Source organism: Acomys russatus, chromosome 21 (assembly GCF_903995435.1).
Source record: "Acomys russatus chromosome 21, mAcoRus1.1, whole genome shotgun sequence".
Lineage (NCBI taxonomy): Eukaryota > Metazoa > Chordata > Mammalia > Rodentia > Muridae > Acomys > Acomys russatus.
The window spans coordinates 33,784,003-33,856,091 of NC_067157.1; the positions used below are offsets into that span (position 1 = coordinate 33,784,003).

At 43.0% G+C, this 72,089-nt stretch overlaps 2 protein-coding genes across 2 annotated transcripts; both read right to left on the reverse strand.

Moving 5' to 3' along the window:
- Window positions 1–18,522: 18,522 nt before the first annotated feature.
- Window positions 18,523–30,576, reverse strand: Il22ra2 (interleukin 22 receptor subunit alpha 2). The gene is made up of 5 exons (XM_051164583.1): window positions 30,516–30,576; window positions 28,156–28,291; window positions 25,391–25,569; window positions 19,841–20,010; window positions 18,523–18,838 (listed from the first exon to the last, which is right to left on the reverse strand). The coding sequence occupies exons 1-5, from the start codon at window positions 30,574–30,576 to the stop codon at window positions 18,689–18,691; spliced, it is 696 nt and encodes a 231-aa protein (XP_051020540.1). The 3' UTR covers window positions 18,523–18,688.
- An 8,198-nt stretch (window positions 30,577–38,774) lies between these two features.
- Window positions 38,775–58,867, reverse strand: Ifngr1 (interferon gamma receptor 1). Its single transcript, XM_051164132.1, has 7 exons — window positions 58,783–58,867; window positions 52,567–52,681; window positions 48,007–48,170; window positions 45,979–46,148; window positions 43,376–43,562; window positions 41,259–41,383; window positions 38,775–39,641 (listed from the first exon to the last, which is right to left on the reverse strand). The coding sequence occupies exons 1-7, from the start codon at window positions 58,865–58,867 to the stop codon at window positions 39,081–39,083; spliced, it is 1,407 nt and encodes a 468-aa protein (XP_051020089.1). The 3' UTR covers window positions 38,775–39,080.
- Window positions 58,868–72,089: the final 13,222 nt, after the last annotated feature.

Here is a 72,089-nt window from a genome sequence, read left to right on the forward strand (position 1 = left end):
CCCTGGTACTGCAAAACTCAGGGCTTGGTGGTGTCTACCTATAATCCCAGCATTCAGGAGGTAGACGTAGGAGAATCAAAAGGTCAGGCTCATTCTAGGTTACATAGTGAGTTGAAGGTGATCAATCCTGTCTCAAAAAAACAAAAAAAGAAATATGATAGACGATAGATTGACAGATAGTTAGATGATAGATAGATGGATGATAGATTGATAGACTGATGGATAGTTAGATGATAGATAGATAAATAGTTGATAGATAGATAGATAGAAAAAAATGCCACAGTATTTTCTTTTCATTTTCCTTTCCTCCTACTTCCTAGATTTTCTTATGCCCTTCTGGGCCTCTCCAGGCCAGGTCTTGGACCAGGTATACTGAAAACAAAAGCTTATTTTAGCTGAGTTGGTTCTGTCTGTCCTCTTGTTTACTGTCATGTGTGGGTTTCTGGCAGGCCTCTGAAACCCTTTAACAGGCACAGTTGGGGATTTCTTTTTGATCTTCAAGGGTGATCCACACACACACAATTCTTTGAGGCAAAGGATGCAACCACTACACAGCAAATGATCTCGACTTCAGCCACTTTAGTCTGCAAGCATGTATTTCCTCGTGTTGCTGAGAAAGAAGAGTTTGGAATGAAGCAGCCAGGGGCTTTAGGTCCACAATCTCGCTTGATGTTGAAGTCCAGCAGCAAGATTAAACCACAGTTAGTGCTAGAGGGTTTATTATTATGCATAACAAAAATGCACGTTTTATTAGCACATGGCTTTCTTTATACCTTTGTTCATGGTGTGGCATGTCTATAGCACGTTCAGCACGTGTGAAGGAGTAAAGGCTAGTGTGAGCATCTCCTGACATTTTAGATTCATCCTCTTCCAGTTCCCTCAGATAAGTTGGTGGAAGAACCATGGTCCCCATGAATTCTTCTTGTAAGGAAAAGTGCTGACCTCATAGGACAGATCTGAGAGGCTGATACAAGAGCTGTAAATATACACGCTAACCCTTTACAACTCAGTCTCTATTGGCATACCCTCTCTTCTGCTAAATGAGTAGATTTTTGTATTATATGGGAGGAGACCATGGGCGTGTGGCTACTGAGAAGCAGGGAAATGGAGAGGAGACCATCTTGGAATCTGGGTAACACACCCCAAGTGCCAGTCCTTAGGCTTTGTCTGGAATCCTCGAGTTCCATCAGCCCCAGTGCTGGCCTCCTTGAAGACAGTTGGACCCCAACTGCCCCACTGGTCTCATGAGGACACTATTAGCCGTGCCATGCTGAATGTTAGAGATGTGGAGTTTTCTAGTTCTTTCCACTCCCTTCTTGTTTCTGCCCTGGGCCATTTGGGCTGGTTTCTGCTTTAAGAATTTTTCATGAGGAGCTAGTCATCCACATGTGTGAGTACACATGTTCGTAAGTTCAAGGACAGCACCAATCTCTCCCGTGGATCCAGAATTCTAGACTCTCTCAAAAGCTCTCACCAGCTGCTTCTCTGTAGTTTGGTGATAATCTGACTTGCAGCAGCTGGGCCTACCCGAGTAGGAAGTGGGACACCTGTGTCCTGCTATTATGCCACATGCGTTCTCTTGGAATTCCCCTCAGATAGCTTGGTGGAAGGAGAACCATAGCACCTGTGAATTCTTTCAGATTTCTTCTCTTCATAGAAACTGGCAGAGTAGGTGTTAGGGACAAAGGCTTTGCTGGGTTTAGAGAGAGGCGTCTCACAGAACGTGACTTCATTTTTTATACTCTAACTTCCTGTTAGACATATGTTGGGGTGGGGGGGAGTGAGCATTGACAGGGACCTTTGTTTGAAGAGCCAGATTTTCAACATTTGTAAGGAGTGATGCAAAGGAGCAAACTAATGAGGCAGGTTTCATATACACGAATGCTAAAAGAACAGGCAAGTTATTAAACAAAATGTCTTAAACTCTGTAACCTTGATAAGTGCGCTCTCATAACCAAATTCTAAAGCAATATAAACCATTCTTTTTTATGTGACTTGAAAGTTGGCAGAATATCATTGCCAGGGAGACAGGGAGGCAGGGAGGTCGCTATAGGTCTTTACCTATCCCTCTTTTCCTCTGAGTCCAATCCCCCAGCAGACCACCTGCTGCAGTCTCTCTTCTCCTCCTGTCCTCATCTCCAGTGCATCACATAGATCTTCCCTTCCTAACTTCCCTCTTCCTACTCATTGCTTTACTCCAGCCCCCAACTCCACCAGGCACTTCCTGAGAACCTAAGGCACTCCAGCCAGGGAAACAGGTAGGCCAAGTGTAGATCTTCACTTCTCTTTCCATTTCTCTAAATCCGATCATTCAGTCTCATCTCCATCTCTGTAATAGACTACCTACTAAGGCCGCTTCTTACTGCCCCCAATACCCAGGAGACCAAGCAGAGCCTGGAGAAACAGCCTGCTCTCCTCCCTCCTGTGGACCTCTTCACCATTCCTCCCATCACATCCCTATTCCTAAGTGTCAGCTCCCAATACTTAGAAACACATTTCACTTGGCCACACCTATCAGAATCCAAGAAGAATATCCTATCAGGCAACACACAGAAACCATGCTCTCCTAAGAACAAGAGAGGGCAACAAAAACCAAGGAACAAAGTAGCCACCTAAAAACACACCAAAACCACAGCGTGCACACACACACGCACGCGCGCGCACGCGCGCGCACACACACACACACACGCACCTAGAATTACAAATTTCCAAAACCCAGATGCCTAGAAGCCAGCATAAAAACATAGCCAATAACAGTCAGTACAATATGTCTCCTCTACAGCCCAGCAACCCTACCACAGTAGGTCCTGAGCATTGCAAAATAGCTGATACACAAGAAAAAGACCTTAAAATACCAGTTATGGACATGTAGAGGTCCTCAAAGAGGAAATTAATAAGTCCCTTAAAGAAATTTATAAAATTCAAATAAAACCTGGAATGAAATAAGTAAAACAATTCAAGACCTGAAAAAAAAAAAAAAAGAATCAATCAATGAGGGAAATTTGGAAATGAAAAATTTAGGATCTCAAGAAGAAATCTCAGAGGCAAGCCTCACCAACAGAATATAAGAGATGGGAAAGAGATTAGAAATTGAAGACACAATAGAAAGAAATGGATACCTCAGTCAAAGAAAATGTTAAATCTAAAACATCCTGGCATAAACATACAAGAAATCTAAAAATAACAGGAATAGGGGAAGGAGAAGAAGTCCAGGTCAAAGATACAGAAAATATTTGCAACAAAATCATAGAAGAAAATTCCCCTAGTCTAATGAAGGAGATGCCTATCAAGATAAAAGAAGCATACAAAACAATAGACTGAGCCAGAAAAGAAAATCCCCTTGGCACATAGTAACTAAAACAGTAAGTGTATAGAACAGAGAAAGAATAGTAAAACCCAAGCAACATAAAGGCCTACCTATTAAAAGAATACCAGATCTCTCATGGAAACTCCAAAAGCCAGAAGGGTCTGGACAGATGTCCTATAAACTCTAAGAGACCACAGATGCTACTCCAGACTACTATGCCTGGCAAAACCTTCTATCACAATAGATGGAGAAAATAAGACATTCTATGATAAAACCAAGGTTAAGCAATATATCTACAAATATAGCCCTACAGAAGGAAAACTTCAATCTAAAGAGATTAATCACATATACCCTATGCCCTCCAAAAGCCCACAAGAAATGAATAATCCTAGACCTGGAGTGGTCTCAGTTCCCCAATAAAAAGACACCTAATAACAGTATGGATGTGAAAACAGGATCCATCTTTCTGCTATATCCACGAAACACACCTTAATATCCAGGGTAAAAGGATGGAAAAATATTCCAAGCAAGTGGACCCAAGAAGCAAGCCAGAGTAGCCATTTTAATATCTGACAAGACAAACTTCAAACTTGAACTAAAAGGAGGAGACAGGGAAGGACACTACAGGTTCACCAAAGGAAAAACCCACCAGGAAGACATTAAATCTATTAATACATATATGCACCAAACAAATTTACCCAAGTTCATAAAAGAAACACTACCATAGCTTAAATCACATATTTAATCTTACACACTGATAGTAGGAGACCCTCAGTACCCCACTCTTGCCAATAGACAAGTCATTCAAACAAAACTAAACAGAGATATTCTGGAGCTAACTGACACCATAACCCTAACAAATATTCATGGAAAATTTCACCCAAGCACAAAGAAATATACTATCTTCTCTTCACCTCATTGAACTTTTCCCCAAATTAATCACATACTCAGACACAGAGCAAGTCTCAACAGATTTTTAAAAAATGAAATAACATCCAAATCCTATCTGACTGCCACAGATTAAAGCCGGAAAGCAACATGAACAGAAACAACAGAAATCTTACAAATTTGTGGAACCTGGACAACTCTCTACTGAATGAAAAATGGGTGAGGACAGAAATTTAGAAAGAATTTAAAGGCAGAGGCAGGCGGGTCACTGTGCGTTTGAGGCCAGCCTGGACTACAAAGTGAGTCCAGGACAGCCAAGGATACACAGAGAAACCTTGTCTCAGGGAAAAAGAAAGAAAAAAAGAAAAAAAGAAAAGGAAAGAAAGAATTTAAAGACTTTCCAGAACTGAATGAAAATGAATACACAAACTTATGGGGCATATTGAAGGCTGTTCTAAGGCCCAAGTCTGTAGCATTAAATACATACATTTAAAAAAAATTGGAGAACTCTCAAATGAGTAAATACCTGAAAGCTCTAGAACAAAAAGAAGAAATTACACTCAAAAGGAGAAGGCAAGAAATCATCAAACCTAGGGCTGAAATCAACAAAATATAGACAGACAAAAAAGCAAAACAACATAGAGTCAATAAAACAAAGAACTGGTTCCTTGAGAAAAACAGTAAGACTAACAAACCTATATAAAATTAACTAAAAGGCAGAAGAGAAGATCCAAATTAACAAAATTAGAAATAAAAATGGGGACATTACAACAGACACCAGGGAAATCCAGAGAATCACAAGGACATACTTTAAAAACCTGTACTACACCAAATAGGAAAACTTAAAAGAAATGGATAATTTAATTGATAGGCATGACTTACCAAAGTTATATAAAGATCATAAGCAATTTAAGCAGACCTATAACCCCTGTGAAATGGAAGTAGTCATTAAAAGTCCCCCAAACCATCCCCCACACAAAGGCCCAGGGCCAGATGGTTTTAGTGCACAATTCTACCAGACTTTCAAAGAAGAGTTAATGGTAATACCCCTCCAATTATTCCACAAAATAGAAATAAGTGAAACATTGCCCAATTCATTTTATGAGGTCACAGTTACTCTGATACCCAAACACAAAAGACCCAACAAGGAAAGATAATTACGTACTCCTTTCCCTTATGAACACAGATGCAAAAGTCTTCAATAAAATTCCAGCAAACCAAACCCAATCCAAGAACATATCAAAAAGATCATCCACCATGATCAAGTAGACTTCATCCTAGAGATTCAGGAGTAGTTCAACAAAAGCAAATTAATAAATGTAACCCACTGTACAATCAAGCTGAAAGAGAAAAACCACAGGATCGTCTCCTTAGATACAGAAAAGGCCAGTTGGTGGACATGATTAGAAAGGATGAGGAGGGGTGGCCTTTTGGAGGAAGGGTGTTGTTTGGAGGAAGTGTGGGCTTTGAAGTTTCAAAAGCTCAAGGTATTCTCAGTTGGATCTCCTTCTGCTTCCAACTTGCATATAAGATGTACGCTCTCAGCTACTTCTCCATTGCCATGCCTGCCTTCCTGCCTTCCTTCCTGCCTTCCTGCCTGTCTGCCTGCTTTCCTGCCTTCCTGCCTGCTTGCCTGCCTTCCTGCCTGTCTGCCTACTTGCTTTCCTGCCTGCCTTCCTGCCTGCCTGCCTTCCTGCCTGCCTGCCTGCCTGCCTACCCTCCATGGTCCCCACCATGATTGTCATAGACTCACCCTATGAGAGTGAGCCTCCAATTAAATGCTTTCCTTTACAAGTTGCCTTAGTCATGGTGTCTCTTTCCGACAATAGAAAAGTAACTAAGATGCTTTTCTGTTCATCTCTCAGGTTCTGCTGGAAGCATGATGCTACTAGGTCTGACATTCTCAGAACCTGTAGTTCTATACCTCTATACCGGTGTGTGAGTGTTCTCTCTCTCTCTCTCTCTCTCTCTCTCTCTCTCTCTCTCTCTCTCTCTCTCTCTCTCTCTGTCTCTCTGACCTCTCTCTGTGTGTATGTGTGTGTGTGCATGTGTGTACATATTTGCACACATGTGTGGAGGCCAACACTTGTTGTTAGGTGCCTTTCTCACGCTTCTTAGTTTTTGAAACAGGGTCTCCCCATGAACCTTGAACTTGTCAGTTTGACCAGGCTGGATGTCCCTGCTTCCCCAGCAGGTGATAGATGCTTACTGCTGTGCCTGGCCTTTCTGTGGGTGCTGGGGATGGGAACTGAGGTCCCTGTGCTGTGTGGCACACCCACCCCCATCTATACTCTATTTCACTTCGAGACATAGGACAGTGCATGAGAGAAATGTTTTTCTGGGAGCTGAATGATATTGGGCAAGAGAACAGATGTTCCAGATATTTCGTGTGTGGTTTATATGTGTCAACATCTGGAAGTACTTACTGCACAAGATATGTTCTACATGCTTTCAACGATTCATAGTTAGGTCACCAGAATTGCAAGTGAGGCTAGTGTAGCTGAGGCCATGAAGCTCAGAGCAGGAAGCTCCTAGTTAAAAAAAAAAAAAAAAAAGTTCAAAGAGACTTTAGTGTATAAAGAAAATATGCGCCTTGGGGGTGGTGATGTTCTTGTATCAGTCAGGGGTGGAGCAGATGACAGTCCTTTGTTTGTCCTAGCCTGATGCCTGGTTTGGTGGCCAAAGTCCTCATGCGGAGGACTCATTAAAAAAATCAAGAAAACTGTAGCAGTTTGAGCATTACGAAAATAAATGGAACTGGAGACCCCAGGGTAGAGAAAAGTAGCCTGCTATGAGTGGTCAGTCCCGCCTCTTGGGGCCATGGTGAGGTCCCAACCGGAGTTGGCCCTGAGAGCCCCATCTGAGTCCGTGGCTACTCAATGGCAGAGGTTGGCATCAATGTCCGTAGCTCATAATACCACTAGAGAACAAGAGGACGTCTCTGGTTGGAGCAGCTGCTGGGGACCATGCGCCAGGGGCTGTGTATAATAGGTCCCGTCCATAGCGGCATGCACTTGCTCTGGAGAGCAGACCTCATCTCTCACCAGTGGCAGCACTCAGGAGAGCAGGCCCTGTACCTCACCCAGGCGGCACAAAGGAGCTGGTCCTGGCGACAGGGGTGCAGATGAGACAACCACAAGGACGTGAGTGTGGGAGAGTTGACCCTGCCACTCATCTGCCATGGGGTGGCACTGGCAAAGAGGTGATGCTCCCCCCGTCCCTGCCCCCACCATGCCCCTCGACACCTCTGACAGTTGGGAAAGCTTCCCATAGGATCATGTGCTTCGGAGAGCTAGCTCTGTCTCTCACCAGCTGCAGCACTTGGGAGAGAAGGCCTTAAGCCTCTCCTGGATAGCGCAGCAGGCTACACCTGGCCCTGGTGGTGGTGACGAGCTGGGTGGGGGCAGGTGAGCAGGCCCCTAGGGCCAAAGCGCTAGTCTGCCCAGAGGGTGGGAGAGTAGGCGAGCTGACTCAGACCCTCCCAGGCTGCCGCACTTGGGAGAGCCAGTCCTGAATCTTGGCTGGGCAGCACAGTGGAGCTGGCTCCCGAGATGTGGGTGCAGGTGAGCTGGCCCTGAGGACATGAGAGCAGGAGAGCTGACCCTGCCCCCTGTTGATGGCGACACTGTGTGGCCTAGCTGGAGCAGTGCTGGAGAGCTTGCCTGGATGGTGCAGACAAGGAAGAACTGATGGCCTGATTGGCTCAGCTACCACCCAGGACCAGATCCAGGGCTCTGAGCAAGCCCACCCCCAAAATCTCTATCATCTGTGCACAGTCGGGATGCGTGAAAGGGCCAGTCCTGCTGTTCCAAAGCTGCAGGATCTCCATGACACAGGGCAACAACAGGGTAACTGGGAGAAGTCCCCGATGAGGACCCAATATTGATGGAGTCACAGAAGCCAGAGACCTTGACAACTCATTGCAATGAACATTTGCAAGTGAAGAGGTGTGGACAGAGGGATTTGCTGTGGGACACACTGTGGGACACTCTGTGGGACACAGAGTCCACAATAAAATGTTTTCTATGCTTTTTTTTTTTGCCTGTTTTTTGTGTGTTTTATTTTTGGGGGGAGGTTACAAGGGTGAAGGGCTGATATGAGGGGAAGGAGATATGAGGAGGACTGGGGTGCATGATAAAACTCACTAAGAATGAATAAAAAGTTAAAAAATATGTTTTTTAGTGGTTACTATTGTTTTAATGTTCAATTAATAACCATTTTTAATTTGGTGATCAAATGGCATTTTAAAAATGGCAACATGTCTCTAAATAATTACATATTGACACAGGTAATGAAAATCTTATGAATTTAATCCACTATATGTCCTCAAACATTTAACATTTATTAAAATCTAGTAAAAAGCCTTTCAAATGTAATTAATATAAGATCACAACTCATGAATGCTATAAACCTAAAACAAACATGCAATAGAAGATATTTTAAAGTTCACAAAACTAATTAAAGCTGTTAGACCAAAGGATTACAGTAAAGATTAAACATTTATCTTCATTCTTAGTCTGCACATTGCCAGTGTTTCATTGTTTTATGTCTCCTGGGGGTTTTGATAATCATTAGTTAATACTTGCTTAGGTTTTAGCAACATGACTAAACTTAAGGAAATGAAGCTCGCCTTGGGCCAACTGACTTTCCTGGTTCCTGGTTGAAATCAACAATGTTCATACTGCACCAACTAATGCACTTAAAATGCACACTGTTGGCTGCAGATTTAGTCTGTTGCACAAAGCCATTTTCACTTTCTTCATCACAGCACTCTAGGGCTGCTTGTTTGATGAAGAATCTTAGTGTTTGTAATATGTCTGTCTGAGTTAGTGGAACTTGACCGTTCCTGTTCTAAGTCATAACCGCTGTCATCACCTCTGGGAACTCCTGGTATGCTCTCCTCACAGAATTTGCCAATATAGTATTAAGAAATAAGGGCTGCAGAGATGGCTTAGCGGTTAAGAGCACTGATGGCCCTTCCAGAGGTCCTGAGTTCAATTCCCAGCAACCACATGGTGGCTCACACCTATCTATAATGAGATCTGATGCCCTTTTCTGGCCTGCAGGGGTACAAGCAGGAAGAGCACTGTATACATAATAAACAAATAAATCTTAATAATAAAAAAAAAGAAATAAAAGCAGTGGAGTCACATGTAGAGCTTTAAGAATGAAGCCTTGTGCCATCAGATCCAGGGAGGAAGCTAAGATCTTTGATATTAGCACGAAGCAAGTATGCTCTAAGTTGGATTAAGCCACTTTTCCTTCAACCATTATACATGCACCTGCTGGGGGCCAGCCCTCAGAGAAGACAAGGAGATGGAAAGGGAGGAAGGAGACAGGCATGAGGGCCAGGGGAAACCTTGCAGCCTGACCATCTGGCAGTCAGAGTGCTTCTTTATTTACTCAGAAGTCAGCAGGCAGATTGATGCATGGTGTTCCAGCACATAGAACATATCATTTTTACCCCAGACACTTGATTTAACTTCTGCTCGGTCATAAGTTTAGTCATCATTGATAAACGGTGACAGAACAGAGTTACCTTTTACAATCATTTCCCCCCACAATCCAACTTTGAAGAATCCAGAGGCATATTTACAAAAGCATGGCAGCCTACTCTCGGGCTGGTAGCTCCTGTGGTTCCGAGGGCACTAGGCTGTAAGAAAATGTCCAAGCCAGCCTGCCTGCCTGGGCAGATTGCCATGTCCCCAGCTGTGTATTATCAACTTTTAGTGGTCAGATTGTTAATTGTCATTAGGCCCAAGGAAAATCTTCAGGCTAAAGGTGCTGCAGTTATCATTCAAAATTTTGGGGGATAATACAATGTTTATAGTTTATATACTTGCCTGATCTTGGTATTCTTTTGTTCCTTGGTCACACAACACCACAATGGCTCTGCATGAGCTAACTTTTCTAGGAAAGAGGGGTCTTAATACTTTATTCTTTTATCATTTATCTGTACCATTCTTAGTCCATCAGTACAGGTCCCTGTGTAAGGCAGAGATAACTCCAGCCAATCTAACTTTGCTGACGTATCTTTTCCTTGAGGGGCATGACATACGCAGCCCCCAATCTTATATACCATGTAATCGCCTGAGCGTGTAGTAGAAAAAGGCTTTTTAATTTGATCTGCTGCCAACTCCTCTAGCCCACCGAACCTTGTTTACATTTTTAAGTTGACTTTGCTCTGATTATCTCGTTCCTGCATAAGTCCAGGAGCAGATGTTCCAAGAGTATCTTGGAGTCAGAGTCACATAAGGAAGTCCCTGGTATCTTTATTTGAGTCACAACCTCCAGGACATAAGGAAGATCTTTCAAGTAGGAGCAGGAGGGTTAGTATGCTCAGGACTTTCCTGGGGAAGCTCAGAAGCAGCACTCCTGGGAGAAGGCATGAATGATTCATAAGACATTTCCCATAAATCCAATATCCCCAAGACACACAAATATTAAAAGTCTCCACCCCAAGCACGCAACATGTGGAGATCAAGACCAAAAAGTGAAGGATGGCACAACAGTGGTTGCATCATACTGGTCAGCTTTGATGTATCTTTGTCAGGATCCAGCTGGCTTTATGACTTTTTGATGTTCCCATTAGATATGGCTGTGCCGTGCACCCTTTTTCTGACACCAGTTGCAGGACTGCATATGATCTTGCACTTGGCAAGGACCATGTCTGTCCTAAACATCCTGTCAACAATACCTAGGTAGGTGTCAAATCAGAGAAAACTAAATGACATCCAAAATTTTCTCCTAGAGAAAACAAGGATAATGAAATTTTTCTGTGGCTCTAAGAAGTGTTTCCTTCAGAAAATATAGGTTGCGGTTACATTGGGGAGATGACTTTAAACAAGTTTGAACCTTAATCAATGTTCTTTCTCTCAATGGTTATAATTATTACCACCTTTTTTATAGCCCTTTGAACAAATCCCATTTCTTCTGATTGTCTCGTCAATATATACATGTGCTTAAATATACTTAAATAGACTCGCTTAAATATACATGTGCACATGAAAGAACATGGAACTCTTGCCAGGAATATCAAAATAAAAAATGGTGTCTGTGCTAAATACCTACAAAGATTAAGAATAATTCAAATTCCCATACTGCTGTCGTATTGCTGGTGCAGACAGAAGTTAAAACAATCATTTCAGAAGACTACTTGCTGGCATTCACTTAAACTAACCACGCTCAAGCCCTGTGAACTGTCCCCTGCTGTGTACCATGGGAATCTGTAGTAGACTTCCTGAAAAGCAAGTCTACTTGTAACAGCTTTCAAATGGGAGAGAAGTAAGCTCCCATTTGTGCACTGTATGGTGAATTCTGTTATAAGTAGACAAAGGGAACCTATCCATTAACATGAAGTAAACTATTAATATATAACAAAATGTCAATGGGGTTTCTAGGCATGACACTGGGTGTGAGCAGTCAAACGCTAGAGACCGCACACGGCAGCAATAGTGACTGTGGCAGCTTTAGAAGGAAGCAGTTTTTTATATTGGAAATATCCTATATAGCAATCTTGCCTCACCTGCAATTCCACTTTCCCAGCTTTCAACTACATAAGTCACCACACTTTGAAAATATTAAATGGAAGTCGTCAAGGAAAAGTTCTTAACTTTTAAATTATAGTGTGGATCCTAGTATGAAATTTTGTATTGTCCCACTATATCCCATGTGGGACATGAATTATATATTTGTCTAACCTCTGCTTGTTATTTGTCATGAGGGAGATTTACATACTTTTAATTAGTGTGTTATCATGTTACTATATGTATGTGCTATGGGTATTACTACTTACACTCTGAGTGAGGTTTTATTGCTATTATCTCTCACTGTGTTTAATTTATGAATTAATTTTTATTATAGATACATGCAAGAAAACGCAGAGGAGTATAACTGCTTGTGTTTTCAAGTATCAGCTGATTCTATATAGAGAGGGTGGCTAGTGTGTCCTCATGTGAGCAGTGATCACACATGTATGTACTTGCACATGTATAAGTTAGTGACTTACATTCTTTATACATACAGTTTTTGACATATGAGTTACAAGAGATGTTGGGGAAGATGACATCAGAAACCTGTTCTGATGTGAAACTTCCTGCAAAAATAATGATGTCTGTAAACAGTGGTAACTCAACAGGTGAAGCCTATGCTTGCAGCCTGCTCGTGCTAGACCAGCAGCTGTGCTGGCAAGGGCAGTCCTTGGGGATGGTTTCATGCTAGGTGTGTGTGTGTGTGTGTGTGTGTGTGTGTGTATGTGTGTGTATTTGTGTGTATGTGTATATGTGTGTATGTGTGTGTATATGTGTGTATGTGTATATGTGTGTTGTGTGTGTGTATGTGTGTATGCATGTATGTGTGTATGTGAATATGTGTGTGTATATGTGTGTGTATGTGTATATGTGTGTATGTGTGTGTATGTTTGTATGTGTGTGTATGTGTGTGTATATGTGTGTATGTATATATGTGTGTTGTGTGTGTGTGTGTTTCCTCATTCCCTTTGAGAAGAGAACATGAATCTGTGAATTTTGAGAGTGCAGTTGTGGCAAGATTAGGTTCATATCTAGTGTTTTGTGAATTATTTTCCATCAGGACCTGTGAAGTTTATTTCTCAGAATGCTTTCAGCTACCATTGCCTTAAAACATAGGTATTGGTAACACATGCCTGAGATCCCAGTTGTTCATAGCCAACACAGGATAAAGAGTAAATTAAAGGCTAGGCATTTTCATGGCACGTGCCGTCAATCCCAGCACTTGGGAGGCAAAGGCTGCAGATCCCTGTGATTTTAGAAGCCAGCCAGCCAGCCAGCCTGGCCTCCATAGTGAGTTCTACAACAGCCAGAGCTCCATACTGAGGCTATTAAAAAAAAAATTAAACAAAACAACAACAACAACAAAAAAAAAAAGAAAGAAAGAAAGAAAGAAAAGAGAAAGAAGAAAAGTGTAATTAAAAAAACCAAAAAGAGTGAGTGAGAGAGAGAGAGAGAGAGAGAGAGAGAGAGAGAGAGAGAGAGAGAGAAATGGAAAAGGAGGAGAAGGCGCAAGAGGCAAAATACTACTGATGGAGTCGGTGCCAGCTTCTGGAGACCTTGCTGCTGGTCAAGATCTTGCCTCCTTAATTCCCTTCTTATCACTGTTGCTAAACATTGATGACCTCCATTTGTGCCTTAATTTGTTTGGGTAAGAGAGGAAAATAATAGATTAATTTAATGTAAAACGTTGTTGTCTATATTGGCTGGACTTCACACAGGAAAGAAAGCCTTTTCTCTTTTAAAAAAAAAAAATGAGATTAGTCCTCGGAGAATTTTAAACATTGTATTTGATCATATTCGTACCCTTCCCCAACTCTTCCCAGACTCACATTTACATATTCACTCCCAACTCTTCACAGATCCACCCCCTCTACTTTGGGTCCGATAATTAAGAAAAAACAATAACTCATTATTTCCAGTTTATGCTATCCATATGCTTCTAAGTGTGGGGCCATCCAATGAAGCATGTTCAACGTACCAAGAATCAAACCTTTAAAGAAAACAGACTCCTTCTACCCCGGAAGCCATCACCTCTATGTATCTCCTCAGTTAGGTGTTAGGGCTCATGAACTGTTTTGTGCTCCAGGCCAGACTGTTGGCTGGCTTAATTGTGTACACATCTTGTACAGGTAAACACAGCTGCTATAAACTCATGAATGCAGTGGTCCTGCCATGTCCAGAAGACACTGTTTTTCTCTGGTCCTCCCTGACCTCCAACTTACAAATTTTCCACCCCCTTTTCCTAAATGGTCCCTGAGCCTTGGGGAGAAGGTGCGATATAGTTGCCTTACTTGTGGCTGCGCACTGCTCAATCGCTTGTTCTATACTCTCTGATGAGGTAGGAGTGTCTGCAGTAGCTACCAATCCACCAATTGCACAAAGAAATGTCACTGGTGAGGTCTGGGAGTGATTTCTTTACAAAGCTTTATTTGTAAGAAGAGATGACAGCATGACAGAAGATAGTTGGGAGAGAGAAAGACACACACACACACACACACACACACACACACACACACACACACACATGAAAGAGAGAGAGAAAGAGAGAGAGAGAGAATCAAAAACATTTTATAAGCCCTGAGGATATTATAGAAGTGATTCATAAAAGTTTGTTTGCTAATACTTTCCTGGCCATATATTAGGATGTCAAAAACCATTGCTGGTCTAAATTTGGAATATTGAGGGAAAAAAACACATTGAGCCAGGCTTGTTTGCTTGTGTCTGCAATATCAGTCCTTGGGAGGCTGAGGAAAGAGGATCATACATTTGAGTATAGCCCTAGGCTACATAGCAAGACCCTCTCTCAATTTAAAAGACACTCTGCTCTTGAAGATTATTTTCTCAGAGAAAAAGAAAGCTGTTGATCTTTGGTATAGCATTTATGTAGCCTTATTGTCTCTAAAGAGTATCACATGAGCCTTGACTGTTCTAATAAGTAGAAATAAAATCTCACTTGTATTTAGAGCCAAGAAAACTGAAAATTGGTCCAACTGGTATAGCCAAAATGATAATTTGCTTAAAACACAAGTACTTGATTGGAACCATCTCTGCAGAGCCCTGATTGGCATAAATACACACACACACACACACACACTTCTGTGGGGCTTTCCACTGTGTCAGCTATATGAAGAAAAAAAAAAAACACCTTTCCAGTATGTTCTTCTGAAACTGTAAAGTTAAAAGAACAATGGACAAAAGTTACTTAGGTTAATTTAGTACATAAATCTGCACCACACACATCTGTGTTGTCTCATTCGAAGACCTCCTGATTGAAAGTGACATAAATTCAAGTCCAACTAAAGTAATTTATTTATTCATCCACTTAGAACCCAAAGTTCTGGAACTGGGCTGGTTCTCAGCCCAGCTGGATTATGTCATCAAAGATTCTCTCTCCCAAGTCTTCTCTGTTGTCCTTCTGGCCTTTCTTCTCTTCCAGGCTTTCTTTGTCTGCTGAGATCACTGCCCTTGGCAGTCACAGGCTCATCTGATTCTCACAGAGCACAATTCCAGCAGTGACAGCAGACTCTGTCCTCCATTCCCAATAGCACTGGTTTAAAAGAAGCCTGATTGTCCCATCTTACAAAAGTCCCACCAGGTGATTACCCTGCATGTATGGCAGGAGTTGGGGAGGGACGATCCCTCTGGCAAAATGACAAAACCATGGACAGGGAGAAAGCGTGTGAGCTGGACTCAGAATGTCATCCAGGAGTCCTGGGCTTTGTGCTAAGATGGGAGATAGAGATGAAAAGGAGACAAATATCTAAAGCAATTAAGTAGAGTCAATTACAGGATTATCAGCCTTGCATATGCTATGATTTCAATGAAGGACAGAAGGCATGTCGGCTTCAGGTACTATTCTTTGGTTGCACAATAGAACGCTGGCAGGATATGCTCAATGAGTGCTGGGCGCTTGCTCACAGGGCCCTTTCCTAGCTGTAACCCCTGTGAGCCCAAGATGACTAAGCATGATTTCATCAGAAAGACTCACACCAAATAACAACGACTTCAACATGTAAAGTACGAAGTAAGATTTATTGAAGTAAATGACAATATGTTCTCACCATGATCAAGAATGCAAAAATTGTAATGTTTTCTCAAGCAAGGCATTTTATACTTGTGCAATCGTGGCTGTGCTCATGCATGAAGGCAAACTCCAAGCAAACAAAATAGAAGCAAAACTCTGTGTTATCTGATGACATCCATAGGCCAGCTATTGCTTTTTGTATTTTGAGGCTTTAGACTACTGACTTCTACAACCTAAATGCTGCCACCATACATACTCCTGATTCTCGATGATGGGGTCATCTTTCTCAAGTCATCACCCTTCTCAAAGTACAAAAAAAGGCACCAAGCCACAAAAAGAAATAAAATTTCAACAATTCAAAAATAGGAGAAGTCAGTGTTTAAAAAAAAAAAAAAAAAAAACTCAGTAAAAGTCAGAGCAAGGACAATTCTCTAGCTCTTGCTTTTCACCTTTCTCTCATGTTTTTTTTCATGATCTGTAACCATTTATCATTGTAAACATAAGTGTCCCACATGCTAGCTCTGGGTACAGTGAAAAAGAGAGAAGAGAAAGTCTTGGTGGATCCATGGTAGGGAGCACTGAGCAGCTGGTTAAGAAAACCAGCCATTGGAGAACATCTAGCTATAGGAACCAGCTATTGAAGAGCAGTTGAGGAATGGAGGAAAAAAAAAAATACTAGACCTAGGGATATGTGGTACAAACTGAAAGGTCTTAAAGCCCAGGAGAACTTTACTTTTCTATCTCTCAGTCTCTGTTACTCCTTGGGCCAACCCCAGTACTTTGCTTAAAGTGAAGTTCAATTTTACTCATTACAGATTACATTATGATTTATCTCATCTTTTAGAATCAATAGGGCATTCAAAAATCAACAAAGCAAGACAACAGTCTAACAAGGAAATACAAAAAATACAATAAAGCATACAGCAAAAGTCAATCAATATCCAAGCAATGGTCAGCATGACCTGATTATTATTTCAGGAAAGTTTAATCGTAAATTTCCCTGGGCTAAAGTCATTGTGTTTACATGACTGTCATAGCAACATAACTTCAGCTAAATGTTCTCTAATAAAGAAAAAACTTAACCTACTTCTCATCTCAAACCAACAGGTATACTATCCAAGCCTAGGCTAACTGCCAAGGGGTCCTCTCTTGTAAAATATCTGTAAAGCATGAACTTCCAAGCCCACCTTCTATTGTTCTCAAAGCAGATTTTAAAGAAGCTTTTCTACAGGTAACAGTATCTAGGCAGGTACTGTTATATCAAGGTCCTAACTTTGTTTCAAGCAGTTTTTGCTTGGGTGCTGACAGTCAGAGCCAAAAAGTCTCTTATTGTCCCAAGCCTTTGGCCAGGTGCCTTCTTTCAATATTCTCTGTGGGGAAAAGTTTTCTCAGTGTAAATTTCCATTAAAGCTCATAGTCAAAGTGAGTGAGAGAGAGAGAGAGAGAGAGAGAGAGAGAGAGAGAGAGAGAGAGAGAGAGAGAGAGAGTTGTAGGAGAAAAGGTAGTTTAAAGAAAAATTACACCTGGACATATGTAATATTTAAGGGCAATAGTGATCAACCAGAGGTCTTTAGAACTTTGTCAAGCAAAGCCTCAACAGTTGTCCTGGATGTCTAAAGACCATGCTGGACAGTTGGAAGTCTCTGGAACTTTGTCAAGCAAAGCCTCTATGACTTGTACTCATGTTTGTGACATATAAGAAGCCAGAAGCACTGATTGTATTTTTTGAAGCATCTTTTGTGAAATGTTCTCTCATACAGTAGCAGACAATCTAAGCTCAATGCGCTACCAAAAGACTTAGCCCAGGCAAAGCTGGAAACTTTTGGAGCCTTAGGGTACCTGATCTTTGCTCTGGAGAGACAGTGGGGTTCATATTTTCCTTACAGTTTCAAAAAAATTAGGTATCCACTGTGTGTCTTTAGCTCTGAGCTAATGTTTCTATATGGGCTCCAACTGTCCCCAACCAAACTGTTATTCTGCTAACAGAGAGAGACCCCTGTGCCTGAAGGAATGAGTTATCAGTGTGGCTTATATGTTTCTTCTGTCTTTGATACTGAAAAACATATACTTCACTTTGACAATACAGGTAAATTCTAAGGCAATAGTGAAAACAAACCCAGGAAAGGTAATCTTGCTATCTTACATTAACACACACTTATTTATGTATTAAGTGAGGGGAAATTGTATTAGGGAGACTTCCTTTAATATTTTACATGCTATTGTTGAAAATATTATTCTAGAGATTAATTTAGAACCACAAGAGGTTATTTTAAAGTGTTAGTTCACTAAGTAGAAATATCTCATAAGAAATAAAACAATGAAATATATTCATATAAATTAGAAATCTACAGAAATATAGTTGTTCACATAAAATATTAAATCAGTATATCAGTGGCAAAGAAAACGGCTCAATAGAGTGTGAAAAATGATCTATGTAGGATTTCCTGTATATAATGCTTTAAAAATTATTGCAACATTTTATTAAATGCCTCTTATTACTTGATTCTTATTTTGCAATTTTAGCAGAAAAGGATTATTATTAGAGTTGCTATAGTCAGAAATAAACTTCTGTGTTTTATAGAAGATCTTTATCTTACCATCTTATTTCATTGAGGCAGGGTCTCACTATGTACCTCTGGCTAGCCTGTACATTGCTATGTAGACCAGGCTGGCCCCAAAGTGGAGATTTGCCGACTCTGCCTCTCCAATGCTGAGCTCCAAGCTCTTTATTCTTTATCCCTTCTTTAAATTCTAACTTTTGACTCTGTTCAAACTTGCTTTATAACTGAATATAAACAGAAAGTAGCATCGATAAAGAAACCTTTGAAAGGTGTGAGTAGGCGTTGCTCTAAGAAAATTGAAACAAAAGCTTAGTAAGCTGTTCCGGGCATGTTTCTCAACATGCTCTTGTTTCTGCGCTGCAGAGCACCTCAGACCAGTTCACGGAATCTTCACGCACTTCTCCTCACTTCTTGGGCTTCTTTTGTCCAGCATGGGCTGATACATTTCAGCCACTACGCAGTAACTGGAGTGAGGCGCCAGACCTTCAAGTTTAACAGCTCTCCGAGACCCTTCGTAGGCTTTTTGCTCCTACACATAAGAGGAGAAATCAGATGAGTGCTTTCTAGTGAGCCATTGATTTGCGTTTCCTTTGTTAAAATCATTGCGTGGTGTGTGAGGGTGGTAAATCTTCCAGGAAACCCTCCTTTGACAAAGCCCCGGGCCGGGGCCGTAACTGAAGCCACTTGTGAAGCGGTCAAGCCACGTGATGTCTCCTTGAAGGCTAAGGACGGATGGGATCATAGTAAGAGCCTCATTTTCGAGTAGTTGATCCCTGAGTAAGGCAATGGCGTGGGCTGGTAGTGGTTACTGTGGAGGTGCAAATGCGGCCACAGAGGCACAGCCAAGACCCAGAGGCAGTCTGCAGACCTCATCATCTCCTGTTTCCTTTTTCTGAGTCTTACAATGTCTGGCAGCACCTGTTTCCTCCCGTCATGGATGGCTTCTCTCTCGTTTCTTGCTGAACTAACCCCTTTCCTTTTGTGTTTGAACCAGTTTGATTGCTTTTTTTTTTTTTTTTTAAGCTTTCTTCAAACTAAATGAACCCTGATTTAGATGGATACATAAACAGAACATCCTGTTTACCACAGAGCCTAGACAAAAGGTGCTGGAATTGGGCTTCCCAATATAAACTAGCACAGAAAGACTGCTAAGCCATGTGATTCAAAAGCTACTGAAATAAATAGGGAGTGGAAAGTTAACGGAAATAAACATTAACGACAGACAAATGGAATGAAATGTTAACGTTAACTTTTCAATATGCAAGGAAATCTAAGGGGAGAAGCAGAGTGTCTGAAAGACTTCATACATACCACACACACACACTCCATACAGGAATGTGCGCACACTCGTAGGTTCCGATGGTAACACTGGCACTCACTGTTTATCCAAGAAGATGGAAGGATGAAAAAACAAAAACAAAAACCAGGGAATGATCAGGGGACTTAACAGCAGAGTCAGGTCAGTCCTGCGATGCGGTCCAGCTGTTAGTAAAGTGAACAAAAGACCCAATGTCTTTTGATCTGAACTTACCTTTTCTAGTGCACTGTTAATTATGAAAACTCGGTATGCTAAGTCATAGTAATTTTCCATAGATGTATTTTTTCCATTTTGGTTTCTATATGGCAACTCTGGGGCATGGAGAAACACCAGCAAAGATGCATTGACTTGAGTTATAGTCATGACTGGAGGATCTAGTTTTGCTGGAGAAAAAAAAATGAGTTTTGATAAGGGATTCAAAACAATTTGATACCATAAAGCGACACTATGCATCATGATAAATCATTATTGTGATCAGAAATGTAGCAAAAATAATTATGAAGATAGTTTTTCTCTTTTCAAATGATGTGATTTGATTTGATTCTATTCTATTGTGATGTGATTCTATTTCAATATTGAGAGAATGTCTACCAATCATTTTGGCAACATGATGATTTCTTTATAAAATTAAGTATAAAAGTTCTGCAGAGGGATGTTTAAGAACAAGAAAGATTTTGTCTAGTTCCTTAAAGGGGTAAGGTTTCAAAGCAGCTTTAAAACCACCCAAAGACTTGTAGCTATTAAGTTAACTCAACAGTATTAAGTCATATATTATGGTCACCAGTGGGTTAAAAAAGAATATTTAGTTCATGTATTTTGTTGTCAATAGCCAGATTATTATGAAGAAAGGAAGAAGGAGAATAACATTATTTTAGTCGATTCCAGATTCACTAAAATTTGCAGTGGGGAATTTTCTTACTTGATCTTCATTGTAATTTTCACTTATAAATTACATCTTTTATAGTTCTTCAAAGTTATTGTAGATAGATAGATGATAGATAATAGATAATAGATAGATAGATAGATGATAGATAATAGATAATAGATAGATAGATAGATGATAGATAGATAGATAAGTAGATATATTTCCTAAGTACATAACCACATAGATGCAGATCTCTGTGTGCATTTTTCTCATGGAATTTTGATTCTTTACCCAATGCTACAATGTTGTCCTCTGTTTGTTATGTGTCTTAGTTTTTCTCATTTTCATTTTTTCCTCGAGTATAACAACACATTGAATGCTTTTTTTCTTTCTTTCTTTTTTTTTTTTTTTTTTTTTTGTCAGACCTGTTTTCCAGTCTGAGTTTTACCCTTCAGCTGTATCTGATCTGACCTTGAACCCATAATTTTTATTTCGAAGATTTTATATTTTGTAAGTTCACTCTATTGGTAATTTTTCTCCTCAAACTTCTGTTTGGAAGAGGCAAGTTTTTAATACATACTGTCCCGCCCTGGCTACTTAATTTGGAATGAAAGTAAACTGAGTTTTCAGCTATCTTGAGCTTTTATCTGATTGCTTGCAGAAGAAGGAATTTCCCTGGATACGCTTTACCCGTTCAAGAGCTCTGGGATTTAATCTCTCTTGTGCATTTCATAGTCCAAATTCTGTTACCAGAGAAGCCTCTTGCCATCACGTGCAGATGTGGAGAACAGTCCTGTTAATTTTGTAGGACATTATGATATGTGTTTAATTTTTCCTGGACAAAGAAATTAACATTATTATCACATTTGGAATCTCTAAACACCCTTTCTTTTGTGTAGCTCTGTGTTTACAAAATACCATTGTGCAGTTTTTCCTCACTAGAATATATATATAATACTTATTCCTTGTGGCCCAAGTGATGATTATAGATGTAGCCTTGTAATCACGAGCAATCAGAGCTTGTTGTTTGAATGCTTGGATTCTATCATCATCTTGGATTTTTATCATTGAATGCTTTTCCTAATATATATATATATATATATATATATATTTTGAGACAGGGTTTCTCTGTGTAGCCTTGGATATCCTGGGCTCACTTTGTAGACCAGGCTGGCCTGCTCTTCCTAATTTTAAACACCAGTGTTTTTACCCTTTTGTGGGAGGCTATATAGACTTAGAAATACCTATTGCCATAAGTAAGCCTCTTTCTCCTCCTCCTTTCCTCTTGTTTTTTGTTGTACAGGGACTGAAAGCAGAAACTTGGCGTTCTGCACAAGCTATTATCTCCAGCGCTGCAATTCCAGTCATGGAAGCACTGTCTCCCTGCAGTGTTCGTGAATTTAATGGCGTGTCAATCTCTTCCTCTCTCTTTGGCTATTTGTTACAAACCTTCTAAAAATTCTTCCTGCTCAGGCATCTTTTTCTAGTCTCACAAAACAGTACCTGTCACTCAATACGCCTTTCCTATCTAGATTTATCGTTGTCTTCTGCAGTGTACACAGATAACTCATAGATTCGTGTCTTTAACAGAAGGATTCCTTAGCTTTGAGTACTGGATCTGTACAACTATTTCACGTGGGTAGCTCCAAGCATCGTAAACTCAACATAGTAAAAATTGAGTTCATATTCTTCATCGCCTAGCATGACACAAAACTTCTCTTTTCCTATGGAATCCCATTAAAAAATGCCTCTTCTGTGTAGCACGCCAGAGATAAATGTAGAGGCCATCTTTGGCATGTTCCCCGTCCTCCAGGGAAGCCAACCTCACCCCATGTTCACCCTATGGTATCTTTTCTACAGTCCTTTTCATGATCCTAATTAAGCCTTGGCCTGCTTCCTGTGTCCTGTTACAGTAGCCTACCTACCACCACCCCCCCCCTTTTTCCTGCATCCTGTATGTTCTTTGTGATCTATTTCCACCTACATAGCCAAGTTTATCTTTACACAAGTTGGCTAATTCGGTCTTCTGCAAAGTCTGATGGTGTGATCAAAATTGCAACTTGTGAGGCTTGGGATACTGCTTGGTACTATAGTTCTTGCTGTGATATACGTACACAGGGTTGGGTTTAATTACCAACATTACACACACACACACACACACACACACACACACACACACACACACACCAAACCAAACAAAACAAAAACAATGACAACGACACAACCAAGTTTTAAAATACAGTTCTTTTTCTGGAAGAAGTCATAACCCCTTAATAGAAAATTCTCACAACTGGCTATCTGCTCAGTCCGCCCCACTGCATGCCTTGTTTCACTATACTAGCTGCTTTTCTGTCCCTAAGAAATGTTCTACTTCCTCTTGCAGGACGGCGTTTGCAAATGCTGTTCCCTTCGCCTGGAATGTTCTCCTCTTCCTTCTCTCTGCTTGTAGTATACACTTTTTCATCTTTAGGTGTGTTCAAGTGTGCTTTCCCAGAGCCTCTTTTCCTGGTACTCCTGGCCCGGTCCCTTCTTGCCTAGGATCTCATAGAGCTCATTTTGTTTTCAAAGCATCTGTCACAGACAACATTTTGTGGGTGTGTGGTTATTACATTAATATGTGTCTTCCCTTTTAACCAAAAAGCTCTGGGAAAAACGAGACTTGTCGGCTTGCCATATTCCCTCTGGACCAGGCAAAAGTACAGCAAGTACCTTGTAAATATTTGCTGTGTGAACAAAGGAGGTGCCAGGTCCAAAGAAAACTCCATTTCCCCAAATTCCCAAAGGCAGAATGGACAATTGGCTATCTGTGGTGCTAGTAGCACTCTAAAGCTCATGCTGGCCTCAGGCTCCCTCGGGATTTGAAGTTCCTGCTGGAGTTTTTGAAGTCCATGCTGGCGCCCCAGCTCTCTCACCTCCTCACCCTAAACTTCTCCATCTCATGCTCTTTCCTCCCCCGAGTGACTCATTCTTCTTCTTATAGCCCTGATTTTGATATGTTCTCTCCCTCCCTCTCTCTCTCTCCTCCCTGTCTGTCTGTCTGTTGTCTCTCTCTCTCTCTCTCTCTGTTTTCTCCTCTCTATTTCTCTGTTTTCCTCTCTATTTCTCTGTCTCTGTCTGTCTCTCTGTTTTTCTCTCTGTCTCTGTCTGTCTGTCTGTCTGTCTGCCTGTGTCTGTCTGTCTGTCTGTCTGTCTGTCTGTCTCTCTCTCTCTCTCTCTCTCTCTCTCTCTCTCTCTCTCTCTCACACACACACACACACACACACACACACACACACACACACCTCCTCCTCCTCTGGCCAGGTCCAGTTTGCTGGCCATGTTCAATCTACTCTGAACTCTTCAGATTCCTCTGGCTGTTCTCTTTCTCATGTATACAATAAAAGCCTTCCCCGTAAACCATACCACAGAGTGGTTACGCTGTCACTTTATATAAGAGGCAAGTTGATTTTTCATGTGATATAGCCTATACCGAAAGTCCATATCTATTTTTAATCCAAAACTTCTGGTACCTTGAAATCTTACGGAGTACAGGATGACACTTAACGTAACAATTTTCCTTATTAACTGCTTTGTTTCTAGACAGACACCGGGACTCAGAGCTCAGTGAACTCTGACACGATGCTTCTCAGAGCAGGTCGTGGGCGTGCCAGTGCATACAGGTGGCTCATTAGCTTTCACAGCAGGCTCTAGGAACATACTGTCCTCAGATCCTAGAAGCATGTTTTTCAAAAACAGAATGTTTGCGCAACCTCAGGAGTTGGAGAAGAGAGAGGGCCAAGTTGGAAGTGAGAAGTCAGGGGAGCGGATGGGGCTTCTCCAAGTGCTCCGAGTAGTAGCCCCAATGGCATACCTGTCTGCTCCTAGCTGTGAAGCTCCCTACCAAAGAGCTTTGACAGAACAGCCCTCAGGGCTTTTCCTTTTGTGGGAAGGGGTAATATAGAAACAACCTAACCCCCTTTTCATGCAACGTCAGCCCCATTTAAGCCTAAGTCTCTGTTCCTGAGCCAGTGTCTTTGCCTGTTCTTACCTGATGGGTCTAACCGATCAGAGTCTGTTGACTGTTTGAGCTTAATCCCATTTCTAGGTTTAGATATAACACAAGTACCCTGAATGGTGCAAACCAGCTTACCCAGGCAGCCTTCTTTACACCAGTTGAGTTTCAAGATGTGCCCAGAACCCCCCCCCCCAACAACAACAACAACCCCGCTAGAGAGCACAGACAGGTTTTTAAATTTTTCTGCCTATCTCCTAACTTAAAAAGCTTGAAATAAATAAATAAATAAATAAATAAAGTTTCTCCTGAGCTCCATTGTATTTAGCATTTTGAACATAAGTCACTAAGTTTAAATCTAAATGAACATTGCATCGCTTAGAAGAGATAGAAAGTGAGCCCCAAACTCTTCAGACCAGGGGAGCCAAACCTTACAGACATTAACTAGAAGAAAGTTCAGGTCTAGGGACGTTCTCTCACAAATACTGGTGGCAAGGTTTGGTTAATGTCTGCTGGACATACAGTGTTAGTGCTTAGAACTAAGAATATTTTTATAAACTTTCAGAAAAGAAAGTAGTTTACATAGACTGTAAGTAAGAGGAAGAGGACATGTGAAGAGAGAAAGCTTTGTGATAATGAAAGAGATAGTAGTTGTTTCTGAGTTTTTGGGGGTTAATAGTTTGAAAGGCTTGTGTGTAAGCAGGGTACTTGAGATTTGACCTGAACCTTTGCCCCAGACTCCCAAGATTGTCAAATAAGTGTAATAAAAGCGAGTCCCTCGTGTAGCCCTGAGGGCTCCATCACATAAGATGACACCGTGGGTCCTAGCACAGCACGTGGCCTGGACCACCACCCAGAGCTTGTTCAAAGACAGACGAGAAAAGGCAAGCGACTCGCTAGAACTCACTTTCCCACCACGGGGTGAAGCGGGGTGTCCTGCTCCATGCGGAGAAGCTTCCAGCCCAGGCTGCCATCACCCTTGCGTAGTATGGCTCGTACAGGTCTGATGTTTCATTGGTTAGGTCACAAAAGAGTGCTGCGGTGCCCCAGCACTCCCTTTTATCTCTCCATTGTCTCTGGCCGTATCTGAAGATGGGGAAACACAAAGGCGTGAGTTTCTTCTCTGCCCAGTCTTTCCGCTGTGCTCATTTTTCTACAGATCGAAACTTTTTGTTATCTTTAAGAATATATAAAAGTTTTTTTTCACGTTCGCCAAGGTGTTAGCTCGCAGAAAGATAAATTTAACTCTGAAGACTTCTATTTCACTCACATGAGGGTTTATTCCCTGTAACATGCGGTAATGTGTCTCCTCTGCTCTGTGGACCAGAGTCCATTCTAAGTATTCGCTTCTCCCGCGTGTACACCCTTGCCGCTCCTGAAGCCACACAATGTAGTTTTCCCCCTCCACTTCTCATCAGCTTGCTGCCGATTCTGAGAAGTTAGCGATCGTATTCCACCTCAGGTGACGCTTACGGATGAACACATGTGGCTCAGCTCTTGACTGACCATTGAGTAAAAGATGCCCTGAAGGCTTCTCAGGAAGCTCTGAGGTGAAGCAAAACACGAGCCCATGGGATGATACGAGAGCCAAAGGGAAGACTAATGCCGTCCTTCCCAGCACTCACAAATGAGTGCCGTGGCTGCAAGCCCATGAAGGATGGCAAATAGAAGGCTGAGGAGGGAGGTGTCCTGGTTGAAAGACTTCCTTTGTAGCCACATAATGAGCCACATTGCTGGTCCCTATATTCTATAGTCTACATGAAAACGTCAGGTGGCACACGCCTTTAATCCCAGCATTCGGGAGGCAGAGGCAGGTGGATCTCTGTAAGTTTGAGGCCAGCCTGGTCTACAAGGCAAGTCCAGGGCAGCCAAGGCTATACAGAGAAACCCTGTCTCAAAAAACAAACAAACAAACACACATCAGTTTAAAGGATTAAAACAGAAGTCACAACACAAATGCAGCATAATTTGATGAGTTTGGAAGGTCGATTGTCAGTGATACCACCATTGTCTTTTCTGGTGGACACATCTGTTCTGATTGACTTTTTTTCCCCCTTTTCCCTTTACTTTAAGATCTTATATTTGCTGTATTCAAAATGACACAGGTGGTGATTATCCATAAGGCAGAGAAACTGGACACAAACAAACGCAAGTTCCCAGAATTGGACACACGCCTTGTGCTGTTGAAAATACTATAGGGGCAGGAATTGTTCCAGATACTCTGAGGTCTGAATTTTAAATAAACTTGACAACTCTCTTAAAGAATTGCAGGTCAAGACTCTATGGAGTCTTCAAGTTTAATCTTAACTTCATGGTAGAAGAGTTTCAGATCCACTTATTACTTTGGCCACGGAGAGGATGATTTTGGACCCATTTCTACTGCCTGCAGGGACAGTTCTCCATTCTCCGCACACCACAAGCTCCTCCAACTAGGCACAGACCTAGTTTGGAAACAGAGAACCTTCTACTGAAATTATTAGTACATTTTACAGAGGGAATTAAAGAAAAGTTAACTTCTGGGACATTATTTTTGAAATTAATTCAGATGAAAATCTGACCAAGCCCCTCCTCCCAACCACGCGCACCACAGCTGAAGCAACGTGATGTTATTCTGCCTCATGTCTCCACCTGATTTCATGGATTCCTGATATAGACCCCTGAAAGCCAAACTGCAGTTGCTCTTGTCTTTTACTTAGCCAAGTTCTCCAACTATTTAGTGCAACAAGAACTTCAAAAACCTTATGGAGTGTATAAGTAGGAAAACCTGACGCTTTCCAATCAGGACGATTTCTTAGCCTTGACAAAGGGGACGGTTCATTACACCCGAGCCTTGGCGTTGACCCAGCAGAAAGAGTGTGACAATCTCATAGCGGGTGGGCATGGAACAGCAAGGCCTAGTGTGTGCGCATGCTTATAGAAACCCTTAATCCTTACAGAGGACTTTCTAGACAGTAATCCTACCCAAAGCATAACTTACCAATTTAAAACATATTTTACATACTTTCATCTTTGCCTCCAGTCCAACCACCAGTAGCCTGGCCATAGCTGAGTGCTTGCTCTGGGCTGAGCGAGAAGCTGCCAACATTCATTTGATAAACTGAGAGGCCACTGTGTGATAGAAATACAGGAATCCAAAGATCTCCTTTCTGAGCTCCCGAGAGCTGAAGAATCTGTCCTAAAGACTGCATCACCAGACTTTTGTGTCACAGGAAAACCTTCTGTTGCCTGTCTGCTTCTTCTCAATCCTCCTAAAACTTTTCAAACACCATCAACAAAAACAAAAAACAAAACAAAACAAAAATGCCCAAAGCAAAACCCAAAAGTATTCAGCTCCTCATACTCCTCATTGCACCCCAGAACATGTTAACCCACACTGCACCCCAGAACATGTTAACCCACACTGCACCCCAGAACATGTTAACCCACACTGCACCCCAGAACATGTTAACCCACACTGCACCCCAGAACATGTTAACCCACACTGCACCCCAGAACATGTTTAACCCACACTGCACCCCAGAACATGTTAACCCACACTGCACCCAGAACATGTTAACCCACACTGCACCCCAGAACATGTTAACCCACACTGCACCCCAGAACATGTTAACCCACACTGCACCCCAGAACATGTTAACCCAGTGGCCTTCTCCGCCAACCGACTCAACTTACGTTTTGTACTGCACAAAGTAGACGCTGCCATTGCTGGCGAGGGAGCTCCCTGGTCGCCAGTGCAAAATGTTGTGGAAATTTCTGGACTGAAATTGGACCTTCTGAGGCTTCAGAGATACATGGGCTGGCTGAGTTCCTAAAGTGGCAAGGACAGTATTGGACATTACTGTGAGCACTGTTGTTGTGAGCAGAAGGCTTTCATGAAGTCTCTGTGTTAGCAACCCCTGGCAGGGGGAGGCAGAGGGTGGCACTCTGAGTGAAGGGAGAGATGGTAGAGTTAGAAATCAACATTTTTGAATCTCCAATATGATGATTTTGATGGTGAAAGTCCCCTCCCCTTTCTTTTCAGTTCTAGCGAATTAACTCAAGGCAAGTTTGCTGCCTCTGAGCTATACCCTTATTCTAAGGTAAAATTGCAGAATGATGTGCTTCATACTAGGGGGGAAAAGGGTAATGTCATCACCTCCTCCAGCACTCTCCAACAGATAGAGGACTAAAACTCATGGAATGAATGTAGTCCTTACTTTGGTCCCTAATAGCAATGGAGTGTAAGGACTGCAATGCAAGACCCAATGCCTGTTCCCTTGAAGTTCCCAAGTGGGGTTACGTAGATGCATGGCCTACAGTAGTGGGGGGAATTACCCAGACCTGCTGTACGTTCTGGTGGGGGCATGAAGTCATAGGCAGGAGAGGGCAAGACTTTGTTTGGCAGGGTCATTTGTGTTTTCTTTTTCAAATCACATGATGTTGGCGGCCTGCCTTTACCTGCATTGAATCTTATGGAGGCAAGAGGCCTATAGCAACATTTTATTTTAGGATCCAGAGTTTCCAACTAGGGAGAGAAGAATAGTTTCCTTGGTTATATTTTTTTCTTACCAACTTAGTGGGTTTGACTTTTTTTTTTCATATGTTTTTTGAAGGCCTCCTGCAATGCTTGAATGGTAGTATAGAGTTGAAAATAGTCCATTTATGTGCACCTAAATAATTACCTGGTTAATCCTATTTAGGACATACACATTCTCAGAAGGCAGGCACAGTTTCTTGAAGACCCACCCAGAGTTGACTTTGCTAACCTAAAGACAGTTGGTTCCTTGACTGCTTGCTGTCTTTGGACTCTCTCCTTTGATTTTCTTCTAAGATCTTCACCGTTACCACTGTCCCCAGAAATGACTTACAATACATCAAGCACTGAGGGATTTTCCCCCTCATCTGCTAACTGAATTTGCCCAGCTCTTCTGTGATAAAGATGCTGCCACACTCTCCCTCTTATGATCTAGAGACCAAGCCTTGGATAGATGAAGGAACCTGCCCAGGAGCAAGTGTTAAAGCTTTCTTCTTACTACCGAACTCTAAAAGTGAAGTCCTGGGTGAGAGGAGCCCATAGAGGAGGCAGAATAATGCAATAATAATAAGCTTTTGCCTCCATCATTTTCTTCCTCCTTGACATTTATTGAACAGTGATCAGAGAGAGATACTCATCAGAAGCTGTGCTCATCCTTTTTAACTTGTCCCCAGATAACTACATAGAGGGATATTTTTATCACTACATTTCCAGGTATGGACAAAGGCTCAACAGAGTTACTCCATCATGCTCAAGGTTACAGGTGTGGTAAGGTACAGAAGCAAGGTCATTTTGCTAGCCCACAAATACCTTTGTCGGGCAAAGACTGGGGTTGCTTTTATGTAGAGTCCCAGAGCAATTCCATAGTTGTGGGCACTGACTTAAGCCACTCAAGTGAGAGGTCCCCATCTATTGACTCGAGACTCCAGGGGCCATTCTGAGAGGTGTGTTTTGATAAAAAAAAAAATGTTCCTAAAGAACTCTCTGTCAACACCATTTGTTTGTGGCCTCTGATGTCTGTGGAAGGCTGCTTTAAGCACCCTGACTCTAAATCTCCACAGTGAACTATAATCTTCAACCCCCAGGTGAGAAAAGTGTCATACAGGGTGTTGTATAAAATGCCTGGTTTTCTAGATAGCAAAAGTCAGGTAAAATCTAGGTTCTAACTATGCAGCTTGGGGCCTTGTGTCTTGTCTTTATAATCACTTGATGATACCAAGAGAAAGGAAGGGAGGGGCGCGCGCGATAGAGAGAGAGAGAGAGAGAGAGAGAGAGAGAGAGAGAGAGAGAGAGAGAATATATATATGGATTTTTTCCTACCATGAAAGTGGCTCTTCTGTCCTAGACAGTTGTTCAGGTACCTGTGGAGCTATTCATTCAGGATGCAGAGAGCAACTGACCCCATGTCTGTTGGGACCATTTAGTGACCTTATAAAATCCAGAAAATCATCCAAGCCATTCCTAACTCCATCTTGATCAAATTCAAACTTGGACAATTAAAAGGAAGTTGAGCACTTACCTGCTGCACTGGTCAGGAGGAGCATGACGAGGGAGCCTAGAAAGCAATGCTTAGGCATCATGTTTGCAAGTGTGTCTGTCTGGCAACCAGTGTTCCTCTTAATGAAGAGGAACTATAAAAATCCACAATTTGGACTGTCACTTCCGTAGTTCCTTGATTTTATTATATTATTCTGCCATTCAAAAATAGCAATCTCTTGTGTGTGTGTGTGTGTGTGGAGAGAGAGAAAGAGAGAGAGAGAGAGAGAGAGAGAGAGAGAGAGAGAGAGAGAGAGAGAGAGAGAGAGGTGGGGGAGAGGGGGAGGGAGGGAGGGGAAGGGAAATGGAGAGAGAGAGGGAGGGAGAGGAAGAGAGGGAGAGAAAGGGGAAAGACAGAGAGAGAGACAGAGAGAGAGAGAGAGAGAGAGAGAGAGAGAGAGAGAGAGAGAGAGAGAGGTGTTTATCTAGCAGTTTGAGGGGATTTGGCTCTAAAAAGAAGGGCAGCTTGTGGGGACCAGGAGGACTTCAGAGCAATGTGCTTGGCAGTTGTAGCTGCTGAGCCCCTGGCAGCTGTTCAAAGAGTTGTAGTCAACTCTTTTTGGAAATCTTCCCAATTAGTCTTTCTGGTATGTATGCCTCAGGCCCCTTGATACTCCTGACTCCCCACAGAGCTCCCTGCTATACTGTTGGCTTTACCTTCTCCTCTCACGTGTATTGATACCCTCTGGCTTAGTGTCTCTTCTTTCCCGTTTCCACTCCGAGTGTCAAGCAACTGATCTCAAGGAAGTTCTTCAAAGTTGCCAAACCAAATGATGCCCGCGTTAGGTGACTGTGGAAGCACATCGTTTTGAGGTGCATGGAATCTGTTTCACGGCTTCTGTGAAATCAGACTGAACCAGTTCATCTGCTCATTGTCAAAGATGCATTATATTGCTTTACCAAAAAATTATTCCCTGTGTTTTCAGAGGCACTAGAAATTGCACGTATAAGCACAACAAATCCATAGTTTTTGTTTGTTTTGCTTTTCTTTGTATTGAACATGCTTTTGAGGTCAAAAGATGAAACACACTCTGGCTTCTTTTTCATTATACACTGAGTCATTTATTTTCTTAGCAGAAAAGCTCCATTGGTGATGGCTGCTGAGCGATATTCATTCATTCATGCATGCATACATGCATATATCCATTTGTTTATTCATCCTTGGCAAATATGTGCTGCCCTACCATAGATCAGGCGCTGTTCTGAGCAGCAAATAAAACGGTGATGGCTCTTAAGTTTCAGAGGCTGAATTCTAGGGGGGGGTCAGGATACAGGTAGCAGTGAGCTAAGGTTAGGCTGTGGCTTTCTATCCAGGTCTCCTCTGTCTCTTTCTCTGTAACTTAAATGAGAATGAAAACGTCTCAGAATTCAGCTGGGAGGTGCCTCCACCAGAGAGATCAGCTAGGACGAGCGCTGTGGGAAGCTGGGGGAGAAGACAGTAGACTACAGGACAGTGTGTGCTGCTGACACACAGAGGGCTGTGTAAGGACAGCTGTAATGCATATTTTATAAAACCAGGACTGTATGGACAGATGTGTGATGTCAGCTACCCCATGTTCATCAGGCTTCTGACTCCAGGCCCTCTCCTTCTCCAAGTGAAACAAACCGCCATAACTTTACCTTTGAAGAAGAGTCATGCAGCATATGTTACGCTTTCTTTCCATGGTTTTAGTGTACCATGCCTTCCAAGTTTTCTAGCATCACCCCTCACTTATTTACTGATATTGCCCACTGGAGTTGAAACTTTGGACCAGCCTTGCTTTTTAAATAGTAGCTGATCATCTGGATTGAACACATGTGATAGTCAATATCTTCACTGCCAATGGGTCTTATTTTGAAACAACTAAACCACTCCAAGTTCTAGTTGAAGGAGACAGGGGAAAATACCTGCGTTCAGGGTTTTACATGTTGAGCAGCGAAGAATGAGATCAGGGTTTCCACAGAGCTACTGACTTTGTAGAACAAAGAAGAGGACGTTAGGAGGAAGGGGAAGAGCTGAGACTGCTTGAAAGCTGAATTCTGGCTGGGACCATAGGGCAGCGGCAGAGGATTTGCCTTGCGCTTTCTCTGTCCTGGTTTAGATCCTTAACACCCCAAATGCAGAACAAAATGTGTCTAAGAACTACATCTTCTCAAGAACCTGAGCTTTTGTTATGTCACACTTCAGAAACCAAAGAAGTCCTGTCACCATTCAGTGAGCTCTCTGAGTAATATCACAACCCGTGTAAAGCCAACATCTCAAACAACTCATTAGGTAGACAAAGAGACGAATAAAATTCTATTTTCCCATTCACTTGGCAGCCAAAGACTATGCACAGGATTGTCGCAAATGAAATGTGGAGTCATCTTGTGTGGAAAAAAAAAATTAATCAGTCAGTGGAGCCTTCTGCTTTCCTTGCTTCAGGCCTGGAATGCCAGCTTTAGACGCATTCTCTCTGTTCTCTCCTCCTCCCCCTCCACCCCTCAGGAGGGAGGCTATGACAATGGGTGTCTCCACTGTGCTGTGTCTGGAGACCTTGTCCAAGCCACTGACTTGAACAGACTTGAATCTCTTCCTTCTCCTGTGGCTTATAGCAGATCAACAATTCTTCTAAGGGGGAAAGAAAACCTTTTATTTTATGTGACATAGGGTTTTGTTATTACTTTCTGTTTTTTTTTTTTTTTTTTTTTTTTAAGAGGCATATATGGAAGCATTACAGATTAAAATGGCATGATATCTGAGATTTGTTTCAAAATAACAAGAATCTTGGAAAGGCACTAATAACATGTAGCAACGATGGGGCACCGTGTTGTGTTTTCCAGGCATTGCTTCATTTAAAGCTCTCTCTTTGCCCAGGATGTTGTCATCTTGATATTTCAGATGAAGAAACTAAGGCATGGAGAGGCTGAGAGAACTTGGTCAAACTTCTGTAGCAAACAGTCACAGAATGGGGGGTTGCGGGGGGGGGGGGGAATCATATCTGGATGACCTCACAGTATGAAGGCAATCATAAAATTGCCATTGTATCATTTCTCATTTGGAGCATTCATCCCATAAGGGGATAGAGAGGTGTCAAAGGGCATTTGGATATTCATCTGTAATGCACCACTCAAACAAATGCCTGTTAGGTGTAGGCGCTGTTCTAGGCATGAGGAGGCGAAAATACACCAGACAGCAGTGCTGGCAATGACGGAGCCAAGATGATTTTCCATAGCAAGGTCCTGAAGCAGATGGCCATGTTCCTGTCCTGTGTCTCCTTCACAGTGGTGGTTAAAGACGTAAGCTCAGGGTGACTTCGGTACTGTGTGTCCAAAGTGGGTCACATGGGGTTTACTTCTTGTTTCTGCTCCAGACCCTCCCCTCACTCTGTCATCATAACTCAAACACCAGACCCGTGGAGAAACACCCACTGCCCTTTCTTATTCACTAGACCCTCTTAACTTCCCCCAGGGAAGGCCTATGACCTTCAAGCAGCCCTGTATCCTAAAATAGTTGGTCTGTAATTCATATTGTTTTTCAGAGTAGAATTCAGAAAAGAAGGAACTTTGCTACTTATATACAGGCAATAAGTACACCACCCAACCTAAGTTTAATTTTGCTTATTTGGACCTTGAACAATAATAAGTTACAGCTTTGGGCATCTTGGTTCTGAAGGTTCGAAATCCAAACTGTTCTAAAATCTTAATTTTTGGAGAACTGAGATGATAGCACAAATAGATGTCGTATGATGGAAAACAGTCAAAGGCAGCTCTGTTAAAACCACTATAGGCACAGCCCTTTGGGCTATGTGTGCAAATTGAGATATAAACAAAACATAAGTGAAGTGTGTCTCAGCTCTGACGCTATCCCTAAGATATCTGTGCATATGAAAACATTCTAAAATCTAGAAAATTTCCAAAAGCTGAAAGAATTCCAATCATAATAAAGCCTGCTCAATTTGTACAACATTTGAAAATCTCCATTTAAGAAATTTAATAAAATTTCATGAAATTAACATTTTCTATTTGTTCCATATAATTTTTTTTCTGGACAGGAGAGTGTACTGACTTTGTTTTGATTGCTTTCATTTTTTTAAAGACTGGTGTGTGTGTGTGTGTGTGTGTGTGTGTGTGTATTAGTATTCCTAAATATATAAACACGACTTGCTTTGTCTTCTTCTTGTGTGTATAGGTTTTCAGAGCTGACCATTTGGTATTGACTGACCAAACCTATCTCAGCATTCTTTAGCTTTTGTCTAGGGTTGAAGCTTTATGTACAATTCTCTACCCACATTGGCATGCTTGCTGGTGCCCTTGTTCACGTTATATTTAGACAGGCTGTTTCCCTGACTTTGGAAACCCTGGTGGTACCATTCACCATTAGGTCCTTGCATAAATACGGTCAAGCTTGGTGTTGACCCTGGAATCCTGCCTCTTCTCCATTCCTCTGGCCTCCCCACATGCTAAACTCCACCCGGCTCAGGGACCCTCTGGCCCAGTTGCTCACTTCTTATCATTTTGGCTATGCCCTCTCCTGGTTCCTCCTGGTCCCTTTTGGATCCTCTCTTTTCATTCAGTTCTTCCCTGCTTCTCTCCCAGCCATGTTCACTCTATTACTTTCTTCTCCTTTTCTGATGATGCCTCAGGATGTTTCCTATTTCATGTCTACAATTAAACAAACAAACAAACAAACTTTCCCCAATATAGCCTTGGAATTAATGCAGTTCCCAGCAGGCATCTCCTTTTGGAAGGTTACTGGAGGAAGTGTGTTACTGGGGGTGGACCTTGAGGTTTTCAATTGCCCCTACCCCTTCTGTTAACTCTCTGCTTCCCAGCTGCCGTTTAAGGGCCTCATGGACTTCCTGTCCTTCCCACTAAGCTTCCCACGCTGTGATGGGATGTAACCCTTCACCCTGTGAGCCAGGACAAACACTTTCTCCTGAAATTTCATGTTAGGAATTTCACCACATGCACACATTGAGTTGTCAGGATAAAGTGGCTAAAAGTACCCTGGCAGTTTGGGGCGAGGTCTGCTGCTACCTAACACAAGAGGTTTATTGGGGGAGGCAGAGGAGTGAAAGGCTATCTCGGAGCAGGAACATGAGAGAAAGTGAGACAGACAGGCAGACAGGCAGACAGGCAGAGAGACAGAGAGAGTGAACAAGACACACATAGAGAGCTAGGGTGGCCAGGACTTTTTAAAGGGTGTGCACATTGCACAGTGGAGATGCCTAGCACCTGGGGGAAGTGCTGGAGGCACGTGGAGTGGGTGAGAATGTCAACTGCTACCCCTGGCTCTTCTGGAAAGCATGCTGGCAGAGGGCCTAATTACAGCAAAAGTAAGTACTGCTTGGCCCTGAGTTGGTAGCGAGAGTGGTGGTGTTATGGTAAACCCGAGCAGTGGTGGTTCTTAGGTCTACAGAATTTGTTTGTGGGAGGATCGTGGAAGAGTTTGAAAATTCAGGCTTGAAACCTCCAATGGGCTGTTTTGGTGGGAGTTTGGAAGACTAGAAAGTAGAGAGAAATGGACACTTCTAGTGGCCAGCTTATGAGGTTATACTGAGTCAGGGAACCTGGCTTCCTTCTGCCTGTTCCCTGAGGACTTCAGTGAAGCTGAATTTTAAAGTCACGGACTGATGTGTCTCAAGGCAGCAGTTAGCCTGTGAGATGGTTGGTGTTTGCCACTCGCCTCCAGGTTTACCTTGAAAAGAGCAAGTGGGGTAGAAAGACATAAAATGTGCAGAAAGTAGCGAGGGAGAGTCTTTGCTAAGAGACCTCATGCTCTGTCCTGTGACCGTGGGGATGCTGCCCTGAGGTGAGACAGCACCCATCAAAGCCTCCAACTTGGGAAAGTGAAAATACTTGGAAAACCAGTCAGAGAGCATGAAAAGGTTTAGAAAACTTGATGCTAAAATAAACTATAGTATTTCTGTTTATACATGAAGCCGTTCATAAACCTCAGTATAATATATCCCATTTGTCAACGCAAAACAAACTATCAAGCTAAAAGTAACTTGGTAAGAAATGCCCTATGTACAGATGCTGGGACTTGCTATTGGGACTCCAGGTGAGAGAGGTATGAAAGAATGGGGAGATAGAAGGACCCAGAGGGTCCTGGAGCCCCACAAGAAGACCATCAAGGCTGGCAGATCTGGACTCAGAGGGGCCTGTACAAACTACTGTACCAACCAAGGACAATGCATGCAGTGAACCTAGACCCCATATTCAGATCTAGCGAATGGACAGCATATTCTCCACAGTCATGTGGAGAGTGGGGACTGCCTCTGACAGGAACTCTGGTGCCCCCCATTTGACCACCTCCCCCTGGTGGGGAGACCTGGTAGCACTCAGAGGAAGGGGAAGCAGGCTATCTGGATGAGACTTGATAGGCTGTGATCATATGGTGGGGGAGAAGGTCCCCTTCTGCCACAGGCCTAGGGGAGGGGAATAGGGTGAAAGGGGCGGGGGGAATCGGGAGATACAAGCCAGGGGATAACAATTGGGATAGTTAATTTGTCAGGAGTAAAACACACTCGATTGTGACCTTTGAAAAGGCATGCTCTAACTTCTAACATCTGGTGCCTATGAATTAAATCTTATTTGGAAACACTTCCTTCCTACTGCCAGGGGACTGCTTCTAGGGTTCCTGCCATCACTAAGGTCCACCCAAATCTCTTGTATACTCCTATACTACTTTAAATCCTCTAGTCTGGATGCACTCATAATTTGTCATGGCTCATTTGGTAAATACTAAATTGCATTAAAAAATTCGAGCCCATTAATTCGTGAGAGCAGGTTAATATTTTAGAATCAAACTATTGATGTTTTAATTTTTGTGTGGCATAATCCTGTATGTGCACGTGCGTGCAGGTAAGAATGTACCCCAGGGCTGGGCTTCTGGTATCTTCTCCAATTGTCCTCCTGCTTAACCTTCTCACAGTCTTCCCTGGACTTGATGCTCAGTTTTCAACTGGGCTGGCTAGTTGCTGAGAGCTAGGAATAATCACATCCTGTCTCCAGCTTCCTACTTTGGGGTTGTAGGCAGGTGCAGCCACACCCAGCTTTTTATGTGCCTGTTGAGCATCTGAGCTCAGGTCCTCAGGCATGTGCTGCACCACACCCATGCAGCAGTCTCTCTAGCCCAGGGCTCACATTCCTACCATCTCTGCATCTTCAAGGATTCCGGTAAGACACCAAACTGTCCGCACCCACTTGCTAAGCATTCTCTTTCTGTATAACATTCGTCTCAAGCCTTTTCTCTCACTCCATGGGGAAAGCTTCTTTGATCCCCTGTTGCCCAGGGAAATCTGCGTTTCTTCCTGAACTATTTGGAATGGGCTTTTATCCATCAGCTACTTACTGCATACTGAAAAATAGATATAAGTGCCCCACGTCTGTAAGGATTTTACATGTTTGCATGTTTTGCCTGTATGCATGCCTGTGTATCATGTGCATGGGTGCCAGTGAGGGTCAGAGGAGGGTGCCGGATCCCCTGGAACTGGAGTTGTGGATGGTTGTGAGGTACCATGTGGGTGCTGGGAATGAACCCTGGTCCTTTGCAAGATCAACAAGGGCTATTACTGCTGAGCCATCTCTCCATTCCCTGCCCTGACCCATTTTAAAAGAGGAGATTATTTTTAGAATGACTTTGAAGATTTTATATATATATAATTCTACAGCATTAATGGGTATCAGCAGATAACAGATAAATATGCTAAATAACTATAGAAGGTTGCCCAAGTGCTTCAATAAATGAATATGCAAATAAATTTTGGTTTTAAAACATTTTACTTAAAAACCACAAGTAATGCTCCATAAAAAAATATGTACAAGTTTCTAAGGATGTGTTCTGTCAAATTTTTCTTCTTCTTCTTTTTCTTTTTTTGTTTTTTTTTTTTGTTTTGTTTTGTTTTTTGAGACAGGATTTCTCTGTGTGATCATGGCTGTCTTGGACTCACTTTATAGACCACGCTGGTCTCGAACTCACAGAGATCCACCTACCTCTGCCTCCCTGAGTGCTGGGATTATAGGCATGCACCACCATGCCTGGCTTGTTTTATTAAATTCTATCAGCTTGAATTAAACTTTAAATCCAAGTTTGAGTAGCTTTCAGCTTTTTGTTCATAGTCAAACATGTAAACATACTATACACATGAACTTACAAATAGGACGGCACATGGAAAAAATGGCCCACCATGTCCCTTGAGGTTATAAGGATGGAGTAACAGCAGCTGCAGGAAGCGAGATTAGTAGAGGAAAATTCATTACTACTATCCCTCCCAGAGAAGAGCACATAAGCAATGTACATCCCTTTGATAGTCTCGGCATTGGCCTGTAAGTTTCTTATACATGGGTATATATCATTCATTCTGTGTGGTTAGCACCAGCCAAGGTACAACTTCTTTCTAGGGAGTCAGACCCTTCACCACTGGCAAGGCTCCTGTGGGGCATCTGCTGTGAGTCTGTACCCAATCAAATACTCTGGCAGCCTTGGGACAGTTCCTGGGCATCTGCAGTGAGTCTGTACCCAATCAAATACTCTGGCAGCCTTGGGACAGTTCCTGGGCATCTGCAGTGAGTCTGTACCCAATCAAATACTCTGGCAGCCTTGGGACAGTTCCTGGGCATCTGCAGTGAGTCTGTACCCAATCAATGACTCCTTCCCACCATCCACAGGCACATCCACCAGCACATGTGGCTTATCATAACCAAAGGAGGTAGGGGCCTTTCTCACAGGCATGGGGTCTTGCCCTGCTATCTTTGTTTCCGTGTTATTATGTGGGAGAAATCCAGAGTCAGATAGGGAGCTGCCAGATCCCACGACGCCACTGTCGGAGCCATTTCTGGAGTGACAGGTTGTGATGCTGCAGGAACTTGACTGGAAAGATCCGCTTCTTTGTATTGGAGCTGGAGTCGGAGGGCTGTCAGGGGTCACAGGAGAAATGCTTCCTTCAGCAGTGCCAGCCTCTGCTTCTTTTGAAGATTCTTCATGTTCTGCCTCTCCTGGGGTGTCTGGAGCTGTCACCTGGGATAGCTGGTCTTCACATATCACCGTCTCACCCTCTAAGACAACCGCTTGGCACGATGTGACAAGTGATGTGTATGGTGACTCAGGTTTGGTCTCTGAAGTGACATTTCTTACCACAGAGAGCTAAGTAGAAAGAGAGTATAAGATAGAAAATTACTGAACTGAAATTGCCCATTAAAAAGAAAAAGTCCTAAAAAGAAAATGACATATTTCAGAAAACATAGTTAAAATAAACTCATTACAGTTTTCTTTCTTGATCTTTTTGTTTTTTGAGACAGAGTCTCATATAGCCTAGGTTGGTCTTAAAGTCACTATGTAGCAGAGGATAACCCTGAACACGTTCATGAAACTCCCTCCTCCACCTCCCAAGTGCTAGAACCTCAGATATGTGCCACCACATGGATTGATTTTTCTATGTATGTATTTATTTAGAGACAAGGCCTGGAACTTGATATACAGACCAGGCCGGCCTCGAACTCAAAGAGATCTATCTGCCTGCCTTTGCCCCTTAGTCTTCTGAGTGCTGAGATTAAAGGTATAAGCCACCACAGCCAGCTTGTCCATTCTATTTAATAGAAATTACTCAAGACTAAAAATATGAAGTCATTAAATATCTCATAAATGCACATTGACTTTTGCACACCATTTTCTTCATGTATGTGGAAGCCACAGCAAGCGTTTCAGCAGTGTAAGCTTCATATGTCACTGACTGGGCATTTCTTTAAAGTGATGTTTTCTTTAATGGATGCAGAACACGTTGACTCTTTCACACATTTTTATTTATGAAGTTATTTCTCATAATAAATGATTAGAAGGATTGTGTAAAAGGCCGTGCTGTGCCTACAGTTTCCTGGCAATGTTCATATGGTTACATCTTCACTGCCACTGCTGCAGGGTCAGGCTTGCTGTCCTGCTCTAATGAGGATGAGGCAGGTTATTACCAGGAAACCTGCTACTAGTGAGGAGGACGCATAGATCACAGCATGTATGTCCTGTCTACTTACTGTTTATAGTTCATAGACACCTTGGAGACAGTTATATTGCAGCAAATTCCACTGCACCCTTTGAGCATTTTAGTTATTATGATCATGAATGAATCAATGTGTCACCATTTCATTGCCTTTACCCATTCTTTTCATCATTTCGAGAGCCTGGAGTGTGACTACACTTAAATGTCAAATGTGAGTGTTTCGTTTTGGGTCATCTTTTCTCCTAAACTCCAACTACAATGAAATATTTGCATGTTTGAAGCTCTTCAAAAGCCAAGCTTTGAGGGCTGTGGGCTGGCTCTCCTGCATCCACTCCTGGGGATTACAGCATCACTACCTCCTGGAGGGCCGTGATTAACTCATGCATCTTTGTGGAGGGCCGCGACTAACTCATGCTTCTGAGTGGGGCACGGCTTCTGCTGGCTCACGCACAGGCCTCTGACTTTGAACCTACTGCACTACACACATACACCGACTATACTATTGTCATTTGTTCCTTCTAGATCTTTAGCTCCTTACCAAGCTTGTCAGTTTTCACCTGAAAATCATAAAAAGGTACCTGGTGTACAGTAAAAATATATATGGCTTTGAGTATATGGTAGTTTGTAGTGAAAAGTACTGTAATAAGATTAAATGGAATGTTATTCATCAGGGAACATCCTTTTCCTGAATGATACTGTATCAAAGGGACTGTCAAAAAAGATTCAAATGAATATGTTAGCATCTATAATTAAATAAATAAGTACATTACCAAGGACTTGGGTAACATTATGCTTTTTCTCTTAGATGGATTCTTCTTAATATACCAACATGTAACTGCCAGGATACATATTATAAAGAGGCTAACAGGAACAACAATCATAATCCAAACTGGATCTAAAACCAAAAAGAACATCTACGAATTAGAAAACATGAACACGGCTATTAGGCATCAAAAGTCTTATCACAATTCTTCAGCAAATGTACATATTAATGTCATCAGTACTTCAAAGAACACTGGAACACAACGGGGCCACGTGAATGAAGCCTCGGTGTGCATCCGGGCCAGATTCATGCCGGCACTGCAGTTCTGAAGAAAGAAAACCAGTCAGTCGTCCACCCAACAGTAATCAGCACGGCAAGATATCCCCAAACAGAAGTCGTGGTGTTGATATCTCAGGGTAATCAACAGCCCATACACTGGAACTGGAGACCTGCTAAACAGTAGGGAAGCCATGCCTGGCACGGCACATTAGCCAACTACCAATGACCGATGAGGCCATGGAACCCAGGTGAGAACCTGCTCCTGCCACGTTCCCAACCGGTGTAATTCTAAGTGCGCATGTGTACTACACCCACTGGGAAGGTAACTCTTGCCCCTCACTCTTAAAGACATTTCCTTTTTCAGCAGAGACATTACAAAATGAAAGACACAACTGCTCATAATGCAGAAAGAGCTGACTGTGTGTGCCAAGCCCCGACTACCCTGCAGATGCCGCTGGGATGGCTTCTTTAACGTCTTCTTCACAGCCCCACAGCAGGAAGTCGCCAGGGTGACACTTTCCCCTCAGTTAAAAAGGCATTTTCAAAATGTCTCTCCTTAGAAGAAATAAATTCTGGAAACACTGCTGATAAGTCTTAAAATATTTCAGCCCTGCTCCGCAGACTACCTTACCACTCCTGACAGATTTTCTTTCTTGCCAGCTTACATAACACTCCTTTCTTTTTCAACTGCCTTTCATAGTTCCCCTAGAAAAGTACAGTTTTTTTAAAAGTCATTTGAATTAAGAAAAACATTTTTAACATAGGAAAGATATTCTAAAAAAAGAAATCGTCAAAAAAACAAAAACCAAAAATGTAGTTTACAAAATGAATAGATTTTAAATTGTATAGATTTTAAAATTCTTATTAAGATTATAAAATCTTAATGAAGTATGTAAAACAAAATGAAAGAACATTTAAAAATATTTTTAAATATTCTTGTATTTTAAAAGTACATAAAGACCATGACTTCTTGGCCGGACGGTGGTGGCACACTCCTTTAATCCCAGCACTTGGGAGGCAGAGGTAGGCAGATGGCTATGAGTGTGAGGCCAGCCTGGTCCACAAAGTGAGTCCAGGACAACCAAGGCTACACAGAGAAACCCTGTCTCAGGGGGGAAAAAAAAAAAAGCATGACTTCTTTAATCTTGTATTTATCCTAGTCAACACTGAAGGTAGACATGTACATATACAGTGAATATGAAACTCAAATCAGCTCCGACAGCGAGCCAATCACAGGACCTCACCATAGCACGAGGCAGGCACATGTTAAGATGTTCTCTGGGAACAGTTCCCTTTTTAAAACTTGAAGAGCATAAGCAGCACACGAAACTATCCACTATACAGTGTCCTCAGAGCTGCAGAGAGACCTGGGACAAAGTCACAGACGCTGTGAGTGATGTGGGACTCCAGGTGACTGCCTCTTCTAACTTTAGGGACAAACTATGTCTTAGTTTATTTGTGTGTGGATGCATGCATGCACATGCCATCACACGTGAGTGGAGGTCAACTGAGTGCATCCGTCTTGGTGGCAGGTGCCTCTACTCACTGTGACATCCTCATGGTCTTCTTCTGACTTTTCTCAAGTTAACACACTTGAGAATTACAGATACTCATGTGGATACTTTTTATATATTTGTTATGTATCTTTTCCTTCCTAGGTCAAGAGGGCATCAGTCCTCTAGTGGCTTTCTATGCGGAGAAGCTGTCTTGGTTTTTATTTGAGCTTCTCTGTGAAAAGAGGCTACTGGATATTTTAAAAAGAAAAGATGTATGCTTGAGATATAAGTCCCATGACTTTTCACACTGCCCTACTTCAGTTCAGCTGGGGAAAAGGTGACAACTCACCTTTTCTGTTGTTGCGGAAACGGAGAACACAGATGTCTTTTGACTGTTCGGTTTTAACTTGCCAGAATTCTGAGAATCCATCTACTGAAATGCAGTATTGTGAATCCAGTGTAGACAACGGGATGCTTAGCTGGCACAGATCCTCGTCACAGTTTTCCTCTGTGATCGTAAGCTTTGTGTGGAGGATCTACATGGACAGACAACATTAGGAACGTGGACTTCCTTATCTGAGGGGAAAGACCATTGCATTCCTCCTAGTCAACACAAAACATGTGATAGCAAACAGTAAGTCAACCTGTGCCTGCAACACGGGGAACAGGTATCATTTAAAACTTGAAGAATGGAAGTGTTCAGTTGTAGAACTAGCCGATACTTGTTTATCTAGACCTGAGAGAACTGAAGGTGGCTGGAGAGAGAGGAAAGCCTTTCACAGGAAGCACAAGAAAGTAGCGACATGAAGGACACAGGGTCTCTGTGCAGAGAAGGACATAGCAAATGACGGAAGTGATGCCTTGTACTTCCACAGTTCACTCATTCTAATAGTTACAGCACATGACCACCTGTGCTCGGGCCTGGACAACAAAGGCAGTGAGTGTAGCTTGGCCAGGCAGCAGTGAAGGCCTGTGTAGTAATGGGCTGGTGTCTGAGCTGGCAATACTGGGGTGTGCCTGGCTGAGATCTTTAAGATACAAGGCCTCAGGGGAAATATAAAGTATACAATGTCCCTACAGGCTTTATGGTCTAAGGCCTAGGTCTTCAGTTGAGAGTGACACTTTAGGAGGTTAGAAGTGGAGTCTTTTAGGAGTAAGAAGGTCATTTGGGGCTTAGCCCTCGAGGGTGCCTTGTCCTGGCCTCTGCTATCATGATGTGCTTGCTATACAAGGAAACGAAGCCAGGTGACCACGGGCTGAGCCCTCCGAAACTGAAAGCCAAAATAAATATTTACTCCTTTAAGTTGTTTCTGTCAGATCCGTGGTCACAGTGATGAGAAAATGATGACCTCAGAGGTCCTTAGGTCATGGGGCACACCCTTAGAATGTACTGAGTCCCCCTCCCCTACCTCCCTTGAGGTGAAATCTCTTGTGATAGCGGTGTATAGCTTGTGTGTGTAAGGTCATGAGTTTGATTCCCAGCACGAGAAGAAAGGGAGAAGAAGTGGTCATCACTTGTACGCGTGCTGCTGTGATGTGTCCTGCCTGCTGCCTTCACCAGAGCTGAGCAGATACAAACTGTCTCTGAAAACTGAGCTAAATAACACTTTGTAAGTTTGACTTTTGTTTAGGTGACTTAAAGATGACTAATACATGTGTATTACAGTGTTGATTTAATACTGATTTGTCTGATAATTCAATTCAGGTAGGAGGTAAGAAATGTAACAGGAAGTAAGGAGCACTGCAAGAGGGATCCTATGAGGAACAAGGAAAAACCAACTGGGCCACAGGAAATTAAATAACCTGCTGAGTTTGGAAAGACTACAAAGAAGAGATAACAACCCCTGAGCCCAAAGAGTAAGCAGGAATGTGCCAGATGGGAATGGTGAAGGGCACCCTGGGAAAATGCATGTTACTTCCAAAGAGCCATAGGCAAGTAAAATCTAACTCAAGAGAAAGAACAAGGCGGGCGTGATGGCGCACACCTTTAATCTCAGCACTCGGGAGGCAGAAGCAGGCGGATCGCTGTGAGTTCAAGGCCAGCCTGGTCTACAAAGTGAGTCTAGGACAGCCAAAGTTACACAGAGAAACCCTGTCTTGAAAAACTAAAAAATAAATAAATAAAATAAAATAAAATTAAAATTAAAAAAGTGAAAGAACAAAGGTAAACCTCTCCAGTGCCAGCCCTGTTCCCACCTACCCCTGCCCCTGGAGCCCTCCCCCAAGCTCACTGGCCCTGTGGTGCTGCTGCCCCCACGTGCAGCTGCAAGGATCAGCTTTAGCCCCAGCACTGACTCCAGTCACCTCCTTTCCCTGGCCCCTCTACTGAAAGCACTGTTCCATCCCTGCAGGTTGCCCACACCCTTCTCTGCTGCACTGGGTTATCCCGAGTCTTGTCTGTGCTCTTTGCTTCTGTAGTTCTGTGTTCTTCGGAGACACACAGTATGGACGCCATAAATATTAAATAAATAAATAGCAACATTGTGCAGAATAGAGGAAATCAAAGTTTCGGACTCTACACCATTGCTAGAGTAATATGATTATGTCACTGTAGTTGTACTGTTAACTTACTTTTCAGAAATAACTCAAACCGTAGCTGTATAGTATTTTATATACTGCATATTATCAGTGAGGGAAAAGACACATCCTAAGACGACATTGATCTAACCAGTAGAGAGACAGGTATATAGAGAGGGTAGCAGTCTAGAGACAGCTCAGCAACTGAATAGGCAGAGAGAAACATAAATGCACCCCTCTGGCCAGTGTTGGCAATCAACTCCCCACTGGGTCCCTTCAAGAGTATATATGTAGGTATTTTTTTTTCCTTACAGGAATCTATGGCTCGTGAGTCTTATCTGCATATGCATGACCATTCTATCTTCATTACAGACAACGTGCAGCAGCTACAGAACAATTCCTACTTATAAAAAAAGACGAAAGGGAAGCACGTACCTCCCCGTTTCTATCGCTTTTCACATCCACGGTGTAGTCGAATGTGTGGCAGTCATTTTCAAACTTGACTCCACAACTTTCTCTGTTTTTAATGACCTCAGGGTGAAACACGTGGACAATGAGCTTGTCTTCCTCCTTCCTGACGTCTAGGCCAGGCGGTCCAACTTTCCCTGGGGAGAGAGAGAAAGTATAACTCCTCCCAGCATAGCTGCTAATCGGCCCAGATCAGTAAACACATTAGAACACCTCTGCAAAGACCTAGAGGACATGCTAAGAAGATGATGTCTAAAAAACCTCAGACAAGAAGCTCTTGCCCAAACTTCAGGGACTCTGACTTTAGGAAAGTACAATTAGTGATTAATGTTGGCTTTTAGAAGATGAAAGGCTGGGCTGATGGTACAGGCCTATAATCCTTGCTATCTAGAAGGATAGGGTGGAAGGGCAGATGAAGACCTACCTGGGCTAAAGAATGAGTTTGAAGCCAACCTAGGTAAATTAGTGTCAAAATAAAAAATCAACCAGCAGGCTGGAGATGCAGTTCGATGGCTGAGCACTTGTCTAGCAACGTAAGGCTCAAGGTTCATTCCCCAGCACCACATAAACATACAAAATAGAAACTCAACTAAATATCTTCCCCTTTATTTTTGTAACTTAAGAAACCTATTCTCTAAAAGCTGTTTCTGAAAACCCCATCTCTCTCTCTCTCTCCCTTTCTCTATAATTCATCCATATGTCATCTATATATGGTTCACTTTTTACTGTGAAAATCAGAACTACACACTCATGTTGTCTGTGCAAATCTCGTGTATCCCTGGTATATGGGGCTTTTTTGGTGAACATTTGTGTGTGCTTCTCATATGTACTGTGCACATAATATCTTCTACCCAGATCTGGTGTTGAGTCTCCTGTGTACCTCAGACATACTTTCTGGGACACAGTAGGCCCTCGATAAATCTGTGACAGACAAATCTGACATGAAGATGGCATGTATCAGATGCGCCCAGAGAATAGTACCTAAAGCAAGAAAAAGAAAGGCCTTGTGGGAAAGCCTCGGGTATACCCAAAAAGCTGGGGTAGAATCAAGGCAGTGGACCCCACAGACATGACAGAATGGAAGTGACCAATCACAGAGGGTGAGCCAGGAAGGAAGGAAAGTTGGAAGGGATACCATCCAGGCCAGCAGACTAGGGTATAGCTACGGTGAGATGCCCCACCAGAGATTAGAATTGATACTGAATATTCTGGAGTTGAAGGTGAGAGCTGAGACCAGTAAGGTATAGGGTAGGGTGCTGGGAAGGTAAAGAGCTGAGAATCTTGGACTCAGAGACACGAAAGAACTCTAAACTTCTCTTTCCTCGAGACAGGCTGGCTTCAAAGGCTTCATGAACTCCAATCATGATGCCTGAGCCTGCTGCCTGCTGGATTACAGGTATGGGTCACCAAAGCCAGCTTGAAATTCTAAAAGTTTTAATGTATTATGTTGGTATTTATGCTTCCAAGGTCTTGAAGGAGGAGGGATCCCAGTGGCCAAGTCCTCTGTCATGTAACTTTGAAGTGAATTTCATGGTAGACAAGAGGGAAAGGCTTGTGTCCAGCAATGCTGAGCAACACTGGTCAGGATTTGAATGAACTGGATGATAAATGGCTTCAAAGTAGCAAACTGAAGGCCAGTTCAGTGCTATTTTGTGGGGCCTGAAGGGAAAAGACATCGGCTCCTTAAATTCTATCATATGTTTATTGGACACTTGTAGCAACTATCAATACAAGCAAACATACATAGAAGTATAAATATTTGAAAATTAAAATGTATTCATGTAGGAGCTAGAGAGATGGCTCAGTGGTTAAGAGCACTGGCTGCTCTTCCAGAGGACCCAAATTTGGTTCCCAGCACCCACACTGCAGTTAGTAATCACCTGTAGTGACAGTCACAGGGGATCCAACACCTCTTCCAGCCTTCCAGGGCACTGCATGAATGTGGTGCACAGACATATATACAGGCAAAGCCACCCATGTGTACAATCTACTTACCTTGTCGGCACATAATAAACTCTTTTGACTCTGCATAGACAGATTCTTTTTGTCCAACTTTAGCTTTAACTCTGGCCCAGACAGATTCATCAGGACGGAGAATTTGTTCACAGATATTACAACAGTGATCAGAAATGTTGGTGCAGGAATCAATCCAGCCACTTCTAAAATGAAAAGGAAGAGAGACACAGGTGAATCTTACTGTCACACAAACTTTAGCCACCTACCTGAGTTTTGCTTTTCATCCAGTCAGCTGCTTGGAAAGGCGGAATTAAAATATGACAGAGGGGCTGGAGAGATGGCTCAGAGGTTAAAAGCACTGTCTGTTCTCTCAAAGGTCCTGAGTTCAATTCCCAGCAACCACATGGTGGCTCACAGCCATCTATAGTGAGATCTGGTGCCCTCTTCTTTTAAAAAACATGACAGAGATGTATATAGACCAATGTTAATTCAGAACATGGCTGCTCTGCCGAGAGATCATATGCAAAGACCTTCTAGGTCTATGTGACCCAGCTGGAAAGAGATCACAGCCAAAGATCTTTTAAGTCTGTGTGTTCCAGCTGGAATACAAACACGCCTTTAATCTAGGAGACAGGGCAAACAGATCTGAGTTCAAGGCCAGCCTGATATAGAGCAAGTATCAGGTAAAAAAAGCTTAGGTCCAGGGGTGGTGCTATATGCCTTTAATCCCAAACAAAGGTAAAGTTAGTTTATAGAAGAAGCACCCATGTTTGAAAGGGATGTCTAATTGGGTGGCACAAAAGGTGACAAATCAGAGAAGATTTGACAGACTGGGACACGCCCAACTCTCACAAGAAGAGAGGGGAAAGGGAAGCTACTTAAGAGGCAGTTTTTCAGAGAGATGAGTTGTAGAGAGAGAACTTAGGTGAAGACAGAACAAGCTAGAAAATGAGAAGAAGCCGGAAGATTGGAGCAGATTGATGGTTAGTATGAGGCCAAGCAGAGCAGTTCCAGGCTGAGAGAGAAGACAGAGAGAGTAAGTCAGCTGGGAGAGGAGTTTGAGCCCTAGCACCTGAGTTGAAGCAGCCAGCCCAGAGCTCAGAAAGAACAAGTAAGGGTGAGCTCATTAAGCAGTGAGTCTTAAAGGCTGAAAACATTCCAGGCCTGGGTTTGACTGGATGATGGTTAGAAGCTTCCAGGACTAGGCCTAGCCTAGCCTCCCAGACAATTGAACCAGGAGAGTAAAAGTTTACTTTTACAATGCAAGATGAAAGAAGCCCTTATTCTGGAATTAAAGGGATGAGCCTTAATCTGAAAAAAACCTAAAATTCAAATGGCTCAAAAAGACAAGCCTTCTTGTCACAGAGAAAAGATAATTCTACACCATGAAAAACTGCTTATTTCATGCATCAAATTCATTATTCAAAATATCTCTAGACTAGGGAGGTAGCTGGGTGATAGTTTGTGTGGCATATACAAAGCCCTGGGTTATATTCTTACAAAACATTAAATTTAAAAAGATGGATAAAACACCATAAAAACTACCAATTACTTTTAGGCTATATGTGAATAAGGTATATATGACCTAAGTGTCATGTTTAGACTTAGGTTCCACCGCTAAGAGATCTACTTAGCTATATGTAAACTTTGCAAGACCTGAAAAAAGTCAGAAATAGGAAACGCTTCTGTCCCAAGCATTTGAGATAAGGTATACGCAAGAGATAGATTCATACACTACACTTCATATTTAAGTTTTAAATGCTGCTGAAAACACCATTATGGATCCTGTTAATACAGATGTCACTCAGTTACAGAATCAAACACATTACAACAGTTCTTCATTGTGGTCAGGTTTTCTTGTTTTGTTTTAATTCTCTTTCCAGGAAAATCTACAGGTATAACAGGAAGACAACACCTGAGGTATCACTTTCACTTGCCGAAACTTGACATTTTAGAAGTTCCTTGTCCAACAAGAGCTTTTCACTCTCTCAGCTGCATTATTATTAGTTAGTGACAATATAGATATGGGGGTTCTTTCTTACTTAACATGTTCTTATTGATGTTGCTGCTTAAGCTGCCCCATCCTTCGGCCAGCATGAGTCGACTTCAAGATGCCTATTAGATAATTTAATACGTCCCCATCATCTGTTTCAGTCACATGGGAGACTCTATAATTACCTTTCTGTCTTCTCGGGCTGGGGATGTTGCTTGGACATAGAGTGCTTATTTATTTGAACAAAGACTAAACAAAGACTAAACAAAAACACGGCAAACCAACCAAACAAGCCAAACTCCCTGAATTCTCCATAAAACTCTTCATTTCGTTCCTTGGCTTAACCCTGGAATCAGCATTTCTCTAAGAAAAACATGAGGTTCTCCCCATGGCTTCCCACAACATTTTTACCCATTCCTACAGGAAGCCAATCTCACTGGCATTGGGGTTTTCACTTCCTGTGCTTTTTTTTTCCAGGCTAAGACGACACCTACACAGACAATTCATCTCATTTATATCTTCCCCAAATGAGTACATGGCATGTGCCTTGTGTCTTATAGAACTTTATTTTATTTCCATTGAACAATAAAGTCTAGATATAACTACATTTAGGTCCATAGAAATTTCCTTCGTATTTTAAAAAGCCAATGCAGTAATCCATTTTTGTGGCCGTCACATGTTCAATCTCCTATTCGGTCTCAATTTATTTATAACGGTATATCTTACACGTAAGGAATTAACAGGTCTAAAAGCAAACACTGGATGGAGAGACAGTTCAGTCAATCAAGTGCTTGCTGTGAAAATCATGAGTGCCTGAGTTCAATCCCCAGAACCCACGTAAAATGAAATAAATAAAAAAACAAGTTTGGCGGTGTGTGCCTGTGGTCCCAATGCTAGGAAGGAAGAGACAGACAGATCCTTGGGGCTTATTGGCCAGTCCACCCCGCCTGCTGGCAATCTCCAGGCAAATGGTGCCTGAGGATTGACATTTGAGGTTGTCCCCACCTTCTACATGTAAGCATATATACTAACACACACTCCTGCATACACATACTCACAAACACACACTCATTCATACAACAGACACAAATGCAGTATAGGAACTGGGGGTGTAGCACAGTGGTAGACAGCTTGCCTAGCACGTGTAAAGCCCTGGGTCTGATCTCCAGTGCCACAAAACCATGTCAGAGTAAACAGACTAAGTTTTGTCAGATACAAGTTCTTCCCCTTATGGCCAGATCTATTTTGCATTCACATTAATTATGTATGAGAGTTTCTGTCTCCCACAGTTTTCAAATAGAGTCTGTTTTCAGAGTTGTAATGATTTCTTAATTAGTGACTGATGGGGGAGGGCTCAGCCCATTGGCGGAGGTGCCATCTCTAGGCTGGTAGTCTTAAAAGCAGGCTGAGCAAGCCACAAAGAACAAGCCAGCAAGCAGTACCTTCCATGGCATCCTCATCAGTTCCTGCCCCAGGTTCCTGCCCTGTGACCTCTTCCTTCCATCATGAACCATTAGTGACCTGGCAATGTAAGGCAAATAACCCTTCCCTCCGCACCTTGCTTTGGTCATGGTGCCTCACTGCTGCGACAGTAACTCTTGCTGACAGAGTTGTGACAAATAACAGCTCTTGAAATATCTGTGGACTTGTATAGAACAGATATTCATGTCCTCATGGGGTTTTGCCCCACAGGTTATTTACTTAAAAGAGTGTACGCTGGATAGATTTGAGTGCTGACACCTTTGTCAAATGACCACCTACATGGCAGCAAGGCTGGGACAAGCAGTGGCCATGGTCTGTGTGTTTGTAGTGTGCCTAACAAAAGTTGTTAAGCTCAATTAAATTATGAGAGGACAAACCCATGCCAAAGTCCTGTTTTCCATTTGGGCCCACTGAGCTGTAAGTGTTTATTCCAAGTGTTGCTGAGTCCATTTAGATCCAATACACCAGGTCAATGCAGAAAAGGGAGATTTATTGTAATCAGGCTGATACTGATTGATGAGGGATGCAGAACAGACTTGGGAGCTGAACTGCCACCCTGAGCCAGAATGTTACAGAGTTTTTAAGCTTGGAAACCACAATCAGGGATAAGGGACTTTCCTAGGGACTTTTCTTTGTGGTACAGTTATCCTGTTCTCATTGTTTGGTGGGGTGACGTGCCTGGTATTCATGTATCAACTTGCCAACCAGGATGCCAGTTACCACATACATGTCTCTTTCTGCTAGGCAGGATGTTACCCAGGGAGGTCTTGGGAACTTAACCTTTATTTGACCCCCTATTAAAAATGGAAGCTTTATTCAAAATGGCTTCAGTTTGGTTCCTTCTTACATGAGATACTGCTAAACCACTGCCACGGTGGTGTCTTCCCTACTGCTGTTAACTGCAATGCATTTGTCTATTCCTTGCTAACAAGGAGTTAGTAGTGTTTCTCTACTTCACTACTGACAAGAACTAATTTGCACCCTTAGCGTTTTTGTGACATCTATAGATAGCTGGTAAAGGCTGGTGAATAGGAAGGAGGAATGATGGAAGAACACAGAGCGGTATGGAATGTGCAAGGATTCAGACTAAGGCAGAATAGAAATAATAAATGAACAATACTCACCTATAATTCTTTACCTGTACAGTAAAAATGGGAGTCTGTGACATATTCTCGTATTTCCAGCACAGGACAGGGTTAAAGTTATAAGATGTAATTAGAACACTGGTTGGTACAGGCACTGTAAGAGATTCAAAAGCAAAATGGACCACAGTAAGAAACTGACATCAACAATACGAAACCTGTGTGATTACATGTTAGATGACCATGCACATGAAAGTGGAAACCAGTACAGTTGATACTGAGTGATTGCAATCAGAGCAAACTTATAGCATGTGGTTTATTGAAAATGTGCAGGACAGCTCTGATCCACGTTAAGTACATAAACACTATCATGATATGATCTGTAGTGGTTAATCTGCACTGCCCTCTTTCAGGACAACACTCTATACTTAGATTCACCCAGAACACACCCCTGGATGTGTCTGTGAGAGTGATTTCTGGAGGAGTTTAGCTGAGGAGGGAAGAGCCAACCGGTGTGCAGGAGATATCATTCGAAGGCAGTCCTCTGCCTGAGGGTCGTGACCCCTGTGGCAACCGTCTATCTCCAAAAATATTTACATTGTGATTTATAACGGTACCAAAGTTACAGTTATGAGGTAGCAAAGAATGTAATGCTATGGCTGGGGTCACCACAGCATGAGGAACTGCATTAAAGGCCCACAGCGTTAGGAAGGCTGACGCAGAAAGCCACTGTTCAAAGGGGTCCCAGAGTCCTGGCTGTGGAGTCACTGTGACGAGCTGACTCCCACTATGATAAAATGCACGCCTCAGGCTGTGAGCCAGAACGTGACCTTCCCTCCTTACGTTGCTTTGGTTGGGTTTTTGAAACAGCAATGGGAAAAGGAACATATATATACATATATATATATATATATATATATATATATATATATATATATACATACATACATACATACATACATACATATATGAGAAACACAAGTGCAACATAAAAAAAATAAAGTCCCACATTTAGTGGTTCCGTAAATAAACTCATTGGCTACTGCAATAATGATCATTTATTCACCTAATTGTAACCACTAGAGTTTTGGTTATTTGGCAGCACAGACTCCATTCAATGTCTACAGAGGAACTGGCCACACTAGGGATTCAGTCTCACTCTAAAATGCCTGTGATGGCTTACAAGGCGCAGGAAGCACATTTTCTACTTGCACATCATTGAAGGTAATAGCTGCTAAGCCTCCTGCCTCCATAGCACAAGATGCCCCTTCCTCCAACAACAAACTTTTTACTTCTGTTTAAGATATTATAATTTTTAAACGATTTATCTTTATTTGGATGTGCATGAGTATTTGTGTATCACAGGAGAGCCTGGTGCCTTGGAGGCCTGAAAAGATCAGTGGATGCACTGAAGTGGAGTTACAGATGGTTGTTGGCCACCATATGGGTGCTGGGTCCTCTTCAACAGCAGAAACTATCCTTAACCCTGAGCCATCTCTCTAGCACCTAGGATCCTCCTTTCAACTATTCCCAGTAGAAATAAAACTCTAACTATGTCTGTTCAATATGATATTCCTGCCTCGAGGAAAGGGCACACAGAAGTCACTCTAAATACTGTCAATAGAGCATCCGAGTTCATTTACATTTAGGAAGAAGCTACTGTGTTATGAAATGGAAGACCACAAACAATAGTAGACTTGTGCAGCAACGGGTGCTTTGTTGTTGTTTGTTTGATTGATTGATATGTTTTTTGAGACTGGGTCTCACACTGAAGCCCAGGCTACCCTTCAACTCATTATGTAGCCCAGAACAAGCAAACAGGTGATTGGAAGACATTTCAATGGATTACAGCAGGAATTGCTACTAAAGAGAAATTTCTGTCATTTAATATGGTCAGAAAAGAAACCATGTGGTTAAGTTATTAAACAGCTTATCACTCGAGTCTTTGCCACACTCACATGACAACTGTCATGTTTGTCACTAAGCTTCAAATTTTACCACTTTACCTTTAAATTGCAATGTAGAGTAGTTGAAATAATAAAGGCACATAGAAAACTTCTATTAGTGACATATTAATACTGTATAAATACAAATATGTGTGGGAAAAGCAAAGGGGCATTATTATCTATGGAGTTTAATAGTATGCAAGAATATTTTTTTCTTTTATATTATTTATTTATTTATTTATTTATTTATTTATTTATTTATTACATGTACACACCAGAAGAGGGCACCAGATCTCATTATAAATGGTTGTGAGCCACCATTTATTTGGTTGCTGGGAACTGAACTCAGGACCTCTGGAAGAACAGCCAGTGCTCTTAACCTCTGAGTCATCTCTCCAGCCCATGAGAATGGTTTTACAGACTGAAACAATCTTACAAATCTTATGATCTCTTGAAAACAGATGGATAGTTTTCTGTAACTTGTTTTCAGAGACGGTACGGTGGTTTGCATAGGCCTGACCCCCATAGACTCATCTATTTGAGCGCCTGACCCATAGGGAGTGGGCCTACTAGGAGATATGGCCTTGTTGGAGGAGGTGTGTCACTGTGGGGGCAGCCTTTGAGGTCTCACATGCTCAAGCTAGGCCTAGTGTGGCATTCTCCTCTGCTGCCTCTGGATCAAGATATAGAACTTTCAGCTCCTTCTCCAGCACGTGTCAGCCTCCATGCTGCCATGCTCCCCACCATGACCATACGGACTGCAGCTGTGAACCTGTAAGCCAGGCCCAATTACGGTTTCCTTTGTTAGAGCTGCCCTAGTCATAGTGTCTCTTCACCCTAACTAAGAGAGAAGGGCTCAGAATTATTTGAAGAGCTAATTCCCAAACTTCTTCAACTCAAAACCAAAGGTCATATAATGAAATGAAGGATCTGGGCTCTTTTCCAAATGATTGACTTTCAGAGAAAAGATAGAATGGCTTACAGATGGGAAAAACTACACGGGGAGACTGCTGTTTTCACAAAGCGATTGCTTATTGTAAGCCGAGAAGTGGAATGAGAAATCTGGATAAGTAGAAAATATGAAGGTTTTCTTAATTTTGTCAAAATAAGTTTATGAGTACATTCTCCTTCTGAAATGGGCTGTTCCCAATCTGAGGAAGGAGATGTTTTTCTCCATGCATTTCAGCTTCTATTTTAGGAGGCAGTAGCACGCCCTGGTTTCAGCTGGACAGGGATAATTTGAGACTGCCTTACCACTTTTGTTTGGCAGAGACTGAAGCCAGCACCTTGTGGATGCTAGGCATGTGTTCTAACACTGAACTATAGCCAAGGCTTCTCACCTGATTCATTCTAAGCTGAGAAATCATTTGGGGACTGGCAAAACAAATAAACAAACAAAAAACAAACTAGTCTTTCCTGCTTACAAAACCAAACAAACAAAAAACCAAAATAAAATAAAAGCACCAGAGGAGACACAATAAAATCTAAACAAATGTACTCTGAAATATCCACTAAATGCACTAAGAAAGAATGTATTGAAAAGAGAGTGAGGTGGGGGAAAAGATGGGAGGGTACAACAGAAGGGCCCAGGTTTTACCACAGGGGCAGGGATTTGAAGTCTTGCAAACAATGAAGTCAGACAGAGGAGGAAGCGCAGTGAAAGGAAGTGCCTGGCACTCCATTTAAGGTTCTGCCAGGCAGCTGTCTTATTCTTCTCTTCACAATATCCCCTCACAGGCCCCTCCCCTCCGTTACAGACTTGACTTCCAGCCTCCTAATGGGCTTTCATCCTCCAACTACTTTATATGCGGCCTAGCTTTTCTAAACAACGTTATCTAACTCTGCACCAGACCTCCCACTGACACCAGGATTAGTGGGCACAGTATTTTCTTGGCTCAGGCCCTGCACTTCCTTCAGGAACAGTCTGCTTCTACTTCTGAGAAGCCCTCCACACCACACCTTCCAACAATGCCCTCCCTCTCCCACCTATAGCTTGGTGCCTGACCAAGCTAGGGAAACCTGAGCCTCTCTCTGGGATTTTGTTGGAACAGAAGTTGCAAAGTTTTAAAACCCAATGGCTGCCAGTACCCACGATTCATGCCAAGTAGGGAATCTGTCAATAACCAGGCCACTAGAAATAAGAAACGGGGAGTGGTAGCTTCCCCCTCCCCCAAAGACAGGGTTTCTCTGTGTAGTCCTGGCTATTCTGGACTCACTCTGTAGACCAGGCTGGCCTTGAACTCAGAGATTCACCTGCCTCTGCCTCCTACCACCACTACCCGGCAGTAGTAGCCTTCTTGTGTTCCAAGTGCTTCCTGGAGACAAGCTGGTGTCTCTCATTTTCTGCTTCACTCTGACTTGGATTCTCTAATGCCATAAACCTATCCTTCAGGTTAAGTCGGCCAAACCATATTTCTATCCCTTAACACACAACAAGAATGTCAATAGTTCCCCACTTCTTTCCTGACACACAGTCGATGATAAAACTATATCCCACTAGCTTAACACGGCCATCTCACGTCCCTGCAAACACATTCTCTCTCGACCTCTGGTTCTAAGCCTGTGTTAACTTTCTCTGCATAATCTTCCCGGAGTTCCCTGGATGGGGCTTGGCATGCTATCTTTATTTCCAACAGCCTGTAAGTAAAGTCAAGCTCTTATCACAGCATATTGCAATCGTGCCCTGGGTAATGGCTGGTGGATGGGTAGTTAAGAATTTGAACTTGCCGGGCATGGTGGTGCACGCCTTTAATCCCAGCACTTGGGAGGCAGAGGCAGGCTGATCGCTGTGAGTTTGAGGCCAGCCTGGTCTACAGAGTCTAGGACTGCCAAGGCTACACAGGGAAACCCTATCTCGAAAAACCAAAAACCAAAAAAAAAAAAAGAATTTAAACTCTACCATCTCGTAAGTGACCTCTAACACAGGGCAGCCCTGTGTGCCTCATCATGGATGCAGATACCAGCAGCACGTACGTTAGAGGTGGCTGTAAAAACAGATCTGTCATGCACTCTGTTAAGACAGTTCCCAGCACTCAGTAAGTCATAACCATAAATGTTTGCCTTTCTGGACCTTGGCACCATGTCTATCCTAAGGGATGACTAAGGATTTGTTTGCTTGTTTTTTTGTTTTTTTTTTTTTAATGAGTGCATCCTATGTTTAATTAAACAATTTAAATGACCAAAGTACCAGATTTTAATAAGGCATGTTCACACATATTACATACATGTCATCATAACTTCTAATTCACCCCCCCCCCCCAGTTGCTCCTGCCTCTTTGTTTCTGGTCATTGGCCTCTCCTAAGAGCCCTCCCTTCTGTATTAATAGCCCATGAGTTTATCACCTTGCTTTTATTTTATTTTATCCCTTTCTCAAGATCTCTTCCTCTTCTCTTATGATCTCTCTCTCACACACACACACACACACACACACACACACACACACCCCTAAGGGCTATGTGTAAGAAAGCATGATATTTGTCTTTCTGAATCTGGCTTATTCCACTAACACTGTTTCAACACTATTCCAATTCCCTGCAATTATGATTTTATTTTTCTTTATGGCTGAGTGGAATTTCATTTTGTATATGCCCTCCAATTTCTTTGTCTGTTCTGCTGACTTACATCTAGGTGGCTATTTTCTGGCTATTGTGAATAGTTTGTAGTCTTTGAAGATCAGGGCAAGGCTGAATGGGAAATTTTGTACACCTTACCGGAGCTCCTGGAAACCACAGCAGAGGGGTCAGGGCTGGAACTCAGGTGAGTTACGGCAGTCTCTCCATGCCTTTCAGCAGCTGCTAACTGGGAGCTTCTCAGACACTTAAGACTAGGGACTGGGAGTGAGTGGAAGAAACGCTGTATTGCTAATCTCTAGAGAACCAATCACGGAGACCCTTCCTCAGCATATATTTCCTGGGAAACGTCAACACGCAGGTGAAATCAGGGGCTTTGAGGAGTTAAGCTATGCGAAGAACCCTTGGCATCTCAATCCCTTCATACTTTACGCGCCAGATGAACAAATCAGAATCTTTTAATATCAGTTGGCACACCTTTCGTCTCCCCGTACACAAAGGATTTGGGCAACACCCCGAAAATAAAGTCAGTGAGCAAAGAGTTGTAGACTCTGCCCTGGAAACTAACTGTAAAGCAGACTACAGATCTGCGGCGCGGTGCAAACCGCGGGGAGCCCGGACGCCCTGCGCTTCCCGGGGGTTGCCAAGACCAGGGCGGCGCAGCCCAGACCCAGCCCGGACCCAGAGGGACTTCCCGGCCGGCCGGTGCCTCCTCCCGCCCCGCCCCGCTAGAAGACTCTACCCGAGGGCGGCTCTGGATCCGCGGTGCCAGTTACAGCTCCACGCCCGGCCTCCGCACACAGCATCAGGACCACGAGCAGGATCATTCCGGCCGCCCCTGCGAGTTCGTCCCGGAACGAGGGACACCTCGGACAGGGCACTCGCTCGGTTGCAGGCACTGGCCTGGCGTCACGTCCGCACGCCGCCCGGGAGGGGAGATGGGCGAGGCCAAAGGCTACAGCCTATGAGATCCAGCAGGGCCGTGTGTGGGGGCGTGGCTCCGGAAGGAGGCGGAGCCTTACAGGGCAAAGGGTAAAGGCAGAGGAGACGCGTCAGGGGCTGGATCTGGACTGAGGGGCGGGACCGATCCGCAACTCGTTAGCGTTGACTGGAGGTCGGGAGCGGACGGGGGTGGGATTTGAGGCGGGGCTACACGAGGAGGCGGGGCCTGAGCGGATCTAAAGTGGACTGGGACCCCTGGAACCGGCAAGGTCTGGAGAATGGATCTTTGGCCCAAGAGGCCATGCTAAATTGGAGGAGGGGTGGGTAGCCTGAGGCTTGAAACCGTGGACACTATTCAGAACCCAGATTGTGGGATACGTGAGAAACTCTGATCCAAGGGTTATCTTCTCTCTGCTTGACCCTATCTTCCGAGCCGGGCATGGTGGCACACGCCTTTAATCCCAGCACTTGGGAGGCAAAAGCAGGTGGATCACCGTGAGTTTGAGGCCAGCCTGGTCTACAGAGGGAGTGCAGGACAGTCAGGACTACACGGAGAGACCCTGTCTCAAAAAACCAAACCGAACAAACAAACAAACAAAAGACACTGCCTTCCGCAGTTCTTTCCGTAGATTTTTGCCTCAGTCAACAACCATGTTTATCTCATTCATTAACATGTAGGCGTCTTGGAGCCTGAGGTTTTAGAAGAGTTCCTAAAAGCCTTCTTTGATTCCACCAGTTTTGTCAGCGGAACTTAAACTTATGGTTTTCAAGTTAGTTTGTGCAGACGCCCACAAAGCAAATCCAAAGTGCTTGACTAAGCACTTTATTCTTAGAAAAAACAAACTAACACACACACACACACACACACACACACACACAGAGAGAGAGAGAGAGAGAGAGAGAGAGAGAGAGAGAGAGAGAGATTTTAATAATGAAATGTCAAATAGTAGATTACTATGTAGTGCCTTATTAACAGATCAACCCTTGCTGGGTGTGGTGGCGCACACCTTTAATCCCAGCACTCGGAAGGCAGAGACAGGAGGATCTCTGTGAGTCTGAGGCCAGTCTGGTCTACAAAGTAAGTCCAGGACAGCCAAGGCTACACAGAAAAACCCTGTGTCGAAAAACAAAGACAAACAAACAAACAAATCAGCCCTCTTGTGGTGTCTCTGACAGCATCTGTTAGTTTGCGTCTCTTGTCACTCCCCTACTACAACACGCACATTGATTTGACTGTCTCGGCTACCTAGAATGCAATCGCTATAAAGCTGGAACCTTGACAGGACATTCAATCAGCCTTTGCTGAATGAAAGTCTTATCTTTAAGCAAAATGTCCTGAAGACGTTGTGCAGACTAGGAATTATCAGCTAGAGCTTCCTGTTTGTGTATCTCTTGGACTTTAATGTCGGTAAATTCTGGTGATCTCGCGCAGGTTCCGACTCAGTAGATATGATTCAAGTTAGACTTCAACTTTCTGCATTTCTGAAAAAGGTACACAGGAAATGTCATCATCCTTGGTGCTTGGAATAAGAAAGCTTAACCCTGTCCAAAATACTATTTCCTTTGGGGTGCTTATAATATGTACCACCTGAAAGACATTTCTTGTCATTGTATGGGCACAAGGATAAGTTACTGCACATCGCTGTTTGGGACAGACCATCATTTGCAGTTGGCGGATTTTGTTGCAGTCAGCATCACAGGCTGGCTTACCCAGGGAGTGGTGCTGGGATAACCCTTCATTAAAGGTGGAGACAACAGAGCCAGTGTGAGGCCATCTCAGCCTCACACGCTGCTGGGGAGTAGGGGTGTCCTTGATGGGTGTGAGAAGGCCGGCTATGACTTCCCAGCACTGAATACAAGCCAGGACAGGATTTGGGGCGTCCATGGCTCTCGGGGAGGCACTTCCCTCAAGAAGGCTGGCAGCTGAGGTTGACTACTGACGGCACTCCTGGTGCCAAGGCGGGGATGGGACTAAAGTTTCCATTTCTGAAGGAGGATTTGGACAAAGCTTCACAGCATTACCCACTCCAGAACATCCTTCCGAGGTACTGCCAGAGTCCTCCTCGGAGGCGAAGGGTTCTTATGAATTCACTAAGCGCGTCTGTGGAGACCCAAGATAGTTGCGCACTCAATTACTGACCTGAGCAAGCCACACACAGCACACACACACACACACACACACACACACACACACACACACTGGAGCTTGTATCCACCAAGGAAGAGGCATTGAAAGGGTCGTATCAATGTTGTGTGCCAATTCTCAGGGAGAACAATGAGATTTAAAGTAGTGTAAGTGTGGGGAACGGGGTAGGGCAGTAGCTTAGTCTGGATTTTAATGAAAAACAAAACAAAACAAAAAAAATGAAAAAAACAAAAACAAAACACTGTTTGGTCTTTTGTTTGTTTGTTGAGTTAGGGGTTCCCAGTCTGGCTTCACACTCACTAAGTGGCCAGAGATGCCCTGCAGCATCTGATCATCTTGTGTCCACCCCCTATATGCTGAGATTGTAGGCATGTGCCATCACATCAGGGTTCTGCGATGTTGGGGTGCAATCCCAGAGCTTTGTGCATGCTTCCCCAAGTACTCTACCAGCTGGGCTGTATCTGCAGTCCAAGAGATCTTTTTTAAAAAGCAGTTATGATATGGTAGCCTGCTAAATTAGCAGGCCAGGAGGCAAGGGGTAGATTCTACAGGTTAATGAGATAAAGAGGAAAATAAATAAAGTCTATATATTAAAAAAAAAAAATCAACTGTACAAATTTTGTAAAGCCTTTGTTTAAAAACAAAGGAATACATGATCAGTGTTTTGGCTTCTTTGGTAAATTTCTACCGCCTAATCATCAGAAAGTATCTAAGGATATGCTGGTCCCCACTGTAATCTCAGGAAGGTTTTTAAATCAAGAAAACAAATTTGGGATAAGGGTGGATGATGCAAAACTTAGTGTACATGGAGCTGCTGCTCAGAATTAGAGCTCCAGTTTGAAGGCCACACTCAACATGGCTTAGAATCAATAGACTAAATAAAATAAACCACGAGCTTAAGAATAGAGTGTGCTCCAGGGACAACAATGAAAGTCACACAGTGTGCCTAGAGGAGCTGTCATTTCCTTCCCTTTTATTGGGGCAGAAATGTTTGTCTGCTTCCCTTTAAAGCAGAGAACGTGTGAGCCTGTAGCTACAGCACAGGGTTCTGCATTCTCTTCCTCAGTCTATAAGTTATAGCCAATACCCTTAACCCCACATGCTTCCCCGGGCCTCTTGTTTCCACACTGGTCCTTACCTAACTTGTTTTTATATAGTGCTTATAACCATCTGGAGAGCTCACTATGAATTATATACACTCAAAGCACATGTATATACATATGGTTTTTGCAAAGTGTGTAAATATATGTGACATTGATCTCCACAAGTAATTATTGAGATTGGGTTTATAATTATCAAAGAATGCAGCAAAGGTCATAGGAAAACATAAAGGGACTTAATATGAGATTTAAGAAATTCATATGTGCGTAAATGTTTCACACACAGATTCCTTTCACTTGTCTCTTTTTACTACTAGAAGATAAACTCCTTGTTTCTCTCCCTACCACATCTCCTACATCTGGACAAGTGCCTAACAGCCCATTAGTCTTTAGCAAATAAAAGAAGAAAAAACAAAACAAAACAAAACAAAACAAAACAAAAAAACCAAGCTTATAAAGAGATATAAGGTGAAAGCGTACATAATTTAATTTATGGTTGGCTACAAAATAACAGGGTGTCTAAAGGGTCTTGTCTTCCAAGTGTTTACATATCATGCTCTCTCTCTCTCTCTCTCTCTCTCTCTCTCTCTCTCTCTCTCTCTCTCTCTCTCTCTCTCTCTCACACACACACACACACACACAAAGCATTATTTGTTTTTGCTCTGCATATTCCTCTTATCTGTTATGCTGATATCTGATTGTGTCACACTAGCCCCTGCCTCAAAGTCAGTTGCTTGTGGGACAGGAAAGTAAGTCACCTACTGAATAAAGCTGAGGACAGGACTGCTCCTAGGCAAGGAGGGCCTTATTATAGATATGAGGGAGAGCACAGCAAGAGGCAGCTGGAAGGGTCCAAACTGAACCCGGTCAGGAGAGGAAAAAGAGGTGAAGAGAGGGAGAGAAGAGAGAGAGGAGAGGGCAAACAGACAAAGAGAGGAGCCACGAACCAAGAGGTCACGAGACCAAAAGGCCAAGAGTGCGTCAGCCAGGAGCCAAGAGGCCAAGAGGGGAAGGAGAAGCAAGAGAGCACAAGGCCAAAATGGCTGGTTTATATAGGAAAGAGCAGCTGGGGGAAGGGAAGGGAATCCAGCCTTGGGCCTGGAGAGGCTTAGAGTCAGGGGTGGGGTGACAAGTGCCAGGAAGGGCCACAGCTACCAATCGTGACTTGTCCTGGGTTTCTTTGGGCTCTGACACCTACCATGTAGTTTCACTTAAAGGACCACATGGGTAGTTGCTGTGTGCCTCATGGCATGTGTTAGGCAGGCACGCCTCATCAACTCATTTCAAAGAGTTTTTTCTTAATCTCGTATCTCAAAGCTTTCTTGCTATTACAGCTCTAAAAGCTCAATGTTTTCCCAACCTTAGGTGTAACTAAGTATAGTAATATGGCTTTATTTTTATTAGTGATCTGTAAGCAACAGTCTGTATGCGCATGACTAGACAGCGTTATAAAAGAACAGATGCAACAAGAGACCATGCTAGCCTTAACCCTTTTCTGAGTTCCTACTTTGAATGTACATTCAGAGATGTATACTAGCCGGTGCACATCTGCAACCCTAATGCAATGAATTTGCAGGGGGCGGGGCGGGAGTGGCAGGAGCAGCTAAAAATGGATGATTGTGCAACTGGTGAGACGGTTTAGTTGGTAAAGTGCCTGTCACATAAGCATGAGCACCCGATTCTGCAGAACTCACATAAAAAAAAGCAGGCTCAGCAAGGTCTGGGATGCCAGCACTGGGCATGCGATGGGGGAAGGAGAAAGGCAGGTCTCTGGAGCTCACTGCCTAGTCAGGTTAGCCAAACTAATGAGCTCCAGGTTCAATGAGAAACCCTGTCTCAAAGCACATAATTGAAAATGATTGAGGAAGTTACTTAAAGTCTACCTCTGGTTTCCCTACGCCAGTAAGCAAACATGCATGTTTATTGATAACATCTGAATGAGCACATGTATACATACATATATGTAGGTACGTACACACACACACACACACACACACACACACACACACACACACACACACACACACACAAAGATTGTGGATCCTGCAAGCCTGAGTCCTCATGGTAAGCACTGAGCTGTTGAGCCAATGTCTATGACCATTTACCTCTGTGTGTTTGTCGTGGAGAGAAAAACGAATGTTTATTGGCTGAAACCATTGTCAAGCTGATTTTCGGTTCATTGTGCTGGTTTTTTGTTTTTTGTTTTTTGTTTTTTTGTTTTTCCTCCCTCATTCAATGTCAGGCCATCCAAAGCAAGTTCTCTTTCAAAGAAAGAGTTGGTGTGTAGCTGAAGAAGAAAATACAAAGGCAGAGGCTGCTACAGAGAGTAGAAAATTAGCCCAACAAGCAGAGGAGATCCCTTGTTTGAGGTAGGGAATGGGGGACAAAAACAAGACCCTGTGGCCTAGTGGCCGCAGAAACTGCAAGGCTTGGTGGAACTGGGGCACGCCCGAACTCCCTGGGGACGAAATCACCGGTTCCTTTTCTCTTCTGACTTTTCCATATATCTTTACAGCACCTGGGATGTCTGATCTCTGCAGCTGCAGGGCCCGCTGAACATAATAGTATCCAGCTCTGTGTGATCAGTCTCCAAAAGGGAGAATAACTACCCTGAGCATTGAAAAGACAGTTCCCAGCATCTCTCAAAATACCGTGTTGGGGAAAAAAAAAAAAAAAATGTTGCTAACAAGAACTGGGTGACCTAAAGAAGCACACAGTCTGCCCCAGTGCCCCATCACTTCCTGTTTCAGTGCATACCACCCCCACACCCCATTCCACCAGAAAGGGAACGCAGCACCCGGGCCCCTGCGCTGTTAGACAGACAGCCTCCTTCTGGCTAGAGCTGCTCTGATTTGCAAAACTTTAAAGTTATTATCGACTCCTACTTTTCACCAACATTAGGCAAGTTGTTCTGTGTTCTCTAGGCAGATGTTCCTACGTGGCTTTTTGGTCATGATTTACTGACATCAGTATTTGATAACTTTGGGACTGGCACTCCAAATATATGCTTTGACAATGAAACAGGTTTTTTTTGTTTTTCCCAGCAGAAGAATGAATTTTAAGCAATGATGTTGGCGAGTGGGAGTCTTAGAAGGAAAGTAAACGGCTACCAAATCAGGGTGTGACAGTTACTCAGAAGTTACATTAGCTGCTTGGTGATTGGGTTCAAACAAGAGACACATTTTGTTTGGTCAGCAGAGAGTGGGAGGGCATGCACTCCTGCTTTGTTTTTAGTATCTATATTACCGCTATTGCACTGAGTGTCAGTGATGGTTTCTAAAGGAGACATTTCTTATTTGTAGCAAATTAAAGGCTCTCTTCTGTCCTTTGTTAGTTATTGAGACAGAGTTGGCCATAAAAGGGGACTAGCCTCAAAGTCTTAATTCCTCTGCCTCAGCTTACTAGTGTTAGGATGCAAATGTGAGCTGCCGTTCCTGTCTCCTCTTGTCTAAATATTACTCCAGTGTCACATGGCACTGTGGTGCCTGTAGTGCCTGTGGCAGGCAAGCACACCTTCCAAAGTCGGCCTGAGTGTTTATACCTAAGGAGGGACATTAAGAGAAATGTTTTCTTCCTTAGTATGAACAAATTCTCCTTGGAAATACAAAGAAAGAAAGATCTAGCTGCTTAGGGTCAGGAGTCTAAATACGCTTCTTCACAAAGAAGATAAAACCAGAAGCTTGAGCTTCATACCTACCAGGTGTCTCTGTGGCCCTGAGGGTTCTCACCTCCTTGACAAAAAATAAAAAATAAAAACTAAAAAATAAAAAAATGCACATGCCTTTGGAGAGGAGGTAAGTGGCTCCGGAATTCTCCTTAACTATTCATTCTTGACTTTGAGCCTCATGTCACCGCCTATCGCAGTAAGCTTTTCTCAAAAATCCTAGTCGTGCAGAAACACAAGGACGTTTCTCTGTGGCCTGTAATTCTGTAAGTGAGCTGCGGGGTCAGCATCCCAGTCTTTTCTGCACCCCTCTTGATTTATGTCACTTCCTTGATTTTTAATTTAGGCCTTTGCCTCTGGTTGGGTTCAGGACATGCAGAGTGCAGTGGTGGTTTTGGCATTTGAGGAAAGGGGAAGCAGGAAGTTCTCTGTGACTTCCTGCCCTTCTCTTTGGGCCTTAGACCATGAAAAAAATAAAAAATAAAAAAGATCTCTCTGACCTGCTGAAGCCGTAGGACTCTCATTCCAGAAGTAGACTTTTGCACTCTGTTAGAAAAGGCCGTCTTCTAGTCTGCAGACACAAGGACGAAGAGCAGAGTCTGAGCACACAGGCATGGCTGAGCCCCTCCCAGTTTATCATGTTGGGACACGCCCTTGTTATCCAAGTCAGGTTCTCTCCAGCCACCCACGTCACACAGCAGGGCACCAGGCTTTAGTTCCCATGGCTTCTTCCTTCCTGGTGAAGGTAGAAAAAGGTGCGACCCCCCTCCCCCCATCCTCAACCTCACAGTTTCCAGAGGGTCTAAGAATGTGTATGTATCAACTCTATGCGTGAATTACCACGCTGAGTTTGTGTGAACATATGATTTCTAATATGACTTGCCTTAGACTCAGAGGGCAATGAGCAGGCGATTCTCTCTAGTCTAAATTATGCTGAGAGCAGTTTTGTCTATGTGGACACTTATCATCTGGGAAAAACACATTAATACTGGAATATTGGTTGTCAGGAGAGAGAAACAGACACACACATACAGAGAGAGAGAGAGAGAGAGAGAGAGAGAGAGAGAGAGAGAAAGTAGGAGATTTGCTGCAGCTTTATGAATTGCAGTAGAAGCTGGCTGCGCCTCTGGTGAGGTCTCTATAGCAAAATATCACTTCTAACCCAATGGGCTGGGAGTGCTCAGGAAATCCTTTGAGCTTAATCTTGAAACCAGTTTCTCCTCTCACCTTGGCCTCCTAGCAACTACCAAATAGTGGCAGAGAAGACAAAATCATTTTAACTGTGCATTTCCTTTAGAAGCAGAAGAAATGGGTGTTTGAAAAACAAGCTTACTGCTTAATTTCTGTTACTACACAGGACTAGGCGCTGTCAGGTTATACTTTGGCTTGTGTCCTTTTCAACGTTTATATTGCCCACTAATCGAGGACTGCCCCTCCACGTAATTTCTCAGCTATATTTATATCAGATTGAAATACATTCACAGTTTCATAGAAGACTATAAAAATATTTTTAAAACTAAAATATAATGAGCTGGGTGTGTTGATGCTGACTTGTTGTTTATTCAGGAGCCTGTGATGGGAGAAGGCTTGTTTGAGTCCAGGAACTCATACTCAGCCTGAAAAACAAAATAAAATCTTCTCTCAAAACAAAACAAAATGTGTGTGTGTGTGTGTGTGTGTGTGTGTGTGTGTGTGTGTGTGTGTGCACAAGCAAAGTTCTAGGCAAAAAAAAAAAAAAAAAAGGAAGAACAATTTAGTGGAACTATAGCATTAAAAATCAGCTGGTCTACAGAGGGAGTTCCAGGACAACCAAGGCTACAGAGAAACCTTTTCTAGGGAAAAAAAAAAAAAGCAACAAACAAACTATCACCCACCCCCCAACCCTACATGAAAAGGAGTAATTAGGCTTTTTTTTTTTTAATACAAAAATGTGGTGTTTGTGGAGGCAAAATTGCCCAAAGTGTCTCTAAAAAGAGGTGTCATTTTCTACTGTAGTATTTATGCAGTCTCTTTGCCACAAAATACAAAGGTTAACTAAGAGTGGAGGAAAACATTGCCTGTGTTCCAAGCACAGCTCTATCGTTTGATGGCTGTGTGGCCTTGGGTGTACTGTTGCACCTCTGAGGGCCTCATGCTCAGGCACTGCTCTCACCTTAGATAGATAGTCTGGTTAATGTACACAAACTGTACAGGGCCTGAGAGAGAGAAAGTTCTGGACAAATCCTGACTACTACACTGGCTGGCCATAGCTTCAGCCACTTTCTTTCAGCCCTAGGTCTTAGCACACTTTGCATACAAACCTCTCCTTTTTTGCATGCCCAATTTGAACTTTTGTTATTTAAGGTGGGACGCTGACAAAGCCACCTGCTACAGAAAGGAATGGATGTTGATTTAAACAGGCCCTGACTCATAATCCTTGAATAAATGTCCACTGAGCAAAGCTGACGTGAGTTACAACAGGGAGGAGCACACGGCCTCTGAGCTCCACCTCCTTCCTTATCATGGGGGAAGTCACAGTGAGGGCGAAGTCTGCAGGCTGAAAAACTGAGCTATCTATTGTTGAAAGTCAGTGGTTCTGTCACTATAAGAGATGGAAACCACTGATGGCCCACTAATTCAGGAAGGAAAGAAGGAAGAAGAAAGGAAGGAGGAAGGAAGGAAGGAAGGAAGGAAGGAAGAAGAAAGGAAGGAGGAAGGAAGGAAGAAGAAAAGGAGGAAGGAAGGAAGAAGAAAAGAAGGAGGAAGGAGGAAGAAAGGAGGAAGGAAGGAAGAAGAAAGGAAGGAAGGGAGAAGGAAGGAAGGAGGAAGGAAGGGGGAAGGAAGGAAGGAGGAAGGAAGGAAAGAAAGAAAGTTGGCATGGGTTAGTTGCCATTTTGTTGTTATAGGACAGTGGTCCAGATCTTGAAATCTCTGTTATTTCTTCGTCTTTCTTTTTTCTGATACAGGGTTTCTCTGTGTAACCTTGGTTGTCCTGAAGTTGCTTTGTAGACCAGGCTGGCCTCAACTCACAGCGATCCGCCTGCCTCTTCCTCCTGAGTGCTGGGATTAAAGGCGTGTGCCACCACACCTGGCCCATTCCTTCCTCTTTCAATAGGTTATTGCCAGCCTCTCTCTAAATGTCCTCCTAGCTTTAGTCCTTCACAAGCCAGCATCTTACCACCCAAAATGTTGAACTAACAATGTAGTGCATCTTCAGCTGGAACAGTCAAAATGTTAAGGGGGAGGCTGAGAGAAAATGCTCTGCAAAGTTGGCGTTAGACACAGAAAAGAAAACTGACAAGTGGTGGGGGAACCTGCCATTGGCTGAGCAGTGTCTCCTTCTAAGAGTACTCATGTCACATGCTACCTGGTAGATGAGAGCACAGAGTCAGGGGCTGGAGAGTGTAAGTGGAGGGATTTTTTTTTTTTTTTTTTTTTTGGTCAGGGCTTGCCACCCTGCTAAGTGGCCATTGTGTGTTTGGGCAGAACTCAAGTTCTGGTGAGAAATGAGAGGGAAAATGAGCTTGAACAGACTAAGGTTTGGCGGGGGGGGGGGGGGGGGGGTGGGGGGGGGCGATGGGGATGATTCACTGTAGAGAAACAATTCTGTAAAGGCTGTTGCTCAGTAAAGCAACAGTGCTGTAGTGTGAGGGAAAGGCCACAGTGAGAACACGTCTGTGTTCAGACATACCACTCCTTGGCATGAGCTTCTGGCGTTAGACAAGATTTGATCCAGGGATTTGGTATGAGGATAAGGGATTTCCGGCTCCCAAAAATCTGCGTGCTTCTCTGCCCTTCCTCATCTTAAGGCAGACTTCCCCCATGATCACAAGGTGGATTGCAGAAGCAACAGAGAGAGCCACGAGACTACTCCTTCCTGCTGACATCAGAAGATGGGTATAATCCAGGAGTTTCAAACACTGTTATTCTGGAGATACAAACTGAGGCAAAGTGTGGACCTAAAAGTGAATTACCATCACTGTTACAGTAGTATGAAAGTTGTAACCTCAGGAGGACCATGCAGTAGAGGAGGCCAACCAACCTGTTCTGAAGGAATTTTTGAGGATTAGTGAAATATAAATAGTAGCCAAGTCCATTAAATTGCTAAATACATTTTTGATATATTAAGCATGATTGTGCAAGTCAGGTATCTCCAGACACAGAACCAATGGGATGTGTGTGTGTGTGTGTGTGTGTGTGTGTGTGTGTGTGTGTAAAGAGGAGTGGGAAATGTAGTTCAATGTTTTAATGCTTGATTAGTGTGTCGAGAGCTGAAAAGGTAAGAGAGTGTGAGGGAAGAGAGGAGAGGAGAGGGGAGGGGAGGGGAGGGGAGGGGGGAGGGAAGACTTAGGATTAGCTGACATGACTGTAGTCTCTGGCAAGGCCAAAGTCTTCAGGAATTGGCAGCAGGCTGAAGACATTGGGAAAGAACTGGTGCTTCAGTCAAGACTAGATGTGCATAGTCTGGAGACTAGGGATGAGCTAAGGGTGCAGCCTTGGCCTGGATGCTGCCTGCTGCAGAGTCCATCTTTGTGTTGCACTTCTGAGTGAGCTAAGGAAGCAGCCGGGTGCTGGCACCCAGCCAGGTTTCCAGAGCAGGCTTGGTAGCACATTCCAGACTACCCAGTCACACAGTTGAACGTGTGTTGATGATATGTTCTGAAGTTAGCAGGAAATCTGTGTGCAGTTATGACATATGTTCTAGGCATGTTCCTTACCAAGACTGGAACTCTGAGAGGCAAGCGATGAATTGTTGAAGCTGAGAAAAGGAGGGCAACTGAGTCCTGATTCTGCTTTGTAGGACATAGGCACCATGTCTGACTCTGTGAAGACAAATATGTCTTAGCTCTGCAGACAGTGCCGTCTGTGCTCGGTCACTTCTTATCGCCTTAAAAATGACTTGTTGCTTAGCAGTTTTGTCACAAAGTGATTGTGGTGGTGATGGTTATGTTAAGATTAAGCTATGAAAATAATATTTGCACAGTAGAATTGGTTGTTTTCTCTCTGGCAAACCTTATGGAGAATTTGAATGCAAGTCTAGAAGCTGAAACATCAACATCAAAGAGTTTCCTTTTTAGAAGGTGTCAAGTTTTAATCATTGCCTTTGTTACTTAAAAAGATTTGTTTTTTTGCTTCTGTGGTTTGAAGTGTGTGCGTCAATTTGTCAGAAGGGGGTCGGTGAGCTGTGATTGTGGTTTTCTTGGCACAAGTACTCACTGTAAGTATTACCTTAGATCAAGTTTAACAGGACAGATGCTCCTCTAAGTAGAAGACTCTAGAACAAGAAGCATTAGACATTGTGATTGTTCTAGTTGTCAGCCTGACACAGTTAGAGGTGCCTGGGAAGAAAGTCTCAGTGAAGGGTTATCTGCACCAGGCTTGACTATGGGTGTTCATAAATGCAAAGGTTAAATGAATTGGTGATTAATCTGAGCGTATAACATTACAGCTATGCATGAACTCAGGGCATAAAAGGTGATTAAGTGGGAAAGCCAAGGCAAGAAAGATTGAGGATTGCATTGTTCTCTTAATAGTGGTTCTCAACCTTCCTAACTCTGTGACCCTTTAATACACTTCCTCATGTTGTAGAGACCCCCGGACATAAAGTATTTCCATTGCTACTGCATAGCTGTATTTTTCCTACTGTTATGAATCATAATGTAAACATCTGATATCTAGCACATTTGATATATGACCCTTGTGAAAAAATCATTCCACACCCCCCCCCCAAAGTGGTTGTACCCCACAGGGTGAGAACTGCTGACTTAAAAGAAGGTTAAATAAACAGACTTGAGTACACAGTAGAATAGCAGTCTTAAGTCTTAAGTGACCTTGGGGTGCGGGGTCCAGGAAAGGTACAACCTCTTAGAATGTATGAATTATTTTCATAATACTTTACCATCGTCGTTTGTTGGGAATTATACTGATTACATTAATTGATAAGGGAAAATACTCTCACTGTGGGTGGTACCATGTCCTCATCATGTGCTCCGGAAATGTATGAGTGAAAAAAATTGAGCCTGTCGTGGTGGCACACGCCTTTAATCCCAGCACTTGGGAGGCAGAGGCAGGCAGATCGTTGTGAGTTTGAGGCCAGCTTGGTATACAAAGCAAGTCCAGGACAGCCAGAGCTACACAGAGAAAACCTGTCTCAAAAAACAAGACAAAACAAAATAAAACAAAAGAAAGAAGGAAAGAAAAGAAAAAAATTAACCAAG

Bases quoted from the DNA above. Each gene is read 5' to 3' on its own strand.
- Ifngr1 (XM_051164132.1), bottom strand. From the start codon at position 58,867: ATGATCCTGCTCGTGGTCCTGATGCTGTGTGCGGAGGCCGGGCGTGGA. The intron at 48,171-52,566 runs GTGAGTATTGTT...TTTTCATTTTAG, and splicing joins GTACAGGTAAAGAATTATAG to AAGTGGCTGGATTGATTCCT. The intron at 39,642-41,258 runs GTAATGTACTTA...CTTTCTACTTAG, and splicing joins TAATGTTACCCAAGTCCTTG to CTCTCTGTGGTAAGAAATGT.
- Il22ra2 (XM_051164583.1), bottom strand. From the start codon at position 30,576: ATGATGCCTAAGCATTGCTTTCTAGGCTCCCTCGTCATGCTCCTCCTG. The intron at 25,570-28,155 runs GTAAGTTGAGTC...CCCCATCTTCAG, and splicing joins TACTTTGTGCAGTACAAAAC to ATACGGCCAGAGACAATGGA. The intron at 20,011-25,390 runs GTGAGTTCTAGC...TTTTTTCTCCAG, and splicing joins CTTCACCCCGTGGTGGGAAA to CAAAACTAGATCCTCCAGTC.